Source organism: Schistocerca gregaria, chromosome 3 (genome assembly GCF_023897955.1).
Source record: "Schistocerca gregaria isolate iqSchGreg1 chromosome 3, iqSchGreg1.2, whole genome shotgun sequence".
Lineage (NCBI taxonomy): Eukaryota > Metazoa > Arthropoda > Insecta > Orthoptera > Acrididae > Schistocerca > Schistocerca gregaria.
The window spans coordinates 635,176,496-635,248,584 of record NC_064922.1 but is presented as its reverse complement, the minus strand read 5'-3'; positions in this window follow the sequence as shown (position 1 = coordinate 635,248,584).

The following is a 72,089-nucleotide window of genomic DNA, read 5'->3' as shown; positions in this document are numbered from 1 at the left end:
TAAAGGCCAGTAGTGTACAAGTAATCTGATCTGATAATGACGGACTGCTTGATGTCCTTGAGTTGTAGGTCAAACCACGCCGATCCATTACCTATGCCGTTCCGATTAATCAGTCTGTCCACAACACGTCCACAACGGTGGTCTCTAAATCACTGTCAACACTGCTTACATTTTGTCCTTTCCTATATCTTGTCTCGGCATGGACAAAGGAACCACCAACCATCTCCGAAATCCACTATCTCTTAGTTTCTGGCATCTACAGTTATGAAATATGGACAGAAACCGTTTTGTATCATGCATTTTAAGTACGCTGTTTAGGTCTTCTTATTGGTAACGCCACATAGCGCTCTGTATGAAAAATTACTGGCTGTGCTGTGGGCAGTCTGTAGCTAGTTTGCATTGTTGTCTGCCATTGTACTGTTGGGCAGATGGATGTTAACAGCGCGTAGCGTTGCGTAGTTGGAGGTGAGCCGCCAACAGTGGTGGATGTGGGGAGAGAGATGGCAGAGTTTTGAAATTTGTAAGACTGGATGTCATGAACTACTATATATATTATGACTTTTGAACACGATTAAGGTAAATACATTGTTTGCGCTCTATTAAAATTTTTCATTTGCTAACTATGCCTATCAGTAGTTAGTGCCTTCAGTAGTTTTAATGTTTTATATAACTGGCTGTAGTGGCGCTCGCTGTATTGCAGTAGTTCGAGTAACTAAAATTTTTGGTGAGGTAAGTGATTTGTGCAAGGTATAGGTTAATGTTAGTCAGGGCCATTCTATTGTAGAGATTTTTGAAAGTTAGATTGCGTTGCGCTAAAAATACTGTGTGTCATTTTAAGCACAGTCATGTATAATTTTTCAAAGGGGACGTTTCATAACTTACATCATGATACGAATAATAATTAATAAACTAAATCATGGAAAGTTTTTACTTTGGTGTCAATCTCATGAAGAAAGTAAAGACACACTCCTGGAAATGGAAAAAAGAACACATTGACACCGGTGTGTCAGACCCACCATACTTGCTCCGGACACTGCGAGAGGGCTGTACAAGCAATGATCACACGCACGGCACAGCGGACACACCAGGAACCGCGGTGTTGGCCGTCGAATGGCGCTAGCTGCGCAGCATTTGTGCACCGCCGCCGTCAGTGTCAGCCAGTTTGCCGTGGCATACGGAGCTCCATCGCAGTCTTTAACACTGGTAGCATGCCGCGACAGCGTGGACGTGAACCGTATGTGCAGTTGACGGACTTTGAGCGAGGGCGTATAGTGGGCATGCGGGAGGCCGGGTGGACGTACCGCCGAATTGCTCAACATGTGGGGCGTGAGGTCTCCACAATACATCGATGTTGTCGCCAGTGGTCGGCGGAAGGTGCACGTGCCCGTCGACCTGGGACCGGACCGCAGCGACGCACGGATGCACGCCAAGTCCGTACGATCCTACGCAGTGCCGTAGGGGACCGCACCGCCACTTCCCAGCAAATTAGGGACACTGTTGCTCCTGGGGTATCGGCGAGGACCATTCGCAACCGTCTCCATGACGCTGGGCTACGGTCCCGCACACCGTTAGGCCGTCTTCTGCTCACGCCCCAACATCGTGCAGCCCGCCTCCAGTGGCGTCGCGACTGGCGTGAATGGAGGGACGAATGGAGACGTGTCGTCTTCAGCGATGAGAGTCGCTTCTGCCTTGGTGCCAATGATGGTCGTATGCGTGTTTGGTGCCGTGCAGGTGAGCGCCACAATCAGGACTGCATACGACCGAGGCACACAGGGCCAACACCCGGCATCATGGTGTGGGGAGTGATCTCCCACACTGGCCGTACACCTCTGGTGATCGTCGAGGGGACACTGAATAGTACACGGTACATCCAAACCGTCATCGAACCTATCGTTCTACCATTCCTAGACCGGCAGGGGAACTTACTGTTCCATCAGGACAATGCACGTCCGCATGTATCCCGTGCCACCCAACGTGCTCTAGAAGGTGTAAGTCAACTAATCTGGCCATCAAGATCTCCGTATCTGTCCCCCATTGAGCATGTTTGGGACTGGATGAAGCGTCGTCTCACGCGGTCTGCACGTCCAGCACGAACGCTGGTCCAACCGAGGCGCCAGGTGGAAATTGCATGGCAAGCCGTTCCACAGGACTACATCCAGCATCTTTACGATCATCTCCATGGGAGAATAGCAGCCTGCATTGCTGCGAAAGGTGGATATACACTGTACTAGTGCCGACATTGTGCATGCTCGGTTGCCTGTGTCTATGTGCCTGTGGTTCCGTCAGTGTGATCATGTGATATATCTGACCCCAGGAATGTGTCAAAAAAATTTCCCCTTCCTGGGACAATGAATTCACGGTGTTCTTATTTCAATTTACAGGAGTGTATTTTAAACACATAGCAGCGTAGTGAGTTGCGTCTAAGGTATTTCCAAACATGCGTTATGTCAAAATTATTCTGTAACACTGCATTTATCTGTCAGTGATAAATTATGTTTTTAATTCTGTAATATGTGGAATATTCAGCCCCAAAAAAACATTAAACTGAAAAGCGAATCCAATTTCTGTTCTAAATTTTGATCTACCATTCAAGGCGGGAAAGTAGCAAGTCATTAGCACTTAACATCTAAGGCAGTTGTACTGCAAGATGTTTAGTTCTTGTCTATATTCTGCTATCTATTAAAATTTTGTTTTTCTAATGATTTAACATTTGTGAAAACGATTTACAACTCACTGTTTTTCTCCTTCTTCTTCGACCTCTAGAACCGCGAATCCTGAACATTTCGTTACCGTAATTTTGTAATGAATTAATATTTATGTGCTAAAATGAATTATATTTCATTTGCTGCTAATATTTTGGTACCATATTCCGGAAGTCAAAAGTATTTTATGTATTTTTCAGCCTGTTAAATTAGTTACAACTGTTTTGTTTGGTGATGCAACCATCTTACGCTAGAAGGGCGTTATCGTTCCATCGTTCCCGAATGACACCTTCTCTCCCCCCGCCCCACCTCCCCCTGCGGGTCGTTGGTTTGGAATGGGCCAGAGATATTCCTGCCAATCAGAGGCAACTAAAAGGAGTCAGAGAGGTTTCGGCTTTTATGTGATGATCCTCTGTATGGTTTGACCTCCCTCCTTCTAAATTTTCCCGAAGAGCGAACCAATGGGGGAAGGGTGCCTTACATGGTGCATCGCGTCCCTTGTGCATTGAGATCTTTAGCCAATTCATGTGGTGGCGTTACAGCCCACTCCATCTCCTGGGCGAGGATACCTTCCTGGGTGCGTTTTCCTCCGTCCACAACGCAGCGTCGATTTCTGCGCCGACGGCGAGCATGGACTTCTTTGCACCTCATACCCAACATGGTAGCCAGTCAGTTGTGGTGTAACCTGTTGGTTGTAGCCCCCTGACTACACAGGGATCGCTCTGCTGATGCCTGCGCTGTTATCTACCCATGTATTACAACTAGCAGATGCCCGACACCATGATGCATTGGGAGTCTCAGCAGTATCCATTCTGGCAGCTGTCCTTTGCTGTGGCTAGGTGGCGCCCATTTGTGTGTGTTCCGGGGGGGGGGGGGGGGGGAGAAGGGGGATCTGGTCTGAATGGGTGGTGTCAGGGCTGATGACACGCGGTGAAGCGTAGTAGATCATCTTTTACAGGTGGTCGAACACCAGCAGTGTCTAAGCATTCTTGGGCTCAATACAATACACGGAAGTACAACCTCAAATCGTTGGCGTCCCTGGCCAGACCATGGTAGGAACGCAAGGCTAGGGACGGCAGCGCATCTTATTCGTCCTGGTACCTTGAATGTGCTAGAGCTGCTGGGGAAACTTTCATGACAGTAAAGGGTCAGTTTTTTCTTGCGCATTTAGAGGACAAGTTTGGGGCGATGGAGGAATTGTCCAAAACACGATTTGGGTCGGTCTTGATCAAAACATCATACTCTGCCCAGTCACAGGCTCTACTCGCCTGTGTAAAGCTGGTGGATTTTTCTGGTTCCATCATGCCACATAAGAGCCTCCATATCGTCTAGGGTATCATATTTCACAGGGACCTTCTTTTCTAGTCTGACGATGAGCTGCAAGCCAGTTTAGAGGTATGAGGAGTTCTCTTTGTCCAGAGAGTACGCTGGGGTCCGAGGGATAATCAGGTTGCCTTCATCTTGGGCTTCGAAGATGACATTACCTGAGAAGGTCAAGGTGATGGTCTACCTCTATGATGTAAAGCCATATATCCCTCCTGTGATGCGGTGCTTTAAGTGCTGGATGTTTGGCCATATGTCTTCCCACTGTTCTTACAGTGTCAGCTGTCAGGAATGTGAACGTCCTTCACATTCCAATACTCCATGTGCCCCACCTCCCATGTGTGCCAACTGTGGAGAGCACCATTAACCTTGCTATCAGACTGCAGGATTCTCCAGAAAGAAAGGAAAATCATGGAATACAAGACCCTGGACCAGCTGACCTACACAGAGGCTAAGAGTAAATTTGAACGCCTACATTGTGTATGTACGACATCGTTTTATGCTGCTGCTACAACATTTATAACTCAGCCACTTCTCAGAGCCAGAATACTACACCTTCCCCCTTGATGGTGGAGGGGGGGGGGGCCCTTCCTTCTTTGTTGTTCCCACACCACCTACCTCAGGAGCACTGCCCGCCCCTACCCCCCCCCCCCCCCAAGACTTGTCTCCATTTCTCAGCCAGAGAAGCATCAGTCTTCCTCAGCTCCTCTCTCTAGAATGGGGTCCTTGGATCACTTCCTCCCCAGGTTTCTACTAGTAGGAAAGCCACCAGTAGCTGAAATACCAAAAAGCAGCTGGTCATAGGGCTTCACTATCATCCCCACTCCCAGATACTGAATCAGTGAAGCCCTCCCAGCCAGAGATATCTAAGGATCAGCAAGTGAAATAAAAAAAGAAGACCCCCCAAGACCAAGGGAATTGCGGTGACATCCACACCACCATTCCCTACAAGCTCTGTTTGTGAGGATGGGGTGGAGATTTTGGCATCTGTTGATTACTTAGATCTCGCTAGCCTCTCAGGCACAATGGATATAGACTGTTCAGGAAATAATTCGGTGGCAGCAGACCATCCTGAGACGTTAACTGCTCCTTGAATGTTCCATGCCTTCCTAGAGTCCCGATCATGTCCGCCTCCAATGGAATTGCGGCAGTATTTTCCACCACCTGCCTGAGCTATGGCAACTGTTAAGCCTTACACCTGCTTTCTGCATTGCTTCCTGGAAACCACGTTCCCAGCCATGTGGATCCTTGCTCTTCATGGCTACAGGGGATATTACAAATACTCTAACGAATATAATAGATGAAGTTTACTTATATGTCCTAAATTTGGTATGTAGTGAACCTGTACCCCTTCAAAGTCTTTCTTAAGCTGTAACTGTCAATATACAGTCGATGTAAGAAACAACTGTCTTCATTGTATACCTATCTCCAGATGGTGTAGTACACCTGAACGTATTGACTGCAGTGATTGATCAGCTCCCTAAACCTTTTTTTTTTTTTTTTTTACTTTTGTGAGATGTTTATGCCCGAAACCCCTTGCGGTGTAGCACTGTGCTTAATGACTGAGGTAGACGTGTCGAAAATTTACTTTACCACCTTGACCTCTACCTCTTAAATACAAGTGCCCCCACACATTTCAGTGTGGCATAAGGCACACATTTTGCTACTGTTATCTCAGTCTGCAGTCTTGGCCATCTCCCATCTACCCGCTGGAGAGCTCATGAGCTGTGTAGTAGGGACCACTTCGCAATCTTCTTTTCACTCCCCCGGCGTCATACCCATCGACGCCTACCCAGATAATCTGCAGTCCTGGCCATCTCCAATCTACCCACTCGAGAGCTTATGACCTGTGTAGTATGGACCACTTCCCAATATTCTTGTCACTCCTCCGGCGTCATAGGCATAGACGCCTACCCAGATGGGCTATAAACAAGGCAGTCTGGGTAGCCTTCACCTCTGCTGTCACAGTTGGATCTCTCTGATTTAGTGCGATCTATGTTGTGGTTGAGCAGGTCACAGCAACCATCGTTTCTGCTGCGAAAACCGCGATCCCTCGTTCTTTAGGGTACCCTCGGCAAAAGATAGTCCCTTGGTGGTCGCTGGAAGTCGCTGAGGCAATTAAAGGGCGTCGGTGAGCTCTACAGCGACATAAGCGCCACCCTTCCCTAGAGCAGCAGATAGCCTTTATGTGGCGCCATGCCCACCTTCACCAGATTATAAAACGAAAGAAGCAGAAGTGTTGAGCGATGTATCTGTCAACTATTGGGTGCCATACCTCACCTTGCCAAGTCTTGAAGAAGATCAGACTTCTTTCTGGGTACCAGACCCCCAAAGATTTCCCTGGCGTTAACATCAATATCGTGTTATCTACCGAAGAAAATGCGATTGCAGAGCCCTCAATAAACAGTTTGAGGCTCTGTGTAGGAGAACTACTCCCCAGCCTTTCAAAACCTTAAACGGCAGATGGAAAGGAAAGTGCTCTCGTTCATTACACGCCACAGAGAACCCCATCCTCATTTACACAGTGGGAGCTCCTCAGTGCACTTGCAAATTGCTCCGACACAGCCCAGGGACTGGATCGAATCCACTGCCAGATGATAAAACATCTCTCGTCTGATTACAAGCGATATTTCCTCACCATCTCCAGCCAGATCTGGTGCGATGGCTTATTTCCAGTTGCGGGAGAGCACCGTCATTATGGTGTTAAAACCCAGTACAAACCCACTTGATGTGGACCTAACAGCCACACCTACGTTCTTTTTAAGCTGCTGGAATGTATGGTGTGTCGGTGGTTGGCCTACTGGCTCCATGCAAGGGTGGCATCCGCCAGGGTCGCTGTACCACTGATACTCTTGTGTCCCTCGAGTCTGCCCAAACTGCCTTTTCCAGACGTCAACACCTGGGTGCTAGCTATTTCGACTGTAAAGCATACGACAAGAACTGGAGGCATCATATCCTGGCCCCATTGTATGAGGGGGTCTCTGTTGCTCGCTCGCGAGCTTTGTCCAAGGCTTCCTGTCGCTCTGTACTTTCAGTATCCCCGTTAGTGGCTCCCATAGTCCCCCCCCCCTTACCCCTACCTCCCCCACCACACCCCTATTAATGAGAAGGGCGTTCCGCAGGCATCCGTATTGTGTGTCTCACTATTTTTAGTGGCTATTAACGGTCTAGCAGCAGCTTACGGGCCGTCGGTCTCACGTCGGATGACTTTGGCATTTCGTACTGCTGCTCCTGTACTTGTGTTGCTGAGCGGCGCCTACTGGGAGCCATTCACTAGGCGCAGTAATTGGCTCTAGGCATCGCTTCCAGTTTTTAGCCACGAAGTCATGTGTCACTCACTTCTGTCGGCGTCACACAGTTCATCCAGAGCCAGAATTTTACCTTAATAATGATCCACTCACTGCAGTTCAGACATATCGATTATTAGGGCTCTTTTTCGACGCCCGACTGACTTGGCTACCTCACCTTCGTCATCATCAGCGGAAGTGCTCGCCGCACCCCAATGTCCTCCACTGCCTGAGCAACATCAACTGGGGTGGAGATAGTTCTACGCTGCTGCAGCAGTACAGAGCCCTTGTTCAATTCCGCCTTGACTATGGGAGTCTCGTTTATGGTTCGGCGAAGCAATCGGTGTTGCTTTTACTCGACCCAGTCGCTTTTGTCTAGCGATGGGAGCTTTTAGGACAGGTCCGGTGACTAGCGTTCTGATGGAGGCTGGGGTTCCGCCACTAAAGATTAGGCGTGCACAACTGCTCGCCAGTTGCGTTGCAAATGTTCATAGTTCTCCTGCACCTCCGCATTACCTTGTCCTTTTCCCACACATGGCGGTTAATCTCCCGTATCGGCGACCCAGGTCAGGACTTACCATTGCAGTTGGCGTCCGATCCCTTTTATCCAAAATGGAGTCCTTACCTTTACCACCTCCAAGATGTACACCTAGGAAAGGCTTCGCCTGGATCTTTCATATGGCCCTAAGGACTCAGTTAATCCTGCGGCTCTCTGCTGTCACTTCCTATCGATTCTTGGCGTGTACTGGGACCATGGAGTGGTTTACATTGACAGTTCTGTGGCTGATGGTCACTATGGCCTTTCCAATTTTCATGGAGGACATATAGAACAGCATTCATTGGAAGAACGGCTGCAGTGTTTTCACTGCTCAGCTAGCGGCAATATCTCGTGCTCTTGACCACATCCGCTAATGCCTTGACGAGCCATTCCTCCTGTGTACTGACTCCTTGAGCAGCCTACAACATATCGACCAGTGCTACCCTCTCCATCCTTTGGTAGCGTCCATCCAGGAGTCCATCTATGCCCTGGAACGATCCAGTCGTTGTGTGGTGTATGTGTGGACACCAGGCCACGTCAGAATCCCAGGCAACGAACTTGCTGACAGGCTGGGAAACAGTCTACACGGAAACCGCTTCTGGAGATCGGAATCCCCGTAAATTACCTGCGGTCGTTATTACGCCTGGAGGTTTATCATATTTGGGAGTCGGAATGGCATAATCTCAGTACGCACAGGAAACTGCGTGCCATTCTCTCTACGGGCCTCTCGCAGGGATTCTGTGGTTCTCTGCCGGCTCCGCATTGGCCACGCTTCGGCGACTCACGGCTACCTCCTGCGCCCTGAAGATCCGCCTCAGTGTCGATGCGGCGCCATGTTGACAGTGGCCCACATTCTGGTGCACTGTCCTACTTTGACTGCTCTGCGACGAAATCTTCGGTTACCGGACTCGTTTTCGCTAATTTTATCTGACAACGCCCCATCCGCAGATTTAGTTTCACGTTTTACTCGTGAGGGTGGGTTTTATCATTTGATCTAAGTTTTAGCACATGTTCTTTGTCCCCGTGTGTCCTCCATACCAGTGCTTTCAGGGTTCAGGTTTTAATGTGTTGTAAGTCTCGTTTGTTTTACTTTCACCATTGTGGCATTGTTATGTTCGGAACAAGGGACCGATGACCTAGCAGTTTGGTCGAGAAGCCTGATCATCATATCACTACTTTCACAAAAAGATGACCTTCGGCCTTAACCCAAAAACTGTCGTATTTTACGGACTATGAGAAGCATTTCTTTCTTCTAAATGTGGCCACCAGAACCGAGGTGCGTCTTATACTCGAAACTAACATAAAATGTTCAGTGTTTCACTTAAAATTGGCAATATTCGATGCCACGGTAAACCTCTCTCTGTCAGGCAACATTGGACTCAATTGGTAGCTGCAGTGCACCGATACGACGTATATGAGTCCCGAGGATTCACAAGCTTGCTGTCACTGTCTCCCTCCAGCCCAGCCATTACAGAATGAGGCCCATGAGAAGACCGCGGCGCGTACGGTACGTCACAGCCCGTGAAACTGCTGCACGTCTTACGAGTGCAAGTAGACGAGAACGGCGGGAAGCGAGTAACTATTTCAGCCGAGTTATATAATTCTTGATTGCGTGCACTCCATAGCACACGACAAAATTAAGGCCTTCAATGTGTACCTTTATAATTACGTATTGATTTCTCACGGATCTTGCGTAGATCGAGCGTTCGCGAATTGTGGCGGACAAGCCGACTAGAGAGACGACACAAGTTTGTTGCTGGACTTGTATATCTCGTCGGCCCCGTCTCAAACTCAGAACACTGTCTAGCCTAAAATAAAAGGTATTCACATGTTACGGGCTGTAAATTTAAAGTAACAGCCTTTGCACGAGAACATAGAAACAGAGTGGCTGAGTGGCATTTGCCCCCCCCCCCCCCCCCCCCCAACGGACAAATTCATTCACGACTGGCGTGCTAGTAAAGAAAAACAGAAAAAAATGAGGAAAACTAAAGGTGCGAAAAGAGGACTGAATGCAAAATGGTCAAAACTAGAAGATTACTTCAAAATGGCACTGAAAAAGATTCAAGTAGACGCTCGTAAGCTAGCATTACACGGGAATTTAATAAACTTTAATGTGGGACTTGGCTGGTGCTACAGGCTTATGAATCACCGAGACTAAGCATAAGTACGAAGACAAAATATTATGTTTCCATCGCTTTATTATTTAACACCGAAAGAAAACGTGTGTGGAACGAAGCCAAATCGCGCGTTTGGATAAATCTCCTCTGACATTTGATGTGAGGGGTAATGGAACTGTTAGGTGCTAAAACTGTAACTATAGAAACACATGGACATGAAAAAATTTACTACACTGCTCTCCTTTTATGTTGTGTTGACGGTATTAATCCAGTAATAATTTTCAAGAGCAAAGCAAGGTCTAAACTTCTGAAATGCCGCCAGGTATTGTGCACGTATATAAGGGTTAGTTGGAGGACGCAGATATGATATTGTGGATTAAAAGAGGGAAGGAAAAGGGTTCTGTTGAACAAGAGTTCTCTTCTTGTGCAAGACCATTTTAGCAGTCATCTGAAAAATTTTGTCGAAGAAACGTTGAGACAGCGGAATACACAGCTTGCTGTTACAATACTAGCTATTAAAATTGCTACCCCAAGAAGAAATGCAGATGATAAACGGGTATTCATTGGACAAATATATTATACTAGAACTGACATATGATCACATTTTCAAGCGATTTGGGTACATACGAGTATATCCTTAGCAATCAGTACCCAGAACAACCAACTCTGGCCGTAATAACGGCCTTGATACGCCTGGGCATTGAGTCAAACAAAGCTTGGAGGGCACCATACCACAATTCATAGCGAGTAGTGACTGGCGTATTGTGACGAACCAGTTGCTCGGCCACCATTGATGAGACGTTTTCAGTTGGTGAGGGATCTGGAGAATGTGCTCGCCAGGACAGCAGTCGAACATTTTCTGAATCCAGAAAGCTCCGTACAGGACCTGCAACATGCGGTCGTGCATTATCCTGCTCAAATTTTGGGTTTCGCCGGGATCGAATGAAGGGTAGAGCCACGGATCGTACCCCATCTGAAATGTAACGTTTACGGTTCAAAGTGCAGTCAATGCGAACAAGAGGCGACCGAGACGTGTAACCAATGGCAACCCATAACATCACGCCGGGTGATATGCCAGTATGGTGATGACGAATACACGCTTCCATTATGCGTTCACCGCGATATCGCCAAACACGGATGCCACCATCATGATGCTGTAAACAGAACCTGGATTCATCCGAAAAAATTACGTTTTGTCGTTCGTGCACCCAGGTTCGTCGTTGAGTACACCATCGCAGTTGCTCCTGTCTGTGATGCAGCGTCAAGTGTAACCGCAGCCATGGTTTCAGAGCTGATAGTCCATGCTGCTACAAACGTCGTGGAACCGGTCGTGCAGATGGTTGTTGTCTTGTAAACGTCCCCATCTGTTGACTCAAGGATCAAGACGTGGGTGCACGATCCGTTACAGCCATGAGTATAAGATGCCTCTTATCTCGACTGCTAGCGATACGAGGCCGTTGGGATGCAGCACGGCGTTCCGTATTACCCTCCTGAACACCGATTCCCTATTCTGCTAAGAGTGTTTGGATCTCCACCAACGCGGGCACAAATGTCGCGATACGATAAACCGCAATCGCGATAGGTCGTAATCCGACCTTTATGAAAGTCGGAAACGTGATGGTATGCATTTGTCCTCCTTACACGAGGCATCAGAACAACGTTTCAGCAGGCAAAGCTGGCCAACTGCTTTTTCTGTATGAGAAAACGATAGGAAAATTTACTCATGTCAGCACGTTGTAGGTGTCGCCACTGGCGCCAGCCTTGTGTCAAAGCAAACTATGAAAGTTATTTGTTTAGATTTGTTTTGGTGAAACTGAATCTGATATTTTGATTGGGTATTAATATTAAATTATCTGTTAGATGCTAAACATTGGTCTGTATGTTTTGAATGGTGCGCATACCGGACTTCAAAGCTAATATAAAGGCCTGCGTAACGCTGACGCATTTCAGCTGCGAGAATACGGGTGAAATCTACCTGCGAGAATTCTGACTAAATCATGCCCTTGTCTGAAAATTATTATTATCACGAAACCTGATTAAGAACCTCCACGAAAGGCTGATTTCTTTGAAACTAAATTTGGTTCATGTGAAATTTAATTAACGGAAGAATTTGTTTTATACAGTATTTGCCTTACATGGGTCGCGCTGGCTAATGCCGTGCAAACAGCTCTCGCAGCTACAGCGCGTCTCGATAACAGAGCTGCAACATTTATGAGACACGCAAAGGTTCAGTGCGTATCCTAAAAACATTGCTATCATTCTTGGTTCATAATTTTTGAAAACAGATTTAATTAAATTTAAAACTGGTCCTTATAATGTGGAAAATAACACTGCGTTAAACGAACTCAATTGCAATCTCATAAAATTTGACATAATCGGATCGGAGCGTGGAATATCAGATCCCCTAATCGGGCAGGTAGGTTAGAAAATTTAAAAAGGGAAATGGATAGGTTAAAGTTGGATATAGTGGGAATTAGTGAAGTTCGGTGACAGGAGGAACAAGACTTCTGGTCAGGTGACAACAGGGTTATGAACACCAAATCAAATAGGGGTAATGCAGGAGTAGGTTTAATAATGAATAGAAAAATAGGAATGCGGGTAACCTACTACAAACAGCATAGTGAACGCATTATTGTGGCCAAGACAGATACGAAGCCCACACCTACTACAGTAGTACAAGTTTAAATGCCATCTAGCTCTGCAGATGACGAAGAAATTGGAGAAATGTATGATCAAATAAAAGAAATTATTCAGATAGTGAAGGGAGATGAAAATTTAATAGTCATGGGTGACTGGAATTCGGCAGTAGGAAAAGGGAGAGAAGGAAACGTAGTAGGTGAATATGGACTGGGGCAAAGAAATGAAACAGGAAGCCGCCTGGTAGAATATTGCACAGAGCACAACTTAATCGTAGGTAACACTTGGTTCAAGAATCATAAAAGAAGGCTGTATACATGGAAGAAGCCTGGAGATACTGACAGGTTTCAGATAGATTATATAATGGTAAGATAGAGAATAGGAACCAGGTTTTAAATTGTAAGACATTTCCAGGGGCAAATGCGGACTCTGCCCACAATCTATTGGTTATGACCTGTAGATAAAAACTGAAGAAACTGCAAAAAGGTGGGAAATTAAGGAGATGGGACATGGATAAGCTAAAAGAACCAGAGGTTGTACATAGTTTCAGGGAGAGCATAAGGGAGCAATTGACAGGTAAGCGGGAAAGAAATACAATAGAAGAAGAATGGGTAGCTTTGAGGGATGAAGTAGTGAAGGCAGAAGAGGATCAATTAGGTAAAAAGACGAGGGCTAGTAGAAATCCTTGAGTAACAGAAGAAATATTGAATTTACTTGCTGAAAGGAGAAAACATAAAATTGCAGTAAATGAAGCAGGCATAAAGGAATACAGACGTCTCAAAAATGAGATCGACAGGAAGTGCCAAATGGCTAAGCAGGGATGGCTAGAGGACAAATGTAAGGATGTATAGGCTTATCTCACTAGGGGTAAGACAGATACTGCCTACAAGAAAATTAAAGAGACCTTTGGAGAGAAGAGAACCACGTGTATGAATATCAAGAGCTCAGATGGAAACCCAGTTCTAAGCAAAGAAGGGAAAGCATAAATGTGGAAGGAGTATATAGAGGGTCGATACAAGGTCGAAGTACTTGAGAACAATATTATTGAAATGGAAGAGGATGTAGATGAAGATGAAACGGGAGATACGATACTGCGTGAAAAGTTTGACAGAGCACTGAAAGACCTGAGTCTAAACAAGGCCCCCGGAATAGACAACATTCCACTGGAACTACTGACGGCCTTGGGAGAGCCAGTCATGACAAAACTCTACCATCTGGTAAGCAAGATGTATGAGACAGGCGAAATACCCTCAGACGTCAAGAAGAATATAATAATTCCAATCCCAAAGAAAGCAGGTGTTGTCAGACGTGAAAATTACAGAACTATCAGTTTAATAAGTCACAGCTGCAAAATGCTAACGCAAATTCTTTACAGACGAATGGAAAAACTGGTAGAAGCCGACCTCGGGGAAGATCAGTTTGGATTCCGTAGAAATGTTGGAACACGTGAGGCAATACTGACCCTACGACTTACCTTAGAAGCTGGATTAAGGAAGGGCAAACCAAGTTTCTAGCATTCGTAGACTTAGCGAAAGCTTTTGCCAATGTTGACTGGCATACTCTCTTTCTAATTCGGAAGATTGCAGAGTAAAATACAGGGGGCCAAAGGCTATTTACAATTTGTACTGAAACGAGATGGCAGTTATAAGAGTCGAGGGACACGAAAGGGAAGCAGTGGTTGGGAAGGGAGTGAGACAGTGTTGTAGTCCCTCCCCGATGTTATTCAATCTGTATATTGAGCAAGCAGTATAGGAAACAAAAGAAAAATTTGGAGTAGCTATTAAAATCCGTGGAGAAGAAATAAAAATTTGAGGTTCGCCGATGACATCGTAATTCTGTCAGAGACAGCAAAGGACTTGGAAGAGCAGTTGAACGGAACGGATAGTGTCTTGAAAGGAGGATATAAGATGAACATGAACAAAAGCAGAACGAGGATAATTGAATGTAGTCGAATTAAGTCGAGTGATGCTGAGGCTATTAGATTAGGAAATGAGACACTTAAAGTGGTAAAGGAGTTTTGCTATTTGGGGAGCAAAATAACTTTTGATGGTCGAAGTAGAGAGGATATAAAATGTAGAATGGCAATGGGAAGGGAAGTGTTTCTGCAGAAGAGAAATTTAACATCGAGTGTCAGAAAGTCGTTTCTGGAAGTATTTGTATGGAAGTGCGACGAGGACAATATATAGTATGGACAAGAAGAGAAAAGAAACTTTCGAAATGAAGTGCTACAGAAGAATGCTGAAGATTAGATGGGTAGATCACAAAACTAATGAGGAAGTATTGAATAGGATTGGGGAGAAGAGAAGTTTGTGGCACAACTTGACCAGAAGAAGGGATCGGTTGGTAGGACATATTCTGAGGCATCAAGGGATCACCAATTTAGTATTGGAGGCCGGCGTGGAGGGTAAAAATCGTAGAGAGAGAGCAAGAGATGACTACACTAAGCAGATTCAGAAGGATGTAGGTTGCAGTAGGTACTGGGAGATGAAGAAGCTTGCACAGGATAGAGTAGCATGGAGAGCTGCATCAAACCAGTCTCAGTAGTGAAGACCACAACAATAACATTTAATCAAACTTCAATAATAGTTTATCTTTCTCTGAAATCACGTAACTGTACTCCAAGAACTGCTAAATTTAATTTTACCATATATAATCTTTCCTTAATCAAAATTCCAAGATATAATTCTTAAATCAATTTCTCTCACAATGACTGACACACCCTAACAAGTAAATGTAAGGCAAAAAGATGTCTGGTATGGATGTATGACGAACCAAGAGCGCTGAAATAGCAAACCGCCCCAAATAAATTACCTGTAATCCATTCTTCACAAAGAGTATAATCGTACCAATGTAAAATCAGTTCTATTTCCCTCCACAATTAGCTTCCGTCTGGAACCCCGCGACCGCCAGGTTCGCAGGTTCGAATCCCGCCTCGGTCATGGATGTGTGTGGTGTCCTTAGGTTAGTTAGGTTTAAGTAGTTCTAAGTTCTAGGGGAGTGATGACCTCAGATGTTAAGTCCCGTAGTGCTCAGAGACAAATGGATCATTATGAACACTCCACAATAAATTGCACATTAATCTGTAATATAATTCCCAACAATTTGCATTTAGAGCTACTTACCAGTACTGAACCAGAACTCAACTGCTCACATCTAACACCGGAATTCAACTTTCTGTCTCCTCTCCTCTCCCTGCGACTAACTGATAAATCTGGCGCTCATCTTCGTAGAGCGGAGATCACCTCTAGTTCATCTATGTACAGCGCACCTTCTCTGCAGAGACTGCGCGAAGATGTCTAACCGATTCATATCGTACTGTCGCGTTTCCAGACGTCTAAAACAAGAAACATTCCGACTAAAATTTACACACTCATCTCTCGGTATCCGTCGGTCTTAGCAGCCAGATTGTTACATGATGAGATTCGTAATTAGCAAAGATCTAGACTGCAAAATTCCCTAACGTAATTAAAACACAAAATACACAAGTAAAATAAAAAGATAACCACGAAAGCATAAAAGGATATCCTAATTCATAGTTTTTACATTTTTTTTTTCAATTGTCGTGCACAGTGTAATAACGACGACTATATTTTACCCAGGGTAATTTTCACGAAAGAATTGTGTGTGGAATTTGACTGAACTTTATCGTGTTATGAAATAATAGGACTTCATCAATACTAAAAAATAATAAATAATTATTATTCGTGTAATAATTTAATTTTGTTTGTCAATAATATGTCAAACATTGTTCCTAGAAAATAGACAATGCATATCATCTTTGGTTATCTGTGATAATTGTAGATGAAGAACGCTTCTTCTTCGAACAATTGAACAGAGTGGAGGCGATTGATGTAAAACTGAGGTCTCTAAGAAACTGTAATGTGTTGTTAGTTAATATTTGAAAAACAGTTATTTTGGATGTGAAATGATTTTTATTTATTTCAAACTTTAATCCATTGTAATTCTCGTCCTGTATAAGACTTAATTTTTGCGTTCAGCTACTAAGGAGCGCTGCCATTAGAGTTAGTGATTTTCAACGCAGTTTATTAGTAAATGGTAGAAATGTAATAAGCAATTTTCACTGAGAATATTTTCAAATCTTAATGCATAATGAGGCTGAAGCGAAATGATTTAATATATATTATTTGTGTGTGGTAAAATACCATCTGAAGCAACAATCGACAAGTCATTGTCTCACGTCAGCTGCCATCTTCGTAAAATATTGCAGCTGCAGTTTCGAATAGAAATTTTATCAGGCATAATTATTGTTGATTATAAATAAATACTATAATAATTGTGGATTGGTGGCCCAGAACCTATTTTGAAAAGACAAGTTCAACTTACAAGGGAATGGTCAGACTTGTCATGCAGAAATATGTACTGTTTTTTTAGCACTATTATTTAACTGTGGAAAAGGTCCGTATGCAGAATTGTAGCTGAAGACATGAACTGGAAGTCACCTAAAAGAAATGTCGAACATGGCTGTGTTTCCTGCTTGGCGCTTGCAGTGACGGCTGGCCACCCCTGGAAATGGCGAGCCGCGAGCGTTGTGCCCATGGTCGGGAAGTACGGCCGTCTTATCGCGGCGTTCACTTATGAGGAATATCGCTGCACGGTTTTTGTGGAAAGCGGACACGAATGTTCATTTCTGTGGCACGCACGTCCTTTTAATTTCTGGTACGTATTTCGAAACATACCGTCCTGAAACTGGTTAGAGATGTGAAAGATGTTCTGTACATATTCATCTATACTCCGCAAGCCACTTTACGGTGAACATTCAGTCTCCCCTCACAGGTGATGGCGAACGCTGTAAATGGTTTGCTGCTTGCCATGGAGATATACTACAGACGCCAAATGAAGCAATCAACAAAAAACACGCGTGAAGACTATGTGTTGTCCGACATGGTTTTTAAACTTCTAGACGAGCATGTAAATGACACAGACATGTGGCTAGAAACAACTGAAACACTCGATATTGCAGACTGTGAATCTACAGACGGCGAAGACACCGATGAAAGTAGCACTCATGAAGACTCTTCGGGTGATGGTCCCACGTACCATCATCAATTATCTTTAAAAGTAACACCAGCAACTACAATTACCTTATCAGATGATGAAAAACCGGTGACGTATTGGTTGAACGAAAGCGGTAAGAAACGCCTACGTGTCAGTACTGCTCGAAATAGGTATCGCTATGCCCGTTCTGAACGTGAATGGTATGGAAAAAGGAAGTCGCTGGACGACGTAAGAGTCGACTGGAAACTGTGACGGAGAGAAAGGCGCGACTTTTTGAGTTATTTACTGATGCCAGACAACAGTCATTTAGTACCAGCGATACAACTTTGCGTGATTGGGCGTTAGAGATTGCCAACGCGATAGGCGCTAAAGAATTTACAGCTTCTCAAAGTTGGATTAGTCGCTTCAAAATATCACATAAAATTGTGGAAAGAAAAGTAACAAAATTTGTGTCGAGAACAGGTTGGAATATGAAGTGACACAAATTGAAATGATAGAAGCTTTTCTTACGAATGCAAAAAATAAGATCGCAAGTTTTAGTGAATCGTACGTTTACAGTGCAGATCAATCAGGTTTTCAAAAAGAAATGCGTGCGAAAAGAACACTGTCATTTGAAGGGGAAAAACATATTGAGGCGATTTCGCAGTCCACGTCTGCACTCACCCATTCATACACTATAATACCCATAGCTAGTCTGGATGGTTTATTGGTGCCTAAACTATATGTGTGTCTTCAAGAACTAACTGGACGTTTTGGACCACGTGTCAAAATAACGATGTTCTACGCAAAGAATCTTGTGGTAGACGCTTCAAAGTCTGAAAAAATGGGAAATGAGAACGTTACACTTTGCATGCGTCAAGCTTTTCTTCAGTTCTATGGGAACAAATCTCTTTTCCCTCTAGATTCGTGGTCGGGTCATAAAAGGTCTGATTCATTAAAAGCTGTATTTCGAGCCCACCCAGACAAAGAAGTAGAGATACTTCAGATTCCACCCGGCACGACGAACGTAATTCAAAGTTTAGACAAAGAATTTTTCAGTCAGTGGAAGGAATTTTACAGAAAACTAGCAGAGAAAATTATTCTGTGCAGATCATTGCAATTTCCTACTACCGTGATAAAATTCTCAAGCGGCAATCAGTAGTACATTATCAATTTTCCTCCCCACGGTTTCAGAATTTGATTAAATATGCGTGGCACTCCTCGATATATACTGATACTATGCCTCATTCACTCCTAACACCAGCCCAGTTTTCTCAACGGACATCTAACAACGTTTGTGATTCGCAGGGATGTAATATGTCGTCTTTGCTTGCATGTTCTTCGTGCACAAAAATACCTATGTTTTGGACATTGTGTTCTAAACCGTATATTTATTTGTGTCTATTTCATAGCTATTTGGAAAGAGTGTTGTAGATAACATATCAGCCACATTTTCCAACGAAAGTTTAATTATCAGACGATCGCTTTCACTGGGGGAATCAGCTCACTCTCTGGTGTGGCAAGAGAATGGCGCGTAGCTAGCGCCACCTTCCCTCTAGATGACGTTGGTATAACGTAGCGAGAGAGGTCAGTGTTATACAAGAGGCAGTTATAAGCACGGAAACCATGCGACAATACTGTCTTACTTCATAAAATTGTTTACAGACTTCCAGATCATGTCAGCAGCTAAAATTCTGCATACAGACTTCCTGCAATGTTAACTCACAGTGGTAAAAACAGCAATACAGATTTCGACATGACATGTCTGACCATTCCTTTGTTAGATTGAATCTTTAAATGCAGTGCAGGTAGCACTTCACGTTATATAAATTCTTACCAGCTGATGCATGAAGCCTGATTATTTCGCACTATTTTCATGAAATGTTTTAACAGGAAAAATACATCACTGTTGTGCGCGTGTAGTATTCTGTGACAAATTGTTCATTTTGTTCAAGAGAAGTGCTTCTACCTCGTATAACAGTAGTGTTAAATTTGTTAAACGATCTGTAATTTAGTGCCATTTACACTACGTTACCGACAATATTGCTACACAAATCTGAGGTGGAGATTTCTTCAGCAAAATGACGATTATTAGCCGGGAAAATGAATGCTGAGATCATATTACTTTTTACGTTGATAATTAGGTAACTGGTTTACTGGTGATCTTGCTGAAACAGCACACCACAAAATCCAGCCACGAATATTGAACACTCCACAACAGGCGCACAGATAGTCCTTTACAAATTGTTTTAAATTACTGTGCCCAGGTGCATAAGCAGTCTATGACAAAATTTGGTTAAACCATTGTGCACAGGCGTGCCAACAGTACCATTAACTTCAGCGTGCTCAAACTATCAACAAGAAAAAATTGATTTTGTGACATCAGTCACGGTAATTGGTTGATAGTTTTACTCTGCACATAAAATGATAGCCTAATGTTAATAAATTTGTTGTGTCACAGAGATGAAGTTAATACCATACTAAAATGTCTCATTTTTACACTATTTCAAATACTATGTTGCCATTGTTAAATTACATGTATGCAATGAAAAGCGTCGTTAACTTATGTGTACCCAGCAAACTACTAAAGGAAACTCGTCGAAGAGCTTCTTGAAATATGTATATTTTGACGAATATTCTGAGCATAAACATGACTGTTATCATAATACTGGTTTATTTATGTTGACCCTGAGAGCGGACTTAGAGGATCCAACATTTGTCCATAAATATTCCACTGATATCTCATAGCCAGTGCTCCTTACTACAGTAATGTAAACTTTCAAAGTAAGGCGAAAAAGTAGGATTAGTTCACCAAATATTTGTGACGTAATTGTAAAAAAAAAAACAGCTAAATTGACCAAGTATACCATTGTCAGAAAAGTGCGTTCATTACATAAGGGTCTCACAGTGAAGAAGATTATGCTTCAATATTTCAATGAATGTTACACACCTTGTAGAGAAACAATGAGCAAATAAATAAGCCGGAATAACATTTTAAGCCTCTGTGTGTTATCATTTAGATATGCTAACAAATAGTTTAAGTAAATTTCCGGATGAGAATTAGATTGGTGGTGGCCTTTGAGACCAGTCAACAATATACAATTAAAGATGATAAAAAGTTGTTCAAATGGCTCTGAACACTTTGGGAACTAACTTCTGAGGTCATCAGTCCCCTAGACATTAGAACTACTTAAACCTAACTAACCGAAGGACATCACACACATCTATGCCCGAGGCAGGATTCGAACGTGTGACCGTAGCGGTCGCGCGGTTCCAGACTCTAGCACCTAGAACCGCTCGGCCACTACGCCCGCCTAAATATGATAAATTACTGCAAAAGTGACATATAAATGAAATTCTTTACATCAGCGTTACACATTGTTCCGAGTAAGAAAACATGACTGAAACACTGTGCGCAATACTAAAGCGTCGACGGCACAGCGGCCAGCGCAGTGCCGTGGAACGCCATCGAGTGCGCAATGACCCGCAGCCCAATGGAAAGAGCGACCACCGATATGCCTCGAGGAAGACTGAGTCAGCGAGGCCTGTCAATGCTGACTTAACCAGCCGCCCATCTCTGGTAGGGCCCAGTTCTGTCGCAGACTTCGTGAGCATCAGTACAAAGCAATAGGAAGGCGTTACTACCCGCGTTCCAGTAGTAGCAATAGTGTGTATTAGTAATTGCACGCAGGAGGTACAGGAAGTACATAAAACCACCTTGTATCGAGAAGTTTAATTTCCTTCCTTTTTAGAAATAAAGTCTTCTATTAAAGTGGCAAGTGTTATGTACAGATCATTTTGAATTCCTCTCGCCAGCCATCACAACTTCTCTCATTTCTTGTCTGTGTAGGTGCTGACTCCCACAGCAGCGGACAGAACGTCTGGCGCCGCGGATTGCAGAACCAACGCTGCTTTCGCTCTTCGTCGCTCCGTGACAGCGCGCCACCACTATTGCTCTCTTTCCTTACAGAAGAACATTGCTACTAATTGTGTTCATTCTTCCAGACAACCGCAATGCTTCCACTATTTGTGTATTTGCATTGTATATAATTAATTTTTTTTGGTGCTCCTCTCATTAAAATGAAGTATAACCCGCCACCTGCACCATCTGAACGTATGCCTCCAGCTGCTGCTGGCTTTCATCTAATGCCAATCACTCTGTTTCAGAATCACCAAATGTCTCAGCTGATGATGTCGATCCAGTAGTTCATTAATGCACAAGCAGATGCTGCATGAACTCAGTCACAACGGCCACTCATCCCCTGCCCCGCGTCCGTGCAATCCACTGTTCGAAACTTTCAATGTACATCAAGTGTAGTAGAACGATAGGTAGGCTCATTTCAAAGCCCAATTGTGTCACACGTCAAGAGCAAGGTAGTGTGAAATTTTTTCTTGTCAACGTCCTGCACAGGAGTTCACCGTCTTATCCACAAGTTGGGGAAGCCGTGGTGGCTGAGCGGTACTAGGCGCTTTACTCTGGAACCACGTGACCACTACGGTCGCAGGTTCCAACCCAGCCTCGGGCATGGATGTGTGTGATGTCCGTAGGTTAGTTAGGTTTAAGTAGTTCTAAGCTCTAGGGGACTGATGACATCAGCTGTTAAGTCCCATAGTGCTCAGAACCATTTGAACCAGAAGTTGTACTCCACTAGTAGGACAGAGTCTGTAGTTTTTGAAGATTTAGTTTTTACCCCCACTAAGTATAACGATGACGAGGCACAGGTAACTGCAGCTCGTTACACGTTCTTTCGATTGCCGAAAAAATCCAGAACCGACGTGTCGTCAGTGGGTCACTGGCCTTCAGGGTTTGACATGACACTTTTCAATGTATGTGTGGACAGTACTATAGCGACGCAATAGCTTGTGATGGAGTTAAGTATAATGTGCCAGAAAGTAGGGTTCATAAACAGATCCTCAAATATTCCGATCGTACTTAGAAACAAGTATTACCTATTACTGAACATCAGAGCTCATATGACAGTGCTATGGAGAATTGGGATGCAGCTTATATTTGTAGTGTAACGCAAAGTGACAAATGAATACTACCTTGCGAGCGACCACTGCGCGCAAATAGGGCACCGCACCGTGCACAGAAAAAACTGTGTCAACACGTCTGCTGTGAAATCAAGTTCCGGCTCCTTTTCCACGCACAAGAGACAAAATTGCACTTCGCGGAACGCTACTCATTTTGCTTGTTGGAAAGCCATGTCATATACAATCTGTATGCTTGCGACAGAAAAAGAATTCGACCCACATTCCCTCTCCTTAGTGCAGAGCAACTTCTCGCTCAGTAAATGTAGTTTCCTGTAAACCGGCTGTGGCACTAGTAACGACCAAATTCAGGATGTGCCTCATATCATCAGAGTGCTGTGCAACGACAGTGAAGCAAACTGTTTACGAACATAGTCATTGCTGGGTTGCCGGACTATGTGTGCGACTTCAGTTAGACATTGGCACTTCCTTTACATTGCTTAATCGTGTCACTTATGAACAATTGGGCTCGCAGCAGTTGACAAAATTTTGCACGTACCATATCGCGAGTAGCGATCAGGAGATTTCAGTGCTTTGTGCATGTAGTTACCTGATATACGAGGTGCATTCAAGTTGTAAGGCCTCCGATTTTTTTTATAATTAACTACTCACCCGAAATGGATGAAACTGGCGTTACTTCTCGACGTAATCGCCCTGCAGACGTACACATTTTTCACAACGCTGACGCCATGATTCCATGTCAGCGGCGAAGGCTTCTTTAGGAGTCTGTTTTGACCACTGGAAAATCGCTTAGGCAATAGCAGCACGGCTGGTGAATGTGCGGCCACGGAGAGTGTCTTTCATTGTTGGAAAAAGCCAAAAGTCACTAGGAGCCAGGTCAGATGAGTAGGGAGAATGAGGAATCACTTCAAAGTTTTTATCACGAAGAAACTGTTGAGTAACGTTAGCTGGATGTGCGGGTGCTTTGTCTTGACGAAACAGCACACGCGCAGCCCTTCCCGGACGTTTTTGTTGCAGTGCAAGAAGGAATTTGTTCTTCAAAACATTTTCATAGGATGCACCTGTTACCGTAGTGATATTTGGAGAGCAATGGGTAAAAATTACGCCCTCGCTGTCCCAGAACATGGACATCATTTTTTCAGCAATAGCGGTTACCCTAAAGTTTTTTTGTGGCGGTGAATCTGTGTGCTTCCATTGAGCTGACTGGCGCTTTGTTTCAGGATTGAAAATGGCATCCACGTCTCATCCATTGTCACAACCGACGAAAAGAAAGTCCCATTCATGCTGTCGTTGCGCGTCAACATTGCTTGGCAACATGCCACACGGGCAGACATGTGGTCGTCCGTCAATATTCGTGGCTCCCACCTGGATGACACTTTTCGCATTTTCAGGTCGTCATGCAGGTTTGTGTGTGCAGAACCCCTAGAAATCCATACTCTGAAGGCAATCTGTTTTACAGTCATTCGGCGATCCCCCAAAACATTTCTCTCCACTTTCTCGATCACGTTGTCAGACCGGCTTGTGCGAGCCCGAGTTTGTTTCGGTTTGTTGTCACACGATTTTCAGCCTTCATTAAACTGCCGTACGGTGCTGCCATCTCTGGGACGTATTGACAATGAACGCGGCCTCATTTTAAACAATGCGCATTTTTCTATCTCTTTCCAGTCCAGAGAAAAAAAATTGGAGGACTTAGAACTTGAATGCACCTCGCACACCAGTCTTCCGCTGCGTGGGTTAGCAGTGCGGTCTTGGGCGCCTTGCCACGGTTCGCGTGGCTCACCCCGTCGGAGGTTCGAGTCCTCCCTCGGGTATGGGTGTGTGTGTGTTATCCTTCGCCTAAGTTAGTTTAAGTTATATTAAGTTTGGTCCCATAGGAACTTACCATAAATTTCCAAATTTTCTCCCGATAACAGTAACTTTTACAGTTTAGCGTTTGCAAGACTGTGAAAATATTATTGGGTTAGGTGCATACGATACGTTTGGGCTTCGTATTCAGAACAATTCACTTTCTGTTTTTGCTTTCAACCCAAAACACAGCGTTAATTGATTGATTAGTTTCTAGATTTATTTTCTGAAGGACTGGGCAGAGCAAATAAGTTTGTGGTGCACGTGACAGTGAAGGACAGTGCACAACCTAAGCTTTTGCTGTCGCGTCCCGTCCCTCATGGACTTCGAGATAAAGTTGTAAGATAGCTTAAAGAATGATAAGACAAAGGCGTTATTGTCCTATCCAGGATACTGTCCGTGCTTCTCCCTTAGTAGTCTTACCAAATCCTTCCGGAGGACTTCATCTTTATGTTGACTTTAAATCCACTGTGAATCCACGAACTTTAATTGATACCTATCCTTTTGCCTGACCCTGAGGAATTAATGGACAGGCTAGGTGGAGACCGTCATTTTTAAATAATTTACTTATGCGATGGGTATCGGCATATTCTGTTAGGAGTCTCAGAAAATGTTTGTGGACTACACACGTTTACGGTTGTTAAGATTTTTGCGCTTACCCTTTGGCAGCGCTTCCGCACCTGCCATATCCCAACGCTACTTAGAACAGCTTACTGCAAACGTTTGATTATGCTCAAATTACCTAGACGATATTGTGGTGTCAGGACGTACACCTGGGAACATCTCAGTAAACGCCGTATACTTTTACACGTACTATCAGCTGCAGGAACGGTATGTCTCTAGGACTAATGTGCCTTTTGTCATACTGAAATTCAGTACTTAGGCCATTTTCTTAATAGCCAACGTGTTCATCCCCTTCAGTCTTATCTGTTGGCCAACTGCGACTTCCCCGCCCCGCGGAAAGTGACGTAGCTGCATTCAGTTCTCATGAAGATGACATGTTGCATCCGTTTTTTCCCAATGCAGGCAAGATAGCGGCTTCGTTGTATCGTTTGCGCCGGAAGAATGCACCTTTCGTTTGGACCGAAGCGTGCTAGGATGCATTTCAGAAACTTCTGTGTCTGATGCCTTGTTTATTTCTATCCAAACCTAACGTTTTGGGAGTGGGCACTTCTTCGTACTGGATGAGAACTGTGCTCTCGAATAGATTCGGTTCGCAGTACAGGCAGATTGCTTTTGCTTCCAAGTTATTGACCAAGACTCAGTGTAACTATTCGCAAATCGAGAAGGAAGCGCTCGCTGTTATCTATGGCGTGGCAAAGTTTTACGATTATGTAAGGAAGTTTCATCTAGTGATGGACCATAAGCCACTTTAGTCTTTGTTTCATCTGTCCAAACTTGTTTCGCTAAGCACGGCTCAAGAGCTACGACGTTTGGCTTTAATGTGTCAGTATCAGTACGAGATACTGTACTGGCTCACGTCGAGGCATGCAAATTGTGACGCCCTTTCTCACCTTCCAGTTGGTCTGATTCTGAATTCGGTGCTTCTGCCGCATCTTGTCGTTACATAGATGAACGGGACACTGGACTTTTACAGACTTTTCCACTACACTGTAGGAAACTGCATAGGCCAAGGGAGCAGAACCTGACATGAACCTTTTGTTGCACCACATGCGTACTGCTTGGCCACGATCAGCGAAAAACGTTCACAATTCTTTTGTGCATCGGTAGTTTGTTCGTCGGCATATACACCCCGTCCTAGACGGTGCGATTTCATTGTAAAATATCTCTGTACAATCACATGTGCTTATTTCTAAAATGTTGCAAAAAATGTGTAGCGATTGCTCCACAAAGGACACTGAGGAGCTTTACGCACAAAAGCATTAACGTGTCGGCGCTGTACTTGGTGGATCATGGAGGCCCACATTGAACAGACCACGTGACAATGTCAGGCTTATGCCGAAAATCTATCGGCCTTACCGCAAACGTCTTAGAGCCGGCGCAAGGAGTGCATATTGGTTTTTTTCGTCCAATTTAGAACATCCTTTGCTTACTATCGCGGATTCCTTTACAAAATACCCGTTTAAATTGGCTAAGAACTCGACTAATTTGCGTAATACCATTCAGGTTGCTATTTATTTTGTCATAGGAGCGTTTTCGTGAAGTGTTGCTTACAGATAACGGATCGCAGTATACACACAGTGAACAGTGTCGTACAGCCCATGGTATCACTCACGTTTCATCGTTAGTCGAATGGATAATCTGAACGATATGTGCCCACGTTCACGCAACAGATGAGCAAGCGATGCAGCTCTTCCTGGCAACGTATGGCTCCCAGCCTCACGACGGTCCGTCGCAGGCGGAGCTTCCATATGCCTGGCTGCGCCCGCCACAGCACACCGCGCCTACCACCCTACTCAAGTGTCGTTTTGCGCCTCACAGCACCTAACGATGCTATTCTTTTCACAGTTCTTGGTCGCACCAGGCCCTGGGAAGAGGGACAATTCTTCAAAATTTGGGCTTTTGCATCTATTTAATTCAAGGTGCTTCTGGGTTGGTGCGCCACCATCAGAACCAGATTCGTGCTTGTCGAATGCGACATTCTTCTGCCGATTTTCTGTCCCCATATTCACATGTTAGTGGGATAGTGCGGCATGCGCTGCTGATCCCAGGTGCCACTTCGGCACCGCCTGCACTACCGGTGGAGCTGGACCCATCGTCTTTGCCACCACAGCAGCTCAACCTGTCGGCACCCGTCCCGGGGCCGACGTCCGTCGCCCTCTGCGTTTTTCGTCTGGCCGGCTCAGGAAGAGGGTGGCCGTCTTTTCGGATGTTATCCTACTGACGATCCATCTCGAGCACAGGGCGGACATCGGTGTGCAGTCGGGGGCTTGCCGTCGATCCCATTTGTGCCTCCCGGATCCTCACACCGCCAAGCTTCCTGCCTTCCCCTCCACCCCGCCGCCTTTGTCCCGTTGTCGTAAGATGGCGTCCTACACGATAACAGTGCCGCATGTTTGGGCAGGGGAGGGTAGGACTGTAGAGTCCTAAAGCATCGACTGCCGACTGACTAGCCCAGCGCCGCGAAAGAGCACCAAGAAGGCGCTGACCCGCGCGCCAGTGGAAAGAGCGGGAAGTTCCACACCACCAGGAAGAGTTCAGCATCCCCTGTGAATGTTGACTTAACCAGCCATACAACGCTGGTCAGGCCCATTTCGATCGCAGACATCGAGAGCATCAGTACTGAGTAACAGGAAGAAAATACTAGGCTTTTTGCGAGTAGTGACAGTGTTTAAAGTAATTTGATGTAGGAGTCATAGGAAGCACATCAAGCCACTTCATAACGAGAAGTTATGTTATGTGTCTTTCCTTTTTAGAAATCTGCAAGTCTTATGTAAAGATGATTTTGGATTCCTGCCACCGACAATCGCAATTCCTCTCCTTCCTTGTTTGTGTCGGTGCTGACTCCCACAGTGGCCAACACAACACATTGTTTACATATAAGACATGAACTGAGAATAAAAAATTATACCATTACGGTATAAATATCCGTCAAAATACAGTTACAAAAGTAATGGCTTTCTTAAAATGGACTTATTGACAGCGTAAAGTAACCATAACGTATAATACTATTGCCTAATAAATGTCTACCTCGAGCAACTATTCAGAACGAAAGTGGATGAAGAAGTGGAACAATGGTTTGTGCACAATATTTTGTTGTACCTGTCAGAAAAAAATTAAGTGCATTTAAAACTCAGTCATCAGCCCACCATACAACTCAACGAAACCGAAAACGTTGTCACTCATGTTCATTCTATGCACGTGCTAGTTGATCATTATGACTTAGAAGGATGCTTGGCATATCCCAAATGCTAGACAGATAGTGTTACCAAATTACTTACAGCCATGCATGAATACAGTAAAGAATAGTGGGGTTAAATGTTTAGTAACCATATTTAAATCTGTTAAGTGGAGCTGAAAGAGTAAAACAGTCAGTACCTTGTTAAGCAGGAAAGAGAAGTTGTCTTACTAACCAAACAGTTGTCAAATCAACCACATGAAGAGAAGCGTCATTTGTAATAAATACAATAACCTCACAGAGAAAAATGCTTACAGACCAAAACGTTCTCATCATATTGTACCAAATAAAGTAGTTAATTTACCGACACGTCTCATCTCTATTCACAAGAAATTTCCTAACCCCAGACAAAAATCAGTAAACGACAAAAAATCTAATTGTCCACATTACGTAATGCCTAACAGCCCGTAACCTCAGTGCACATCTCTTGACGTTTTAAACTATTTCTCCTCGAATATATAATTCACATTTCTACAAGTTCATTAGCTTAATCATGTTATCCAATAATCAAGAACTTATAATTACTTTCATCACATACTATATATTATTTAAGAAAGTTACTTTATATTCAGTGCTCTATGCTGAAAATAAGAAACCTACTCGGATTATTATCGATAAATGTAAAATTCAACCAAAATTATCAACCTGTGCCATAATTGCGTACTGTACGAAACTTGTCTAATACCATTAAACTGATGTATAGTTCAATGTGTCATTCAGTAGCAAAACTTCCATTACCTTACAAAGTACCCGATGTTACCATCCATCACTCATCGCTTTGTGCCATCACGCACTCCTACTCGACTAAAGTTGCTACTTAATTCTTTTTCGCAGTATAGCTTTGCCAGAACCTTTTTGTAACGCATACCGTATTAGTGATATTGTAATTTATACCTGTAATACTGAAATACAGAATATTAACAAAAATACGTGAGTGAAATAAATACAAAGAAATGGTGAATCTCTTCTACCTTATCTAAGGGGAAAAACTGCTATCTATGCATTCATAGGATGAAATGGCTCGTTAATTAGCTTCTACATATTTACAAAAATCCACTCGTCGATGAGATAATCACATGTATCACACCATAAAAGTGCTCTGAAATGTATACTGACTAACGACAAGATGTACAAACAAATACTCTACTAAATATTTTAAACTGGGAATGTGTTGTAGACACCATAATCTTCTTATCTTTTTTGTGGGAGATCTGTTACAAGGGTTAAGTGCTGTTTCAGTTATGCCTTGTTGGAGCTGTTTCCTGTTTAATTTGCCTCTAAAAATGAGTGGGATATTGTCATATCTAGAAACAAAGGTATTTTCGGATTTCACTTGAAATTCGTAAACAAATCCGCATATAGTTGCGGAAACGTTGTACAAAACTTGAGAATGAGTCTGTAGAACTACCTGTAAATGTTTCCTATCCTTGTCTGTCTATTTTTGCTGCCATTGTTTGAGAAATTGCTACATTTGGTTCTTTTTTTCTATATTAACAAGAAATGCTGCGTCAGTGGAGTATGACGTGTACCAGTTCATGTTTCTGGTTGACGTGAAAAATTGCAGCTTGTTAATTTCCTTTTCCTCCACTGAAAAAACACCTCTCAAAACGCAAAGTAGCATGCATATCACTGTTTTGCAGCTATCCGAATTTTCGAAATCCAGTAGGTCATTTTGTCTGTTAAAGAAATCTATGCCGAGCAAAATCAGTGTTGTTAACAGGGGAACGATAAATAAGTTCGTAAGGGAAGCATGACATTTTCCAGTAAATTGTAAATGTGTTTGCAATTTTACATCGACGCCTTACCCTGACAGAACTGCTCTAATTTTTGTTCTACCTAATGTAGAGCAGTGATAATATTTCATCTTAGTTGTTGTATCGACACTCTTCCCTGAAACAGCTCCTCTAACATTTGTTCTAAGTAATGGAACAGTAGGGCATGTTTCATCCGAATTGCTACACCGACACCTTTCCAAGAAACAGCTCCTTTAACGTTTGCTCTCTGTAATGGTAAAATATGGCAAGTTGCATCTGAATTACATTTATTGAATGCTACATCAGTAATTACTGAAACTGGAGAGCGTGAACCTAAAACTGCATTTGAAGTTTGTTTGCCGATTTGTATGATGATATCTAGATGATAAATTTCATTCTGAGATTTTATTTTCTTGTAACAACGTGCCCCCTATAACATCCAAACAAATAACATTTTGAGTAATGTCGATGCTATTGGTAGTACATCGTGTGGGTGAACCTTCTGTAGTCTTCTCATCTAGTAATTGTTGTCCACCACTGTCACGTCGTGTTTCGGCAATTTCTTCTACTCCTGTAGAGATTATTCTTGATACTTTTTCATGCCTGTCCTTACATTCAATACGATAGAATAATTGTTTTTTTTTTTTAGTTTTGTTTCATGTATTTTGTTGTTTTTTTTAATTTTGTTTCAATTATTTTGTTGTTTTCTCCTAATTTTGTTGCAAGGTGACATGATAACTACGTTGACCGTGTTTTGTTACTTTCTTGTTATTATGTGGTGAAGCTCAAATGCAAGTTGTTTTCCTGCTTAGAACTGGAGCTAACTTTTGTGTGATGAACTGTTGTTAGTCTATGTTTTCATTCACTGCTGCATTTTCCGAAAACAATTGCATCATCTGTGTGGTGCTACCGTAAGACCGCGCGGAATATAAAACCTTTAGTCTCGAGACCAGCGCCTCATCATCAGAGTAAATATTTATGTTCATAAAAATATGACAGTCTGAATTCTGTGTTTGTCCATATTTCTAGTAACCTGACTATCTGAGAGTGAAGGATCTATCTCATGCATCATATTGGCTATCTGAGAGTGACTGCTACGAGAGCTGCTATTTACTGTGTTGTGGAGCGCGGTAATAATAATAGCAAAGAAAACTATTGGAAACAAATAAAAAATTTGTGAGAAATTATTCCAATGAGCTGTAAGAAAAAGTGTATGAAATTTGTGATCAGTTCTTATGGGACCAAACTGCCGAGGTCATCGGTCCATAGGCTTACACACTGCTTATTCTAACACACTAACTTACGCTAAGGAGCTGTGAGGAAACACATATCGTAGGCAAGCAGCACTTCAGCAAAACAAAACTATAAGCAAAAAGCGATCGAGAGCTGCCCGCAACTAGAAAAGAATGTCACCAAGCAGAAGTTATCTGCTATATTTATTTCAGGCGTTGTACATCTGTAATGTCGATTGTGTATTTACATTTGATTTCTCTGTTTGATGCTGAAACCTTCCCGTCTAATATTGGATGAACGTTTGCTTGCTGACTGAACGCTGCGTCTCTTAAAATCTTTTAACTGCTGCTCTGTCAAGACTACCTGCTGATTATTACGACGAAACATAAAATGTGTTGTCGCCGTGGCCCTCAGTCGTTACCTGAAATTATTAAGACTGATTCTTACCTTTAATTATTTATACTGGATCGCCATCTGACTGCTACAGCAAACTGTGGAATGAATATACTTACTTCTCTTTAACATAATTATAAGCTGCTGGTGGAGTTTCATAATACTTTGTGACTGGAATTCTTTAAGTTGAACTTTATTTAGATTTGATAAAAGCTGAAGCTCAGTTTAGACTTTTCTTTTAAGATAACAATAAATTCCGTAAAGCATTTACGTGAATGATTTTGGGATAGAAAATTCTTAATGCATTTAATCTGGTAGAAGTTAACTATATTCTGAGAACGATCTTGACAAACAATTACAAGGGGTATAGTTCTTTACAAAAATTCTTAAAAAGTAGCGTTGCGCTACATACCTAATTTTCCATCAAAATTACATAACTATATTCTGAGAACGATCTTGACAAACAATTACAAGGGGCATAGTTCTTTACAAAAATTCTTAAAAACTAGCATTGCGCTACATATAGCGAGTGGCTGGCGAGCACACCGCTTCTTTCAAAGTGTTAATTCATACCTCGCTTACAGCGACCTCCTCTCATGTCTCGCTAGCTACGACTGCCTCGTCTCACATCTTACTCGCAACTGCTCGCTTCCAACGCTCAATGCTACAAAAGTGCGGTCTCGCCGCCAACAATGGTTTTTGGTGCAGACAATCCCTGCTACCATTACAGATGTATTACTGCGCGCTGTTTCCCGCTCTTTCTCAAAATGTATCTATGCGCGGTTTCCCGCTGTTTCTCAATAATACACAATGCAATTTAATTAACAAAACAATTTCAATAAGAAACAGTTCAGATAATTACATGCTAAAACAGTTTAAATACGCCTATTACATAATTACATATGCCGCTACTCGGCTTTCTTAAAATTTTACTACGTTGTTGAGTCATATGGACTCAACATAAGTATAAAATTTGATTATAGAAAATAGTTTGAACAAAGTTATACACAAATGCTGTCATACGAAATGATTTGTCTATCTCTAATAAAGAGAATATGTAAATAGAAAGGGTTTTAGTAGGAATTGTACATCAAGTAAAATTTGGTTCCCTTAAATTTAACAACAAGAATAAGAGTAAATGTGAAAATCAATATACAGATCATATGAAGCAATTGAAAGTTTACATTATGAAACATTTAATTCAAATTGCCATCTCTTAGTACCACAATTAAGGAAGGTACAAAAGGAATTGGATAGCATGGTCAAAGCACTGGTAACTGTCTGTGAATGCACTCAAAAGTCTGTTCCTTTCTCTCACATAGCACAACACCAGGTTTCGCCATGTGGTTCCATCATCGCCTTGCTCCATAGTTTTAGTGTACCCAAACACTAAGTACGTCGTCGAATAGCCTGAGTTGCCGCAGCCACATCAGGATTAAGTTCCATCTCCAATGGTCCATTAAGGTTGGTGGTGTGCATCTTGGTATGCAAACACCTATTGTCGTACATCATACTGTGGTGTGCATCTAGGTATGCAGGCACCAATTGACATACATCGGGCTGTGGGGTGCATCTAGGTATGCAAACACCTCGTCGAGAACATCATTGGTTGAAGTCACGTGTTCCACAATTCACTGATTCTGTGCTCAATAACCATGGGGATGCACAGGAATTAAGGTACGGGTAAAATTGTTTTGGCAATGGGTTCACGGACATTGTTGGTACCGTAATTTGACTACCAAATAATTTTCCCTATGACAAAATATGTTGTGTCGTAATTTGTAACAATATGTAGTTTTAATTTAAGAATTCTTCCAGAAAATTATTCCCATATATAAAAGACATAAAAGTTCCTACTTATTCAGTATTTGATAGTATACAGATTTGTTATAGACAAGTACATTATTACTTATTCTGTATTTACATATCTTAGTTTCTTACATCATTAATTATAAATTTTGTTGACAATGCATTTCTTGACTTACTGTCCTAAAATTTTATCTTCCATTCAGGGGTGTAGTCGTCAGTTATGAGTCGTCAAATGTCAGGTCATAATATACAATAAAATTACTGTCATAAAATTATTTAAAGTATTCTTTTGCAGCTGAAAATTAAGGTAAACATTATTCTGGTTAGACATTGTAATGTGTGGTCCCCATCCATAGTGTTGCAATGTGTCACATGCTAGCAAAATTATTTCTTAACATTATACATTTCTTATATACTAACATAACATACACATTCTTCTTCTGCATCTGTGTCAACTCTCTGCATAACCTGTTATAATCATTCAGCATTAATTAACGTCAGCGCACGGCATGACTTATTATAAAACATTCAGTATTAATTATCGTCAGTGCACGGCATGACTTCAATAAACATCTTCTGGTACTTCTCGTCCGCTCCTGGCATGACCTATAAAACACTTTATCATAATATTAACTGCTGCAAAATCACGTCAGCTCCCGGCATGACCTATAAAATTTCTGTAATGACAATTAGCGTCAGCTATCTGCGTGACCTAAAGATTCACATCCTTATTCTAACTAAAACTACGTTTCATTTTGATGACGTGTGACAACAATGCTGCATTCTGGAATAAAGAGTACATGTTAATGTTACCACTAAAATAATTGATTAATGAACGATCTATATTATCAGTTTAGCTATTGCAAAAATCGACATTTTCTTAAGTAATTATGTCACGTTATAAAAAAAATTTCTTTCATTTATGAGCTCTCAGTGCACAAATTCATACGTCGTGTCGTTGTCTGCATGTTCTCTTTAAGTTAGGAAATGTTTCTCGTGTTTTTATTTGTCTTGGCTGGCGTAGCATCATTAAGTACTGCTGTGTTCTTTAAGGTACGGTGAAATATTAGCGGCCCGCTGCGTGTCGCGGCTTTGTTTGTTACTGAAGCGCGCTGAAACTACCATTGTTACATACTTACGTGTCACGCCGTCCTTTCGTCAGCTGAAATGCAAAAATTTAAGTCAAGAAATGTTTCACGTTGGATACATGATGATTCCCTAATGATTTCTTCTTACGTAGCGTTTCCACATGCACTACATTAGCGTGTGGAATATTACGAACTCTGTAAGGGCCTGCATACAGAAGTTCGAATTTACGGCATCTGTGCTTACCTTTGTTGGAAAGAAAATGAGTGCGAATCAGTACTTTGTCGCCAATCTCGTACTTCTGTAGTCGACTTACCTGCTTCTGTTGTTTCTTCCGCCGATCTGCAGCTCTTTTAGTGTTTGCTAATGCTGTGTCTATTATTTCACAATGTCGAAGCCTACGCGTCTTAGGAAAAGTAATTAGTTCGGTAATTTTGTTCGGTGGGTCTTTATTTGTCAGTATTACGGTTGGTGATAGCATCGTAGATTCATTGGGTATTGCATTTATCACTTCTTGAAACTGTAAAATATATTTATCCCATGTTGTATGTCTTTTATGACAATAAATTCTGCATAACTTCCCGATCTCTTTCATTATTCTTTCTGATGGGTTGGAAGAACTGTGATATCTTGATATGTAAATAGGTGTTATGTTCTTACTTTCTAACATTTTCTTCCATACGTCTGACATAAACTGCGGACCGTTATCCGAAATAACCTTCTGTACACGTCCTACTACTGATAGAAAATCTCTTACAAACGCTCTTGATACTGTTCTTGCTGTTGCTTTCCTTAGTGGAGAAAATGTTACAAATTTGGATGTTAGTTCTACAGCTACAAAAATATAACTATAACCATTATTTGTTCTGGGGATTGGACCGAAAAGATCCACTGCTGCCATGTGTCTTAACTTAACCGGTATGATGGGATACAATGGTGGAATGTGTGACACTGTTGATGATTTAGCTTTTTGACATATCTTGCATGATGCTATTACTTTTCTTATGTGTTTTTCCATGTTATTAAAGTGGCAATTTTGTCGCAGAATCAGAAAGCATTTCCTCGCTCCGTAGTGTCCATAACTTAGATGTGTATACCATATCAGTTTATTTACGATCCCTTCCGGAATGCATAAAAGCCAATTATTACCGTCTCGGTATGATCGAATAAAGAGTATATTTTGATGTACAGTGTAATGAAGTCTGACTTTAGCGTTACTTCTGTCTTTCCAAAGCGTTACAATCTCTTTCAGTGTTTCATCTTTCTGCTGTTCTCTCTCTATATCCTGTAATTCTGCTGATATAAAGTTTTCGAAAGCTACTTGTTTAATATACATAATACTATGGTTGTTGTAGCAGAAGGTATTTTCTTTCTCCATGCGTTTATTGTGAATGGACCTCGACAATGCGTCGGCAACAGTATTCTGCGTGCCTGGAATGTGTATAATGGTAAAATCAAACTCTTGAAAGTATAATTTCCAGCGGCTTAATCTATCGTGCGTAAGTTTTGCTGACAATAAAAACTGGATTGCTCGGTGATCGGTATATATTGTTGTATGTCGGCCATATAGAAAATGACGGAATCGCTTAAAAGCGTAAATTACACATAGTGTCTCTAATTCTGTTACAGAATAATTGCGCTCTGCTGGAGAAAGTATCCCGCTTGCAAAAGCAATGTGTTTCACGACTGTCTTATCTTCTTCCTTTATTTCTTGGAAAATATGTACTCCTAGTGCTGTGGTTGAACTATCTGTTGCAACGGAAAAGTTTTGTGTTGGGTCAGGGTGTGATAACAAAGGTGCTTTTAATAATGCTTCTTTCAAGTTCTCGAATTCAGCTTCAACGTCTTCATTCCATGACCAAAGTGTGTTTTTACTTGTAAGCTGGTATAGCAAGGGCGTGTCTAATGCTTTGTAGTGGATAAACTTTCTAAAATAATTGATAAGACCTAAAAAGCTCCGAAGTTCCTTTTTGTTTGTTGGCACGTCGATGTCTTTCACTGCTTGCAATTTGTCAGGGTCTGGTGCGATACCTGTTTGTGAGATAATGTGCCCTAGAAATTTTATTGACGCTTTACCAAATTCAGATTTACGCAAGTTTATAGTTATACCATTCTGCTCGAATGTATTCAGTAATTGTTGAAGAGTATGATTGTGTTGTTCCCAGTTTTCTGCTGCAATTAAAATGTCATCGACATATGTAGTAATTTTGTATTTCAGATCTTGTGGTAGAATAGTATTCATGCCTCGTATAAAGGCGGCAGACGAAATCGTTAGTCCAAACAGAAGTTTACAAAATTGATAGCATTCCCCAAAGCAAAGGAATGCCGTATATTTTCGGCAATTTGGGTGTAGTTGGATTTGCCAAAACCCTGATTTGAGGTCGAGTGTAGTATAAATGGAGGTGCCATGAAATTTTTGCAGTAACTCTTCTAACGTCTGTGGTCGGTCGGTTTCTGTAATGATTATTTTATTAATTTGACGTGAATCTAAAACTAAACGTAGTGATCCATCCTTCTTTTCAACAATGTGTAGTGGATTTATATATTGGCTGGCTGCTGGTTCTATTATTCCTTGATCGATCATTGCTCGTAATTCTTTCTTAACTGCTTCTGTGTGTATGTGTGGGATTGGATAATGCTTTGCTTTGAAAGTCTCGTGTGGTTTCACCTGAAATTCGTACATAAATCCTGTCATTGTTCCTGGAACATTGGCAAAAACTGCTTTGTGTTGTACCAGAATATTTTCAAGTTCTGTGCGTTCTGCGTCGCATTTTGCTACACTATTGTCTACCTTGCGTGTAATTGTCTCGAACATATTGTACTCCTGTTCCTCTACCAAGTCATTATTAAGTGTGTTCGTGTATAGTGCGATATAACAATCGTTATCTTGAGAATCAGTAATAATCTCGATCCTGTGCATATTTTGTTCTTCGGAGGATACTGTGTTTTGAAATCTTACGATCACTTCCCTGTTTTCCTTTTGTAGTGTGAGGTATGACGATTTGAAGTCAATCTTCGCATCATACTGAACAAGAAAATTTATTCCTAATATCATGTCTGTTGTTAAATTCGGAACTATCCAACAATCACTGTGGAACGTTTCCCCTGCAAAAACAAATGTTAATTGTGTCTGTCTTTTAACTTCAATGCCTTTTCCTGCAAAAGCTCCCTTGACCTTCGTTCTGTTTAAAGGAAATACTGGGTAATCATTATTGCTATTGCATCTGTTAAATGTGTCTTCGTTAATTACGCACATAGGTGAACCTGAATCAATTATCGCTAAAATATTGTGCGACTGTAAATTTATCTCTATTATTGGGTGATATATTGTTTTCTGTAGGATTGGTTTTTCCTGTAACAATGTGTTTCTCACGTCGTCAAATGTAATGGCATTTTCGGTCGTTATGTTTTCTCTGTGTGATTTCATAGTATCGACATTAAGAGATTCATTGCAGGTTTTCTCTAGTCATAATTCTTCCGATATGTGATTTTCAGCTTGGGAGTTTGGTATGTGTTCTATCAACTGTACAGTTCTGCCGTTTTGATTATTAGCAGTGTCTGGTGGATGAAATCTGGTGTCTGGTACATTCATACGGTAACGCAGCTGTTGGGCCCTGTTGTAGTTTCCGTTAAAATTGTCATTGTGGAACGTCCTCGGCGGTCTGTGTTCGTTTTCTTTTCTCCTGTCGTTATAACTGTGACTGTACGGCAGCCCACCTGCACCCCGTAGAAACGTTTGTTTTTGTTCATTTTGCGGTCGACCCGCGTAATGGCCTTCCCCGGTCGCATTATCTGAGCGATGATTCATATGGAAATTTGACCTATTCGGTTGCGTGTTAAGTCTCGGATTCTGTTGCTGTCCTGAATATAAATTTACCGTGTCAGTATAATGTTTTTCATTACTCCTGTTTTCGTTGTCATTTTCGCTGCGAAAGCGTTTACTCGGATTGTTATTACCAAATCGTGTTTGTTCAAAAGTAGCTGAGTTTGTTTGTTTTCCGTTCTGTCGTGAAAAATTTTTGTTAACAAATGCGTAGTCTGCCTGGTGTGCTTCTAATAGTTGTAAGATGTCTCTAAAAGCGGATACATTGTCCTTTTGTTGCCCTATCAGTAATGACACTTTCAAAGCTCTGGGCAGTTTTGAAATGCAAAGCTGTATTAATGCCGATTGACTGTATGGCTCGTTGAGGTACTGGTTCTGTTCCACCATGTACTCGAAAAATTGTGTGATTGTTGGAAAGGTAGAATTTTCAAAGTTTGGCAAACTAAGTAGCCGATCTTTGATGCTGTTTTGTGTAGTGTCAGACCAATATGCTGATAAAAATGCTTCCTCAAATGCTTCTACGGAAAAACATTGTCTAGCAATTGGTCGCATTCGTCGTGCTGGTTCTCCTTCAAGAAAACTGACAATAAATTCTAACTTATGTTGTACTGGCCATGATGGTGGAAGTGCTCCCCTGAACTGTTGGATAAAATCCAACGGATGTATTTGCGCCCTGTCGTTTTTAAATGTTTTAAACTTTCTAACTGAAAGAAAATGTTTGTGATCAAAACTGTCATGTCTGTGTGTGTAAGTGTTGTCGTATTGTCTTGAATATGGATTCGGGTGTCTTTCTTCCTGGGTAAAATCTCTTACTCTCTGAAGTCTACCAACATTATATGTATTATGGATCTGAGGCATTTTGTAACGGTGTGTGTTCTGTTGAAAATGATTATGTGCGGCGGTTTCTTGTGCGTCCGCTATCTCTTGCTGTAGAGAATTTATTTGCTGATGCAATGAATCATTACGCGATTTTAGATCTGTGATAGTTTGTTGTTTATTTGTCAATGGCGTGTTATTACTATTAGAGTTCTGTTGCACTGGGACTGGTGCCGTGTCGTCTGATCTCTCGTCATTGTTAGTATCTAAAAGATCTATTCTTGTAGTGAGTTCATTGATCTTTTCTGTCAGTTCGTTTCGTAATTTACGGTTGCTTTTGGTGACTTTCTTAAAATCTGCCTTTAAATTTTCTGTGTCATGGATAATTTCTATGTGTTCTATTTTGTCAGTTAGTGTCTGAACGTCCTCTGTTAATTTATCTTTAACATTCTGGATTTCAGTGTCTGTAGAAGTTTTCACATCGATTGTCTGTGTTTGGATTTCTGTAAGCCTGTCTTGTATTTGATTATTTGTTTCTTTGACCGTTTCGATTTCTTCCGAGATCGACTGTATGTGATTGTCTACATATGTTTTGCCCTGGGCAAACACTTTCTTTTTGTCGTCCTGACGCTGTTTAGTGATTGTTTGTAGTAATTCTTTTCGTTCTTTATCCTGCGATCGCACCAGTTTACGGTGACGTATCAAACAGTTTTCTGTGTGATTGTTAAAACGTTCATCAATCTGAGCGTTTTGTTTAGCAAAGTTTTCTGTCATTGTTTCCCGTATACTAACTGCAAATGTTGCTTGGTTATCGGATATTTCTTGAATTTTGTCGCGTAATTCTTGTGTTGATTGTGAACATTTTTCAGCGACTGTTTGAATTTCTACTTTGATTTCGTGTTTTAGATTTTGGTACATGTTGTCTAATTTCTGATCTGTGTGTGCGTGTTCCGCCTTAATTTCGTTTTTTAGATCTTGTGACCTTTTTTTCTAATTCCTGTGACCCTCTGTTAAAGTTTTGATTCATGTCTTGTCTCATTTGTAGCAAAAATGCCATTATTGGATCCGTTTCGGATTGACTTCTGTGTGTATTTGTATTCGTTGTTAAAGGCTGTAGATCTGTGTTCATTTGAACATCCTCAGATGATTGTGACTGCGTCACGTTTTCCGTAATTTCAGAATTTTGGTCATGAGAACTGTTGGATCTGCTACGCAGGTTGTGTAGCTGTGTACCGTTTGAATCTAAATCAGTGCTTAATGGAGTCTCTCTGTCTGACTGCATTGTAGTGGTTTCGTTACTGAAACTGTTATGTCTACTATGCGGAATTTGTGACTGTGTACCGTCTGTTGCATTTAATGCCAAATTATTTTGCACTACCGTTTCATTGTCTGTGGGCATTTCTGAAGTTACTTGTTCGTTAAACGCTTCCATATTGTTACAGTTATTAAATGTCTGTTCACCTAACGTTTCAGAATCAGGGTTTTCACACGTATTATTACTGCCTATTCCAGAAAAGAATCTCTCGTCAGTATTTTGTACAGTTTTATCAGTTTGAGAACGAGTAATTATTCTGCGGGACATTGTCTATAATCATCACACGCCACAAAAAGTTTTATCAGTTTGAGAACGAGTAATTATTCTGCGGGACATTGTCTATAATCATCACACGCAACAAAATATATCACTGTTCAAAGCGGATTCAACACTGAACAAACACTTTTCAACGCCGAATCAATAAAGCAAACAGAATTGCCGATGACCTGTGAATAAAAGTTATACACTTTAGTATATGCGTTGCGCCACTTAACAGTAACTTATTCACACTATTATCAAAGTCAGTATATTCATATCCACAGTAGATTCACTAAAATGTCGTACTGAATGGATATCGCCAAGTGAAACCTTCCCGTCTAATATTGGATGAACGTTTGCTTGCTGACTGAACGCTGCGTCTCTTAAAATCTTTTAACTGCTGCTCTGTCAAGACTACCTGCTGATTATTACGACGAAACATAAAATGTGTTGTCGCCGTGGCCCTCAGTCGTTACCTGAAATTATTAAGACTGATTCTTACCTTTAATTATTTATACTGGATCGCCATCTGACTGCTACAGCAAACTGTGGAATGAATATACTTACTTCTCTTTAACATAATTATAAGCTGCTGGTGGAGTTTCATAATACTTTGTGACTGGAATTCTTTAAGTTGAACTTTATTTAGATTTGATAAAAGCTGAAGCTCAGTTTAGACTTTTCTTTTAAGATAACAATAAATTCCGTAAAGCATTTACGTGAATGATTTTGGGATAGAAAATTCTTAATGCATTTAATCTGGTAGAAGTTAACTATATTCTGAGAACGATCTTGACAAACAATTACAAGGGGTATAGTTCTTTACAAAAATTCTTAAAAAGTAGCGTTGCGCTACATACCTAATTTTCCATCAAAATTACATAACTATATTCTGAGAACGATCTTGACAAACAATTACAAGGGGCATAGTTCTTTACAAAAATTCTTAAAAACTAGCATTGCGCTACATATAGCGAGTGGCTGGCGAGCACACCGCTTCTTTCAAAGTGTTAATTCATACCTCGCTTACAGCGACCTCCTCTCATGTCTCGCTAGCTACGACTGCCTCGTCTCACATCTTACTCGCAACTGCTCGCTTCCAACGCTCAATGCTACAAAAGTGCGGTCTCGCCGCCAACAATGGTTTTTGGTGCAGACAATCCCTGCTACCATTACAGATGTATTACTGCGCGCTGTTTCCCGCTCTTTCTCAAAATGTATCTATGCGCGGTTTCCCGCTGTTTCTCAATAATACACAATGCAATTTAATTAACAAAACAATTTCAATAAGAAACAGTTCAGATAATTACATGCTAAAACAGTTTAAATACGCCTATTACATAATTACAATGCTAAACTTCTGACCTCCTGTGTTAATGGTTTAGATAACAGAACTTATAGCCGATAGTATGCAGAACGATAATTCTTGGTAACAACTTTCAACTGTGCGATTGCGAGAGAAATCTAACTGCAAGAATCCTAACAAGGTTATACCCTGTCTGAAACTTACTGGCATCATAAAATCTGACTATGATCTTTGATGAAACAGATTAGAAGCTAAAATCGGTCCTTGTAATGATTAAAGAAAGAATCTGTTTCGTATACCATTTGGTTTACGTGGGTCGCAATGAATAACGCAGTGAAAACCGCTCTCGTATAACCTCGACAACACAGGCGCAGCATTCAACGACTGAGATACGCGAAGGTTCAATGCGTTCCCTAAAGACATTGTTGTCATTCTTGATTTATAACCTTTGATAATGGTGTTAAGTAAACTAAAAGTTATTTGATTCTTGGGATGTGGGCAAGGACCCTGGGTTAAATGAAATCATTAGCAATATCGTATCCTCTGACTTAATAACATAATAACTTACTAATATTTAATCAAGCTTCCACAATAGTTATGCTTTCTCTCAAATCAGGTAAGTAAAATCGAAGAATTACAAAAATTATTCGTTACGTGTATAATATTTCCTTCAACAAAAATCGGAAACTTAATTCTTAAATCCACTTCTCCCACAATGATAAAAAAACAACAGAACTAATAAATGGGAAGTAAAAACATTCCTGATCTGGATGTCTGAGGAACCAAGAATGCTTAATTATTTTCAAACCCTTGCCCCAAATAAAACAAACTTAATCATTAACTGTAACCCATTCTTTACAAAGGGTATAACAGTACCAACGTCAAGCAATTCTTTTTGTCGTCACAATAAATATTCCATTAATCCATAAAATAATTCCCGAAAATCTATATTGCTGCTAAACCAAACTCAACTGTTCACATCTAACACCGAAACTCAGCTGTTTGTCTCCTTTCCTCTCCGCGCAGTCAGCAGCACAGCCTAACATAACAGCCGCAACACTCCGTCTGTTTTTTGTTACCCATTACGTCTGCAGCGCACCAAGCGGCCAGTAAGTTACAATATTGAGTTGGTGACGGCTTGTGAAAGCGAAAGCCAATTATAATTTTTTATATTGGTCTGTAGAATGGTTTTTACAAACAGGAGTGTCTATAGTACAAAATATTCGAGCAACACCTAGAAGAAGGCACCACATTGGTATGGTTTCATGTTTCCTAATGACCTTAGGACGTGTGAACCGCTATGTTACAGAAGAGATTTATTTCCATTTTCTTGTAATTTAAAGATACGATATCGTGTAGTTTAAGAACAAAACAAATGCTAGTGCACAGCTGAAGACCTGACATTTTGCCGAAAATCGTCGTATATCCACTCAGACAAATGAAGTCTTCTTCGCTACACTTGCAGTCAAATCACTTAATGTGGAACATAAGGAACGTGTATGGAATACATTACCTGCAATAAATTCACGTAGCAGATAAAACTAGACAGGCGAGATAATAAAAGGATAGAAGTAGTAAAACTGTTTCCCAACACAGAAGAAACGAATTTCGCAATATTTGCTGCATCTAAGCCACAAATGGCAAGAATCTTCGAAACATTCGCTTTTGAGGCAAAAGTTATATATTTTAAAAAATATGTATTAGAAAGTCGAGTGAAGTGTAAGACTATGCGAAGTATGAGACTTCTTACAAATTTGTTAGGCCTACGTGCCAAGGAAAGAGCATGCCATAATAATGACAAACAACAATTGAAATATACGATCCTCATGGATGAAATATATGCTTATGTTCTCTTGTTTTCAGCTGAGGAAGCTGTAATTATACACATATTCAAAAGTATTTAGTCATCATAAAGTTGTAGCTTATGTCGCTGAATCAAGGGATTCGCTGTTTTTACATGTATTTCATGGTAATGTTTCGCAATTTAGTAATGCATAGAAAGCAAAAATGTAAGCATTTTTTCGCTAATTAACTAGGAACACAGTTAAAAATCAACTTTAATTTTACGGCTGCTTTCTCTCCGCTTTCGGCACAAGTGTCGCACCAAGTGTCAGACAGTAAGAATTTTCCCAGCAGTGAGTGTTGCAGCTGTATATGATATACTGTGACCAAAAGATAAATATGGCGCACATCTTCTTAGACAAAAAAGATCACCTCTAACCCACATCTGTACAGCGCAGCTTTTCTGCCTAGGCTCCGCGAGCACGTCAAAGCAAATCGAACCTCAGGAGCCCGATTGCAGACACCCAGAACAAGAAATACGAATAACTACACACACACACACACACACACATATATATATATATATATATATATATATATATATATACACACACACACACACACACAACCTCTTAACTACGCTGGAAAAAGGCCTGTAAGAACAATAGCGGCCAATCGTACAAAACTTTTTATAGTTAATTTTTGTAAAAAAACAGCCGAGGTGGACACTTCAAAAGGTCTTTTGAACAGTTTTCAGAGGTCTCAGACTGCTCATCAGCTCAGGTAGGCCAAGGAGTTCCTCTCTGGATGTGATTCAGCAACACATGAATATACGATGACTAAGTAAAGGCGCGTAACAGAAAATTTCTGGTAAATAAAAAAGCAGTAACCTCCTTTTTTGAAAGCTTGGATACATAGGAACCCTGGGTATAATTGGAATTCCTTGCAGGTCTCATTTTGCTCATCAGCTCAGGTAGATCAAAGAGTTCCTCTCTGAATGCTGTGACTTCCTGATATACGGTATGGAAAATTTAAATGCGCTAACTACTGAATTTTAAGGTATTAGGAAGATCGTGTGTTATCTCATGCGGAGTACGTCTGCTTTCCGTCACATGCTGGATATCTGTTAAAAAGATGTTGGCCATCAGGAATCAGTATGAAGAGTTAATTCCCGAAAGTGACTAATAGATTTCTAAGCAATCTAGAGTCTGCTAATTTCTTTCCCTTAACCTTACTACGTTATAATTTGAATGACTCGAGTGACTGTTCTTGCACTCTCTGCCGTCTTACCGAAGATGAACATAAGTTCTGCTGCCAGTTGCACTGTCACACTAATTTGGTGAGAAGCCATCCATACTACTGTTCTAACATATAAGCAAAACGCTGCTATTAACTTCCTATTATTGCCCTCACGTCTGTTGTTTTGCTAAGAGCCTCTGTTGTTTCTTTGAACTGTCTCGCATCTGCCCTTCTCCGAGTAATACAACTAGTCAGTACTCATAGACACTACCATGCAGTAGCATGCAGATAAGAAAAACAGTATTACAAATTACTTCTTTAAATGATGTAATTAGCTTTGAATTCGAGTGCTACTGTGCGAATTCCCTTACCGAACGTTATCAGGAGAAAGAAAACTGGCGTTCTACGGGTCACAGCGTGGAACGTCAGATCCCTTAATCGGGCAGGTGGATTAGAAAATTTAAAAACGGAAATGGATAGGCTAATTTTGGATATAGTGGGAATTAGCGAAGTTCGGTGGCAGGAGGAACAAGACTTTTGGTCAGGTGAATACAGGGTTTTAAAAACTAAATCAAATAGGGGTAATGGAGGAGTAGGTTTAATAATGAATAAGAATTAGGAGTTCGGGGAAGGTACTATAAACAACATAGTGAACGCATTATTGTGGCCAAGATAGACACGAAGCCCACGCCTACAACAGTAGTACAAGTCCATATGCCAACTAGCTCTGCAAATGACGAAGAAATTGATGAAATGTATGATGAGATAAAAGAAATTATTCAGGTAGTGAAGGGAGAACTTAATACTCATGGGTGATTGAAATTCGAGACTGGGAAAAGGGAGAGTAGGAAACATAGTAAGTCAATATGAACTGAGGCTAATAAATGAAAGAGGAAGCCGCCTGGTAGAATTTTGCACATAACTAACACTTGGTTCAAGAATCATGAGAGAAGGTTGTATACGTGGAAGAACCCTGGAGATACTAGAAGATATCAGATAGATAATATAATGGTAAGACAGAGATTTAGGAACAAGGTTTTAAATTGTAAGACATTAACATGGGAAAATGTGGACTCTGACCACAATCTATTGGTTATGAACTGTAGATTAAAACTGAAGAAACTGGAAAAAGGTAGGAATTTTAGTAGATGGGACCTGGATAAACAGAAAGAACCAGAGTTGTAGAGAGTTCCTGGAAGAGCATAAAGGAACAATTGACAAGAATGGGGGAAAGAAATAAAGTAGAAGAAGAATGGTTACCTTTGAGAGATGAAGTGGTGAAGGCAGCAGAGGATCGAGTAGGTAAAAAGACGAGGGCTATAAGAAATCTTTGGGTGACAGAAGAAATACTGAATTTAAATGATGAAAGGAGAAAATATAAAAATGCAGTAAACGAAGCAGACAAAAAGGAATATAGACTTCTCAGAAATGAGATCGACAGGAAGTGCAAAATAGCTAAGCAGGCATGGCTAGAGGACAAATGTAAGGATGTATAGGCTTACCTCACTAGGGGTAAGATAGATACTGCCTACAGGAAAATTAAAGAGACTTTTGAAGAAAAGAGAACCAATTGTATGAATATCAAGGGCTCAGATGGAAACCAAGTTCTAAGCAAAGAAGCGAAAGCAGAAAGGAGGAGAAGTATATAGTGGGACTATACAAGGGCGATGTTCTTGAGGATAATATTATGGAAATGGAAGAGGATGTATATAAAGATGAAATGGGAGATATGATACTGTGTGAAGAATCTGATAGAGTACTGAAAGACCTAAGTCGGAACAAGGCCCCGGGAGTAGGCAACATTCCCTTAGAACTACTAAAATCCTTGGGAGAACCAGTCCTGACAAAACTCCACCATCTGGTGAGCAAGATGTATAAGACTGGCGAAATACCCTCAGACTTCAAGAAGAATATAATAATTCAAATTCCAAAGAAAGCAGGTGTTGACAGATGTCAAAATTACCGAACTGTCAGTTTAATAAGCCACGGCTTCAAAATAATGACACGAATTCTGTACAGACGAATGGAAAAACTGGTAGAAGCCGACCTCGGGGAAGATCAGTTTGGATTCCGTAGAAATATGGGAACACGTGAGGCAATACTGACCCTACGACTTATCTTAAAAGCTAGATTAAGAAAAGCCAAACCTAAGTTTCTAGTATTTGTAGACTGGGAGAAAGCTTTTGTTAATGCTGACTGGAATAATCTCTTTCTAATTCTGAAGGTGGCAGGGGTCAAATACAGGGAGCCAAAGGCTATTTACAATTTTTACATAAACCAGATGGCAGTTATAGAGGTCGAGGGACATGAAAGGGTAGCAGTTAGTGGGAAGGGAGTGAGACAAGGTTGTAGTCTCTCCCCGATGTTATTCAATCTGTATATTGAGCAAGCAGTAAAGGAAACAAAAGAAAAATTCGGAGTAGGTATTAAAATCTATGGAGAAGATATAAAAACTTAAAGGTTCGCCGAAGACATTGTAATTCCATCAGAGACAGCAAATGACTTGGAAGAGCAGTTGAAGAGGAAGGACAGTGTCTTGAAGGGAGGATATAAGTTGAACATCAACGAAAGCAAAACGAGGATAGTGGAATGTAGTCGAATTAAGTCAGGCGATGCTGAGGGAATGAGATTAGGAAATGAGACACTTACAGTAGTAAAGGAGTTTTGCTATTTGGGGAGCAAAGTAACTGATTTTGGCGAAGTAGAGAGGATATAAAATGTAGACTGGCAATGGAAAGGAAAGCGTTTCTGAAGAAGAAAAATTTGTTAACGTCGAGTATAGATTTAAATGTCAGGACGTCGTTTCTGAAAGTATTTGTATGGAGTGTAGCCATGTATGGAAGTGAAACATGGACGATAAATAGTTTGGACAAGAAGATAATAGAAGCCTTTGAAATGCGGTGCTACAGAAGAATCCTGAAGATTAGATGGGTAGATCATGTGACTTATGAGGTAGTATAATAAGAATTGGGGAGAAGTGGAGTATGTGGCAAAACTTGACAAGAAGAAGGGATCAGTTGGTAGGACATTTTCTGAGGCATCAAGGGATCATCGATTTAGTATTGGAGGGCAGCGTGTAGGGAAAAATTCGTAGAGGGAGACCATGTGATGAATACACTAAACAGATTCAGAAGGATGTAGTCTGCAGTACATACTGGGTGTTGAAGAAGCTTGCACATGATAGAGTAGCATGCAGAGCTGCATCAAACCAGTCTCAGGACTGAAGACAACAACAACAAGGTTATAAATGTTTAGTTTTAATGTTATCTTATGATATTTAAAAAAACTTGTTAATGATTGGTAGCATTTGAACTGAAAAAGTATGCCATTTACCTGCGAGAAACCTCACTGTTGATTTATACAAAACTATATATGTTCGTAGGAAAGATGCCCATACCATTGGGCACGGACTGGTATGTTTAAGCTCCCTAGTTCTCAGGGAAAGGAAAGAACATATTGTACTCAGGTTTTTTCCTTTCAAGAAGGATGTAGTCTGCAGTACATACTGGGTGTTGAAGAAGCTTGCACATGATAGAGTAGCATGCAGAGCTGCATCAAACCAGTCTCAGGACTGAAGACAACAACAACAAGGTTATAAATGTTTAGTTTTAATGTTATCTTATGATATTTAAAAAAACTTGTTAATGATTGGTAGCATTTGAACTGAAAAAGTATGCCATTTACCTGCGAGAAACCTCACTGTTGATTTATACAAAACTATATATGTTCGTAGGAAAGATGCCCATACCATTGGGCACGGACTGGTATGTTTAAGCTCCCTAGTTCTCAGGGAAAGGAAAGAACATATTGTACTCAGGTTTTTTCCTTTCAAGAAAATTTTTTTAAAAGTTGTTGTTATTCACGTTTTTAACAGGATAGGAGCTGGAACTTTGTTATGACCACTTAGAAGTAGCTCTTAGTCTTCCACAATACTAAAAATGTTCCATAGCACAAGATCTAGGCCCCCCCTCCTTACTGTTATTCCATCTACCTTGCCCCATTTGGGCTGGGTGGGGGGGAGGAAGGGGGCGTTGTCAGTAGTACCGTTTTCTGCTCTTTAGCCAAACGAATTAAAAAGGTTACAATGAGGAATATAAAGAAATCTGGGGTTTTGTTCTATTTCATTTAATTTAAAAAATAGACAGACATAAAATGGAAGTATATGAAAGTCAATAACACGCTGTGGGGAGGCGAAAACACCAAAGCACTGCTCTTTCAGCTAAAAACTGGAGGAACTGCACTAGGATGAGAAGTATTGCCGGAGGAAAGAGCATGTTCGAAAAGGTTGAGAGTTGTGGATAGAAAAATAGGGGTACCTTGCATAGGAAAAACTAGGAGCTGATGCGGACAGTGGGAAATGCAGTCGGCGGGGAAGACAGGGTGAGTAATAGCGTGTCATGTGGGTATAACACTGGCTGAAAGAGGAAAGGGGGATGATGGATGGATTCCTAGTACTGACAGCGTGAATTTATTCCTTCAGATTTTATATTTCACACGAGATTAAGTAATTATTTAGTTGATGAATGCATGGATTCTGTTCTTTCACACATAGCCATGTAACTGATAAGCTGAAAGGGCAATGTATTCACTGCTTTCAGTGCACATGCTAAATTGTGTTAGACTCCTGTGGGAATCTCAATACAGACCGTATGGATGGCGACAGCAGATAGGAGGCGATGATTGGTAATGTGAGTACTGGGATAAATATGTTCTGGCACAATTTATTGGTGCGGGTTGAATACATTCAAGGGCAAACTTGATTGATTCATGACAACTCCCCCTCCCCTTTACCTATTGTTCTGCTAATCGATTCATGACCCCACGGGGATAATGTGTCCTTATGAGAAGGCTCCCCAACTGCCCTCCCTCTCCCACTCCCCCATCCGTCACCCCTCTCCCTTGAAAATACGAGTACACTTTCAGGTCTGAGTTATTCGAATAGTCCCCTTCCATTCTATCAATTTGGTTGAGTAATGAACTGAATTTATCAACTGATCAACCCCTCCCACTATAGAAAATTCCCCAGCGCTTCCCTTCCCTCCCCCATCTGGGAGTTGGCGGATCTGTGCTGTAGAGGAATGCTTTCACAATACTAAATTTAATTACGTAGCAGAGGGTACGTTTTTTATAAAATTAAATTTTAGAGGCATGATACTTCTTGCTCACCCTTCTCTGCTACACTGGAAGACGCACATCTCTTAACACAAATCAAAAGAAGGTACGAGTAATGAAACAGATTGCCTTTTGCATTCCTCCCATGTAAGAAATATTGTCTACATAGCTCACCGAATGTAATTATATCGCCAAAAATCATTTACACTGAAGCAGAGCAGTGCGCACCCATCTTGAACCTCTTCACTGGGCTGCTCCATGTGCTGCAGCTGTGCATGCGACTACACTATGCCCACTCGGGCTGCCGCAGCACCAGCTGGAAGTCGCGCTGATCCCTGAACAAATCATAAGGCGGTGACAACCCTTTGGCGTTTATCTCCTGGGAAACTGCTGTCGAGACGTATGCTCTACCTCTCCATCCCTCTCTCTGACTGTCTCTCTCTCCCTCTCTTTCTCTCTCTCATAAACACACACACACACACACACACACACACACACACACACACACACACGTACACACACACACCAGTCTCTCTCAAGTTGGTGCTTCCTGTTTGTGTGACCCACTGTATGCAAACACACATGGACTAAGTTATCCCCATCCATCACTTCTCCCTTCCCTCAGCTGCCCCCATGCCTCTCTTGCTGACCTGGCGTTTGTAGTCAGTACGTTCTTTTGTTCTCACACTTTCACTTCTCTGGCATCCTGCAGCGGATCGAACAAAGACATTCAAGAAGAAGTAGGTTTCATCTGCCATGTACTGAACAAAGTAGTTCATACCTGGTCAACCCCCCCCCCCCCCCTCCTCTACGCACCACAGCAGAGGATGTCTAGCAAATTTTCCCTCACTCTATCGAATTGATTGACTAATCATTTAAGTCCATACTTTATATGTGCAGCCAGTTTTTTTTTTTCAAGGATCCTATTTGTGAACACTAGAACTGGTATATTTGGCGGGAGTCGATTTTGCAACATCCTGTTTTCCAAAACCCAATCTTCCGTCTCCTACTTTTTGTTCCCCCTTGTCTCCTATCGGTGGATACTATAACAGTTATGTCATTTGGTGCGAGGTTAAATACGCGGGAAGTAGCTGAAAATTTCAAAAATTCAGCTGAATCGCTTGCTATGTCCTTATGTCCTTAAACGATTTGTGGGAAGGACTGGACAGACGCATGCCAGCGATGTATCTGTTGGAAGTAATAAATTGATCAACTAGTAATCTGATGCTACGAATGGCTTTTTAAAGCACAACAGAATTCCTAAATGGTTTCTCTCCACTGCATTCGGAAGGAAGAGGAGGAGGAGGAGGAGGAGAAGCAAGAGGAGGAAAGGCCTACTGAAATGTCCCCTTGGAAAAATTATACACGACTGTGCTTAAACTGACACACAATATTTTTAGCGCAACGCAATCTGACTTTCAAAAACCCCTACCAAAAAATGGCCCTGACTAACATTAACCTATACGTTTCACAAATCGCTTACCTCACAAAAATCTTGGTTACTCGAACTACTGCAATACAGCGAGCACCACTACTGCCAGCTAAATAAAAGATTTAAACTACGGAAAGCACTAACTACTGATAGGTATAGTTAGCAAATGAAAGATTTTAATAGAGAACAAACAGTGTATTTACCTTAATAGTCAAAATATATATGATAGTTCATGACATCCAGTCTTACAAATTACAAAACTCCGCCATCTCTTTCCCCACGTCCACCACTGCTGGCGGCTCACCTCCAACTGCGCAACGCTACGCGCTGTTAGCATCCAGCTGCCGCTGCTCAACACTACAATGGCAGACAACAATGCAAACCAGCCACAGACTGCACACGGCACTGCCAATGATTTTCATACAGAGCGCTACGTGGCGTTACCAATAAGAAAACCTAAATAGCCTACTTACATAGCCCCAATGCTCCCCACAAAAAAAATTACAAATTGTTTTGGGCAGTGGCCAATACAGATTTGAAAATTTTTTTTTCATAATTAGAATGACAAAGAAATGAAGTGCACACACTTATCGATACAATGTTGGTCAAAAGCAAAAATTTTCTCACAGTCCATAAAGACAGTCCTGATCATTCATCAAAGTAAAATTGCAGTGTTTTTCTCAAAGTGTGAGTAGTAAAAGAAAATGCACACGGAAGTAGTGGATTTGTATGCAGTCTTGAAGAAGTAGTGTTGTCCTTCAAACGGAAAGACGTTGCTGACTCTTGACATGCAGACAGGTAATGGGCAACAACAGAGCAAACCCACAGCAGATTCAGTCGAAGTTTTGAAGAATATTGGTAGGTAGGTCATCACAGAGTAGACCCCTTGTAGTCCTGGTAGAGATTACGGTATTGGTGGGCCACCAGAGATGCAGACCCACTGTACACCTTGTAGAAATAATGGTATTGGTGGGTCATCAAAGGTGTAGACTCACTGTAGTCCTTGTAGAAATAATGGTATTGGTGGGTCATCAAAGGTGTAGACCCACGGTAGTCCTTGTAGAGATGGCCAGCAGCCATCTGTTTAACTGTGCAGGCGCACAATCACCATTTAAGAGTCTTGCGGATAATATAGCAAGTCCATAACCACCACTTGTGCTCTCACAAAAATTGTTTTTGAAATGTCCTTAGAAACATCAGTGCTGTTATCCAGTCCCTTGCTGAATTATTAATGCACTTGCAAACACTATCAGTCCCTACTTCTCACATATTGTCCATATACTATGACCAACAGAAACATGTGCAGTGAAATGTAATTTACAAGTTACTTAATTTGATGAACTAGTGTCAATTACAATTTTATAACATAAGAATACAATAACAAAGGTACAAAATACATCTTTAAAGAACATAACAATACAGATAACATTTGTAGTAGTACAGGCTTTACAAAAGAATCGAAATAGCAAATACATCAGTGTTACAAAAATTATAAGTACATACTTACAAAAAGATCAGAATAACTTTTGAAACATCAACTTCACACATGAGCATTAGAACAAAACAGAATAAATAATGTGTAAACAACTTTATGAATTAAATAACATGTTATTAATGCAAATTATATTTGAGGATAACAGTATTCCACATCATAGTGAATGTAGCTTAGTATTATAAGAGAAAAAATTCTATTAAACAGTACACAGAGATAGGAAGAAAACAAATACACAAGGGTACAAAAACACATAGTGGGATAACACAAAGAAAGGACAGGGTTTGTTTTACTGCAGAATTTTGCAAACAAGACTTTCTTTACTTCTCACAAATCTCCCTTCATTCTTCATTATTTCCAAAATGTCATATCGAAGCCTGATTTCTGTATTATGCTCACATCCTCTTTCAAAAACAGTTTTTCTCCACTATACACTACTTTTTTGGCCAAACTATTTTCTCATAGCTTCTCAGTGCTTTTCTTCAAATTCATCATACTTAGATTGTTATATAGTCTACCCCCTCTTAAGCTAACTTAAATCTACTGAGCTCAGATGCAAAACTAAGGGATGAGGCAAAGCAGCAGCTCAAAACAAATTAATACAAACAGCAATGTCCCAAAAAAATGGAAATTGGTAAAGCAATTGCAATATTACAACTAATATAAGGCGCTGTGCAGCAAACAAGAGAAACAAATCCCTAGTAAATCTAGCTTAACAGAGTAATACAAAGTCAAATTCAGTAACATTACGCCTGGCACACAGCAGCAGCAAATGCAGTAGCTTATAACTAAACATGACAAAGCTCAAGCAGAAAAAAATATTACAGAAAAGACAACAATGCAGAAAAGGGACATGTCTATTCACATATTAATATCTATGTCATTAAAGTGGTGCACCACAGGAAGGTATCCTACCTTAAAAATTACCAAGTACTTGAAAACAAAATTATGTATGCAGTTCCTGTGAAGGGAAGTCTTTTTGTGCTCCTTCGTTTTTTTTTAAGTACATCGTAAAGTTATTATTTACTGCATCTGTAGGCATAAAATAACTATATTAGTACATCTATTAAATTGTATTTTAACCAATGCTGCAGTGCAGATAGAAACTAGATATTAAACAAAATGAGTAAATAAACATATAAAGCAATCCATATGGCATTTCTCTCAACTAGCAAGACAATAGCCATGTAATGTTTCTCATCGTTTCATTAGGCATTTTAGTAAATATCATAAATTAAGAGCTCCACAGTATAATCATATGTTTTCAAGTTTGAGCATGTCGTATTTGCGATGCTTTCTACAAAGGAATGAATGTCAATAGGGAGGCTAATGGATTCTTTTATTTTTTTTTACCTGTGTCTCTGAAGGTCACACACTAATGGCTTTCTTTTTGTCAGGTGGTTGTCGCTCACCTGGGTGCCCACGACGCATTACGTGCAGGTGGTCACTTAACTGTCTTATCGAAATATTACGACACCAGTTTCCGCTACAGTGGCAGTCTCATATAAAAATATTTTCACAGGTTGAGAATCTGCGTTACAAACGTGTAGAAAATAAAATCCTATAAATATAACAGTGTCCAAAAAATTTTCATCGGCATTGTAATACATTCACGCACTTACATACATTTCATAATTCTTAAAGTACGATTCTTGGTTTCCAACAACCTTTTTCACAAACCAGAGTCACTAACCACTACTCATTATTCCTTACCTTATTCGTCGACACGTCTTCAATATTTCATCATAACAGATATGTAGCATAATAAAATAACTCATATAGCAACAGCTTATTGATCATAAACGTACCACAACAGTATAATTCACATTGTCGTCGTAATAATAACATCATAACACCTCAGTCAAATTCTCAAAAACGTCATAGCTTTCTGCAATAATTTCAAACCAAAAAAAAAATTCTCTGCTCATTTCAAAAGTGTCATCTACCTCAAACGTACTTTAAAAGTCATGACCCCATACCAAACACATCATTCAAAGCTCTCATAGTATCACAATGGTTCCAAAAAAAATATGAACAGTTCACAAGGTACAGACAAAATACAATTTCATAGGTGTTAAATTATACAACTGTGTAATTGCGAAAACATGTCTCACTGATGATGTAGTAAAAAAAAGTTTATCTCTCAGTTAAATGATCAGATAGCTGTGTAATTCAGGTGTTAGAGAAATATGGTACCGATGTGTAAAGTTGTATAGGCAAATAGCATATTAGCTAGTGCTCCTTATGCTTGCCAAACACATGATACACAAAGTAAGCGTGTACCCCCCTGAGGATTAATGTAATTATATCCTCAGATGTTACAGATTACAGCAATGGAATGAAATGACCACGGAAAACCTTTGTATCATTGTACTTCAACTATCTTTAAAAATAAACGTTTTAAGTACAAAATTAATCACTCAAATGCGTGTACTGTAGCTATAAACTGTGCGTCTTGTTGTAAGATAATTGTGTGGAAGAGTCGTAGTCATCGTCCTCTGTAAGCAAAGTTCTGCTGAAGTCAATGTACTTACCTCGTAATACACGAAGTGAATTGCTTTGCGTATAAATATCTTAGTTATTACGCTTATTGCCGTGATGAAGAAAGTACTGTGCTGTAAGGTGTTGCTGTGCTGTGGGAAAAGGCTGTCTAATTGTAGCTATACCACAAAAGTTACTACTAAAACTTGGTTTACTTTCCAGAAGAATTCAGAAGAACTGTGCAGATATAAAATAGATAAACCGCAAAAGCAACATTGTAAATTGTCACTCATTTCGTGATAAAATCGTGTAGCTGTCACATATACCACTGTGTCATCTGGTATCTCACAGAAAGTACTTTAAATCCAGAATGTATTTTCAAGTAAACCAAAATGTTGCATTAAAACCTCATTAACAGTATATGTTTTAAGTATGTAAGCCTTATAGTCGTTATGTAATCGTGCAACTAACAAGCAAGAATGTACAAATAACAACACTGTGTCATCTGTTCACTATAACAATGCATTCGTAATTTCTATTTAAAAATGTTCCCTAGGTTCTAGACTGTATACTTAACTTCAAAACATTGTTGCATGTTCATAGGTGTTTCACAGTTTCTCAGTGTGACAAAGCATAATAGAAATGTGAAGTGAAATGTTTTATGGCAAAGACAAAGTTAAAAAGCAGATTATATTTCAAAAAACGGTTTTACATGTGAGATGTGGTGTAAACCTTTACTCTTTCTAGTACGCAGAGTTTCAACTTCAACGCAATTATCATGTGGTATACGTCGGTAAAGAATACTGGAATTTTTCTCAAGGTTAGCGTCTATGTTATTTTTCTCTGATCCAGCCGGCGCACGCGGCTGCCTGCGGTGTGAGTCATTGTCAATCTCTTTGTTGGCGCGCGCCGTTATTGGGATTAGGAGACCTAACTTCTACGAATTCACCTTGCCGAGAGGGTCCAGCTCTGTTTGAAGCTCGACATTTCTGATGCAATTCAGGCATGTCGTTACGATCATATCGTCTGTCGTCATGTCAGTAGTTTCCATAGTTTCTTTCTTGTCGGCCACGTGGTGGAGAATTTCTCTCTGAATCGTAACTGCGCGCTAGACCGTTGGGTCTTAAGTTATTCTGTCTCCCTTGATAAAAATTATTTTGGTTCCCATATTGTCTGTTTCTCTGATTGTCTCTGTGATAGTCACTACTGCGGAGAGTTGATCTTTCCCTGTAATTATTGCTACTCTGGCAACGGTTGTCATACGGGTGGTGTCTGTTTTGGTCACGATTTGTGTTGTGAGAATAGCCTTGTCGTCTCCATTTATTATTTCTTTCATCGCGGAATCGCGACGGATGTGACCTGTAATTGTTGTGTTCCTGTTTTCGCGTTCCGCGATTGTCAGTGTCAATTTCTTATTCTTGTAAGAGTCCCTGAAAAGCTTCAATGTCGTCTTTGCAACGGCCTGCCAAGATAATATGCCGTAAATGTTCAGGCAATTTGATTAAGCAAATGTGGATTAGTTCTGACGGGCTGTATGGGTTTGAAAGATACTGATTCTTATGTAACATGTCTTCAAAACATTTCACAAGACTTGAAAATTCAGATTGTTCCAAATTTTTCATCATTATGATGCCATGTTTTACTTGGTCTTGTGTGGCTTGAGACCAATATGCTGAGAGGAAGGCATGGTAAAATTCTCCTTCACTGTGGCAATCGTGAATGACCGATCGCATTCTTACAGCTGGTTCATTCTCTAAGTAGCCACACATAAATTCTAATCTGTGTCTAGTGACCACTTGGGAGGAAAACAATGAGAGAATTGATGGAGCCACGCTTGTGGATGACTGTCGTTGCCAGAAGTCTTAAATGTTTTGAATTTACGTGTAGTAATGAACAGCTTATAGTCAAAATCATCGTGTCGGCGAGTCGCATGTCGGTCATTGTTATATCGTTTCGGCGGTTCCATCTCAAAATTCGGTGTACCTTGTCAATTTCTTTCATAATTTCCGAAGTGCCCTGTGTTATTATTTTGTGGCTGTTCCGTATTTCTATGTCCGTCTTCCCATATTGGAGCGCGAGTGTCCTCTGAAATACGTAATTGTTGTATTACCTGTGTCAGCTGATCTTGTACTTCCCGGACTGCTACGGTCGCAGGTTCGAATCCTGCCTCGGGCATGGATGTGTGTGATGTCCTTAGGTTAGGTAGGTTTAAGTAGTTCTAAGTTCTAGGGGACTGATGACCACAGCAGTTAAGTCCCATAGTGCTCAGAGCCATTTGAACCATTTTTTTGTACTTCCTGGATTTCTCTTTGGTGTTGCGTACTAGTTTCATTCAGACTTTGTTTGAATTTCCTAATTTGTTTGCACTCTTCTGTGTCATTAAAGACTACCGGTTTTGTGTCATTCAGATTATCATCTACCTTCGTAGATAAATTAGTGAACTGATCCGAAAGTTTGGCTAGTTTCTCCGATAGTGAACACGTTTCCTCAGTGTGTTTTTCTGAACCAAGTTTCAAAGTGTCCATTTGTGTTGAAATCAAATCTACTGTGTCCTCTAAGTTTGCCTGAGTTCTTGCAAGTTGCGTAACCGAATCGGTAGATGCTACTGAGTCAATTTTGGCTTGCAAGGTCTCACGATTTTCATGAACAATTGTTTGCAGTTCTTTTATGGCTGCTTCATGATTCTGTAATGCATTTTCATGCCGCGAAAAAATAGGTTGGAAATGCTAACAAATTTGTGTTTTTACGTCATTACAGACTTTTTGACATTTCGATTCGATTTTATGTAATTCAGTAGTTAAATCTTCACGTGTTTGTTCAAGCGTATGTTCCACTGAGTTTAACTTTTGAAGCTTTTGCTCCATTGCGTCTAACTTTTGCTGTGTTTGTCTCTGATTTTGTTCCATTGTGTCTAACTTTTGAAGCTTTTGTCCCATTTGCTTCTGATTCCGTTCCATTAATTGCAATAATAATGTATTAGTGTCTGGAAACTGTTTTTCTATGCTTTTTGGCAGTGCATTTTCACCGGCAACATTTACATTTTGACAGGCAGAAAATGTGTCTTGACTCATTTGAGAAAACGGTGAGGACCCATAACCTAAGTCTACAGTATTTGCAATATTGTGTTCTGTCATTTCGGATACCTGAGGCGAGCTTTTGCCGACTGATCGATCGATAATTGTTCCCTGTTCACTACTTGTTTCATTGTCTACACCATTATTTGCCGCCCGCTCCATTTCCCTATGCACAATTACCAAATTACTACTTCGAATGTCTGTGAATTCACTACACAGTGGTGCTGATAAGCGACCCTCGTCGTCACTATTATTTCTCAGTTTACTTTGGAGCCTAGTGTTACGTTTTCCACACGCCATTATTGTCACAATATTTCACACGATAACACATAAAAGCACAATTTGAAGAGCAAAAATAAGAGAACACATTAACATAGCACTGAAAATAATATCTAACTAATGGCAAGCGAAGCTGCGAAATCCTTGGTGCAAATCTACATGCATGCCACAACTGTTTTACTGTACAACAATGAAAAACTACAACTACAAAGGAGATTCTCTCTATGATTACGCGCTAGCAATAAACAAAGGCTACACTAACTACACAAACTACAAGAAAAAATCAGAAGATTACAGTGAGGTATCCTTGGCTAAGGGTCCACATATGAAACGTCAGCTTAGAAAAATTTATACAAGACTGTGTTTAAACTGACACACAATATTTTTAGCGCAACGCAATCTGACTTTCAATAATCCCTACCAAAAAATGGCACTGACTAACATTAACCTATACGTTTCACAAATCGCTTACCTCACAAAAATCTTGGTTACTCGAACTACTGCAATACAGCGAGCACAACTACTGCCAGCTAAATAAAAGATTCAAACTACAGAAGGCACTAACTACTGATAGGTATAGTTAGCAAATGAAAGATTTTAATAGAGAACAAACAGTGTATTTACCTTAATAGTCAAAATATATATGATAGTTCATGACATCCAGTCTTACAAATTACAAAACTCCGCCATCTCTTTCCCCACGTCCACCACTGCTGGCGGCTCACCTCCAACTGCGCAACGCTACGCGCTGTTAGCATCCAGCTGCCGCTGCTCAACACTACAATGGCAGACAACAATGCAAACCAGCCACAGACTGCACACGGCACTGCCAGTGATTTTCATACAGAGCGCTACGTGGCGTTACCAATAAGAAAACCTAAATATCCTACTTACACTACTGCATGAGACGATACAGGCAACAGCAAATACCATTGTAAGACATAGTCCCTTGCGATGTAGTGAAAAGCCAAGTACTAAACACTGCACACGTAAACCACGATCCAGGCCAAAGTAGTAGTTTTGATAATTAGATGTCGGAAATCAGCGAATCACTCGCACAACCCATGTACTCATATGCTGATGCTCACGTGAAGCGCTCCAATCCCCTCATACACTGACAGCACCAATGCTCAGAGGCCAGGGAAGACTTCCCGCTTCATTTTCAGCTGAAATCATGGACAATTGTGTACGCCAGAGTGCACCACCCCTCACCACGGAGGGCATCCAGAGATGATCGGAGTAGTAGGAATTCGAATGTTATCAATACATCCAGCATCAATGCTTGGCAATGATCGATACTGATTTGCTCAAATTTCTGTGGAGAATACTTGAAACACACACGATGACTAAGACAGTCCAGTGAATACTGTGTATTATTTCGCTATTCGGCTGCCCAGAGGGTGTCCCTCTGAGACCTGCCCCTGCAGTTTCAGACTAGGATGATGAGTAGGCTGCCCAGAACTTTCCTTTGTATCCGCCACTGGTGAGAGCCTGAAGCTGAAAAAAACCATTTCGTCCAGCGACGACTCTCACCCATCCACACGCCAAACTGTATCGTACTAGGAAAGCAGCCACATGTTTTCGTTAAAACAACAGTCGAGATTTCAATGGCATTTGTTTATTATGACCGGTTTCGGCTTATGTTAAGGGATCCACAGACGGTGTACGATCATGCTACGATGTGAAAGACAAAGGAGCCTCCAGAACCAGCCATAGGTTGCACAAAAAATCTGGGAATGTCTTTAACGTAAGCCGAAAATGGTCAAAATATACAAATGGTACCGCGATCTCGACTGTTGTTTTAACCAATGTATAACACCAGATTGCAATGCTCCATGGACGATGTTATCAAATTTATAAACTAGCCACATATATATCACAGTAATTACAAGTAAACATTACTACTGCAGTCCCAATCTCATGACATTCGACACTGAGCAAAGTGTCAAAAATATCTCCTCCTGACAGCTGTGGTTCTGGAAGTATCAATATCTATATCGCTCTTATGACTGGACGCAACTTTTCACATAAAATCCTTCATCCACCTTACGCCTATAATTGCGCTGAAATCTCATACACGTAAAATTGTTACTTCCCTTACGACTGAAAAACTACCATAGAAACTTTGCACACGAATACAAACTTCAGAAGCATGCTGATCATCGCAAATCTATCACACATCCCCTATTCAGTGTTACACTTGGCCAATATCTCAATGCTAATGGTAGCACACAATATTAAGCAAATTTCGCTATGGATGAACTTACTTCATTTTTTTTTCTTATGACTGGTGCCAGTGTGTCCTGGTAAGAGAGACGTTATCGTTTTGCAAGCAACCAGGTGTTGAATACATGATCGTAATGACCATGTCATTTTCACCCTGCATAAAAAGCGGTCTTGGTTCTACAGGCACGCACAAGCATCACTAACGATACCCGTGTTAAAAACTATACATGCCTTATAAATCGATGTATAGTATTGCTTCTGAATGAAATAATCTTCCACACAAATACCGAGACGTTGAAAATAGAAAGTGATCACAGGGTGTGTATTAACAGACTGGGAGTGCGGATGTGCTGTCGCCAGCAGAATTAGCTCATAATAAAGTCACCAGTCTCACCGAATTTAGAAAGTGATTCGACTAAGGAACGTGGTACTACGCCGGTATTTGAAACTCTCCCTTGCTGCTGCTAGATATTTCCCAAGCTGTCGACCAGTATTTGTAGTGCATTTTATCTCAGTACCATGTAGACAGTGTGACAGAGGTTCTACGATAAAACCACGTGGTCATAGGCCAGGGAGGATGGTGGTTGATTGAGAATGTTCACATACAACAGGTGGCGTGCTCAAAAATGCAATGCAAGCCTCAGGTTGTAAGAAATGTACAAAATCCTATGAAAACTACACTGGCTTTTCGGATCTATAGTGTTATGCTTTCTGGTAGAAATGCTGTCTGCAATTTCGATTCAACCATATACTTACGATGGATCCTACGGAAATGTCTGTTAGAGGTTGCAGCCACTGGTGAATCGTATCCGTGGCACGCTCATACCTAGAAATGAGTCATCTTTTTCGAACCTGTATGCTGAGGATCCCATACAGCAAAACTCTAGCGTGGTTTTAGATGGTTCCTCTACATCTTGTAACGGTTTCTCCGAGTCTGACTCACCCTCGCTGTAGCTTTGCCCAAGTGACGAGTCCAATTTAAATCGGAACTGAATGGAAGTTGGAGAGCGCTATATCTAAGACCTTCTGTATTCTGCGGAGAAACAGGGTGAGCTGACTTAATGTGACAAGACCACGGTTTGACCACTGGGCGGAAATGATGACATGTTGTTCTAACTCAACCAACTGTGTGTAAAGCCAGCACCAAATGAAGTTTTATCCTGAAACAAAAGACTATAGGAAAGACAGTTCGAGCAGTCACAGTAGTGTTTCTTACTAGGTAAATTAGGAAGACTTGACATCATACGGGAACTGGAAGAAGGACAACGATTTTGCTACTGCAGTGCAGTGTATCTCTGAACCGTTCGAAGGAGAACTGGATCCGTCAGGGTGTATTCATGTTTGCCATCCAAACTTGATTTCCATCCTCATCATTTTGTGCCATCCAGCAGAGGAAAACTGCGAACTATAAAAATTCCGCTAACGTCAGAGAGTAGAGAACTCCTTAAGGTATTACTATGTCCCTTTCCTCTGATATGTCGAAGACACACCACCTGCATGCTGACATGGTGAATTTGTTGCTATTCCATAAGATATGCAAACATTGGTCCATTGGAGCATGTGGTCAGCGATCGAAGTCGCTTGCAAAGACCAGTGTACAGTTTTGTCATCCATACTATGGGACGATTATCCTCACAGGCGATCAGTCACAAGAGAGGGTCTCATTGCTGTTATTTCATAAGCAGTTTGATATTTTGTTTTTTTTTCTGCTTTAACACATCCAAGAAGTATTTGATTGCAGCTCTTGCGTCCACGATTAAGTTGGGTCTGCGCCACTCGAAACCCGCCATGAATTCTTACCACTTCAAACTGAGGCGCATCTTATAAAACTAACTTGCCGTGAAACACGCTGAAGTTACTCTCTGAGAGAATTTCGAATGCTGACCACGCGTGTCTCTAATGGCCAAAGGTATCGGACTATAATTTTGAATTAGGTGAAATTGACATGAAAACCAAACGGTCTTTAATCTATAGAGTTATTGAAAGAGGTAAAATCGTAAATGAATGAAAAAAATTAAAGGTCGCCAGCCCAATTAGGCACATTAATATGGAATTATATATTTGAGAAAACTTAATATTGATTATTGAAGTTGCCTTCAATGAGATTCCCAAACACGATACAAACTGACATACTGCACTCTGAACTGTGTGTAGCAGCAGTTACCAATAACGCATACACCGGTAAGTTATAAGAAGTAATTTTACATCAAGCACATACTAATGACAGCTGCACTCAAGAGCATTACTTAATCAAATACTGAAATGTTACTGCATGAAGTGCAGGACTAAATTTGGACATGAGGGGCTTTCATCTTGACTGACATGAAACCAAAATCAAATAAAGATAAATAATATCATAAGCTCCTCTACATATATCAGTTTTCCCTATCAACATTAAAAGTTAAATTTTTTCTTAATAGGTGGAGAATATTATGGTGACCCATTAACTAGTATTCAGGGTGTAAAGAGGTATGGCCAGACTTTCAGGAAACATTCCTCACACACAAATAAAGAAAAGATGTTATGTGGACATGTGTCCGGAAGGGTTTAATTTCCATGTTAGACCTCGTTTTAGTTTCGTCAGCATGTACAGTACTTCATCGATTCACTGCCAGTTCGGCCAACTGAAGGAAGTTAACGTTGACTTCGGGGCTTGTGTTGACATGCGACTCATTGCTCTACAGTACTAGCATCAAGCACATTAGTATGTAGCACCAACAGGTTAGTGTTCATCACGAACGTGGTTTTGCAGTCAGTGCAATGTTTACAAATGCGGAGTTGGCAGATGCTCGTTTGATGTATGGATTACCACGGGGCAATAGTCGTGGCGCGGTACGTTTCTATCGAGACAGATTACCAGAACGAAGGTGCCCGACAGGAAGACGTTCGAAGTAATTGATGGGCGTCTTAGGCAGCACGGAACTTTCCAGCCTATGACTCGCGACTGGGGAAGACCTAGAACGACGAGGGCACCTGCCATGGACGAGGCAATTCTTCGTGCAGTTGACGATAACCCTAATGTCCCCGTCAGAGAAGTTGCTGCTGTACAAGGTAACGTTGACCACGTCACTGAATGGGGAGTGCTACGGGAGGAGCAGTTGTTTCCGTACCATGTACAGCGTGTGCAGGCACTACCAGCTGATTGGCCTCCACGTGTACACTTCTGAGAATGGTTCATCCAACAATGTGTCAATCCTCATTTCAGTGCAAATGTTCTCTTTACGGATGACGCTTCATTCCAATGTGATCAAATTGTAAATTTTCACAATCAACATGTGTGGGCTGACGAGAATCCGGACGCAATAGTGCAATCACGTCATCAACGCAGATTTTCTGTGAACATTTGGGCAGGCATTGTTGATGATGTCTTGATTGGGACCTATGTTCTTTCACCTTCACTCAATGGAGCACGTTATCATGATTTCACACGGGGTACTCTACCTGAGCTGCTAGAACATGTACCTTTACAAGTACGACACAACATGTGGTTCATACACGATGGAGCTCCTGGACATTTCAGTCGAAGTGTTCGTACGCTTCTCAACAGCAGATTCGGTGACCGATGGTTTTATAGAGGCGGACCAATTCCATGGCCTCCACGCTCTCCTGACCTCAACACTCTTGACTTTCATTTATGGGGGCATTTTAAAGCTCTACTCTAAGCAACCCCAGTACCAAATGTAAAGACTCTTCATGCTCGTATTGTGGACGGCTGTGATACAACCGTGGTCTAGGGGAAGCGTCTTTTATTCATAATCAAAACGTCTTCGATCCAGGTTCGACCATCGCCATTGCCTAAATTTTGATAAATAATCAGCATTGGCGGCCGAGGACTTCCGGCATAAGAAGTCAGCCTCATTCTGCCAACGGCCTTGTCAAAGAGGGTGGAGGAGCGGATAGAGGTTCAGGGCACTCTCTTGTCCTAGGGGTGGGAAATTGCCCCTAAAGGCGGAAGAATCAGCAATGATCAGCGACATGAGGATGCAGAAGGCAATGGAAACCACTGCATTAAAGACACGTAACGTGTATCCACAGGACATGTGGCCTGTAGTTGAAGAAGTGTCATGATGATCTCTCCATTGGCAAAAGATTCCGGAATAGTCCCCCATACGGATCTCTGGGAGGGGACTGCCAAAATTGAATAATCAACGAAAGGATAACGTTCTACAAGTCGGGACATTGAAAGTCAGAAGCTTGAACGTGGTAGGGAAGCTAGCAAATCTGGAAAGGGAAATGCAAATGCTCAATCTAGATATAGTAGGGGTCAGTGAAGTGAAGTGGAAGGAAGACAAGGATTTCTAGTCAGATGAGTATCGGGTAATATCAACAGCAGCAGAAAATAATATAACAGGTGTAGGATTCGTTATGAATAGGAAGGTAGGGCAGAGGGTGTGTTACTGTGAACAGTTCAGTGACTGGGTTGTTCTAATCAGAATCGACAGCAGACCAACACCGACAAAGATAGTTCAGTTATATATGCCGACGTCGCAAGCTGAAGATGAACAGATAGAGAAAGTGTATGAAGATTTTGAAAGGGTAATGCAGTATGTAAAGGGGGACGAAAATCTAATAGCCATGGGCGACTGGAATGCAGTTGTAGGGGAAGCAGTAGAAGAAAAGGTTACGGAAGAATATGGGCTTGGGACAAGGAATGAATAAGGAGAAAGACTAATTGAGTTCTGCAACAAGTTTCAGCTAGTAATAGCGAATACCCTGTTCAAGAATCACAAGAGGAGGAGGTATACTTGGAAGAGGCCGGGAGATACGGGAAAATTTTAATTAGATTACATCATGGTCAGACAGAGATTCCGAAATCAGATACTGGATTGTAAGGCGTACCATGGAGCAGATATAGACTCAGATCACTATATAGTAGTGATGAAGAGTAGGTTGAAGTTCAAGACATTGGTCAGGAAGAATCAATACGCAAAGAAGTTGGATACGGAAGTTCTAAGGAATGACGAGGTACGTTTGAAGTTTTCTAACGCTATTGATACAGCAATAAGGAATAGCGCAATAGGCAGTACAGTTGAAGAGGTATGGACATCTCTAAAAAGGGCCATCACAGAAGTTGGGAAGGAAAACATAGGTACATAGAAGGTAGCTGCGAAGAAACCATGGGTAACAGAAGAAATCCTTCAGTTTATTGATGAAAGGAGGAAGTACAAACATGTTCCGCGAAAATCAGGAATACAGAAATACAAGTCGCTGAGGAATGAAATAAATAGGAAGTGCAGGGAAGCTAAGACGAAATGGCTGCAGGAAAAATGTGAAGACATCGAAAAAGATATGATTGTCGGAAGGACAGACTCAGCATACAGGAAAGTCAAAACAACCTTTGGTGACATTAAAAGCAATGGTGGTAACATTAAGAGTGCAACGGGAATTCCACTGTTAAATGCAGAGGAGAGAGCAGATAGGTGGAAAGAATACATTGAAAGCCTCTATGAGGGTGAAGATTTGTCTGATATGATAGAAGTATTAACAGGAGTCGATTTAGAAGAGATAGGAGATCCAGTATTAGAATCGGAATTTAAAAGAGCTTTGGAGGACTTACGGTCAAATAAGGCAGAAGAGATAGATAACATTACATCAGAATTTCTAAAATCGTTAGGGGAAGTGGCAACAAAACTACTATTCACGTTGGTGTGTACAATATATGAATCTGGCGATATACCATCTGACTTTCGGAAAAGCATCATCCACACAATTCCGAAGACGGCAAGAGCTGACAAGTGCGAGAATTATCGCACGATCAGCTTAACAGCTCATCATCGAAGCTGCTTACAAAAAAATATACAGAAGAATGGAAAAGAAAATTGACAATGCGATAGGTGACCATCAGTTTGGCTTTACGAAAAATAAAGGCACGAGAGAGGCAATTCTGACGTTACGGCTAATAATGGAAGCAAGGCAAAAGAAATATCAAGACACGTTCATGGGATTTGTCGACCTGGAGAAAGCGTTCGACAGTATAAAATGGTGCAAGTGGTTCAAGATTCTGAAAATGTAGGGGTAAGCTATAGGGAGAGACGGGTCACATACAATATGTACAACAACCAAGAGGGAATAATAAGACTGGACGATCAAGAACGAAGTGCTCGTATTAAGAACGGTGTAAGACAAGGCTGTAGCCTTTCGCCCCTACTCTTCAATCTGTACATCAAGGAAGCAGTGATGGAAATAAAAGAAAGGTTCAGGAGTGGAATTAAAATACAAGGTGAAAGGGTATCAATGATACGATTCGCTGATTACATTGCTGTCCTGAGTGAAAGTGACGAATAATTAAATGATCTGCTGAACGGAATGAACAGTCTAATGAGTGCACAGCATGGTTTGAGAGTAAATCGGAGAAAAACGTAGGTAATAAGAAGTAGTAGAAATGAGAACTGCGAGAAACTTGACATCAGGACTGAGGGTCACGAAGTCAATGAAGTTAAGGAATTCTGCTACCTAGGCAGTAAAATAACCAACGATGGACGGAGCAAGGAAGACATCAAGAGCAGACTCGCTATAGCAAAAAAGGCATTTCTGGCCAAGAGAAGTCTGCTAATATCAAATACCGGTCTTAATTTGAGGAAGAAATTTCTGAGGATGTACGTCTGGAGTACAGCATTGTATGGTAGTGAAACATGGACTGTGGGAAAACCGGAACAGAAGAGAATAGAAGCATTTGATATGTGAAGCTATAGACGAATGTTGAACATTAGGTGGACTGATAAGGTAAGGAATGAGGAGGTTCTACGAAGAATCGGAGAGGAAAGGAATAAGTGGAAAACACTGATAAGGAGAAGGGACAGGATGATAGGACATCTGCTAAGACATGAGGGAATGACTTCCATGGTACTAGAGGAAGACAGAGATTGGAATACGTCAAGCAAATAATTGAGGACGTAAGTTGCAAGTGCTACTTTGAGATGAAGAGGTTAGCACAGGAAAGGAATTCGTGGCGGGCCGCATCAAACCAGTCAGTAGACTGATGACCAAAAAAAAAAAAGTGATACAATACGCCATTCTCCAGGGCTGCATCAACCCATCAGGGATCCCATGCGACGGAGGGTGGATGCATGTATCCTCGCTAACAGAGGACATTTTGAACATTTCCTGTAACAAAGTGTTTAAAGTCACGCTGGTTCGTTCTATTGCTGTGTGTTTCCATTCCATGATTAATGTGATTTGAAGAGAAGCAATAAAATGAGCTCTAACAGGGAAAGTTAGCGTTTCCGGGCACATGTCCAAATAACATATTTTCTTTCTTTGTGTGTGAGGAATGTTTCCTGAAAGTTTGGCCGTACCTTTTTGTAACACCCTGTAGTTATTAGAATAGAAAAGACTAAGTCAAAAAGCTAATCATTCACTTCAATTGGAGCAGTTCATAATTTACTTTGCAAGACAAAAAAAATACAACACTCGGCTTAATACACGAGGCGCTTTCAAGTTCTAAGGCCTCAGATTTTTTTTCTAATTAACTACTCACCCGAAATCGGTGGAACTGGCGTTACTTCTCGACGTAATCGCCCTGCAGACGTACACATTTTTCACAACGCTGACGCCATGAATCCATGGCAGCGGCGAAGGCTTCTTTAGGAGTCTGTTTTGACCACTGGAAAATCGCTGAGGCAGTAGCAGCACGGCTGGTGAATGTGCGTCCACAGAGAGTGTCTCTCATTGTTGGAAAAAGCCAAAAGTCACTAGGAGCCAAATCAGGTGAGTAGGGGGCATGAGGAATCACTTCAAAGTTGTTATCACGAAGAAACTGTTGGGTAACGTTAGCTCCATGTCCGGGTGCGTTGTCTTGACGAAACAGCACACGCGCAGCCCTTCCCGGACGTTTTTGTTGCAGTGCAGGAAGGAATTTGTTCTTCAAAATATTTTCGTAGGATGCACCTGTTACCGTAGCGCCCTTTGGAACGCAATGGGTAAGGATTATGCCCTCGCTGTCCTCGAACATGGACACCATCATTTTTTCAGCACTGGCGGTTATCCGAGATCTTTTTGGGGCGGTGAATCTGTGTGCTTCCATTGAGCTGACTGGCGCTTTGTTTCTGGATTGAAAACTGACATCCACGTCTCATACATTGTCACAACCGACGAAAAGGAAGTCCCATTCATGCTGTCGTTGCGCTTCAACATTGCTTGGAAACATGCGACACGGGAAGCAATGTGGTCATCCGCCAGCATTCGTGGCACCCACCTGGATGACACTTTTCGCATTTTCAGGTCGTCATGCAGGATTGTGTGCTCAGAACCCCCAGAAATGGGAACCGCCGCTGGCAGTACAATTCCATCTGCCGTACGGTGCCGCCATCTCTGGGACGTATTGACAATGAACGTGGCCTCATTTTAAAACAACGCGCATGTTTCTATCTCTTTCCGGTCCGGAAAAAATAAATCGGGAGCCTTAGAACTTGAATGCACCTCGTACTTAAAAAAAAATAACAACAATGAACCATTCATGATAGGAATCCCAATTTTGAAAATGAGCTCAACTTATTTGCCTTTTTGGCACTTTTGAAGCAGGTATTTGAGACAATGATATTTAGACAATCTGGGCCTGTAATCCTGCAGAATTGTATTTTGTAATAAACTAAGGAGACTTTAGTAAAACCCTATCCAACTTCACTTTTGTGGTTGTAAATTTAACTACTCCATTTAAATTAGACAAAAAATCACTTTTAAACACTTGAAAGCAAGAACTGTTTATTTAAATCACGATACCCGGTTTTAGTATCACTTATCTGAGTTTTACGAAGTCTCAAACGGTGTTCAGGAAAGATAGATTAGGCAGAATTGATGGTGGATTGTTAGTGTCTGTCAGGAGTGGTTTATCTTGTAGTGAAGTCGAAGTAGATACTCCGTGCGAATTCGTATGGGTGGAGGTTATACTTACCAGCCGAACTAAGTTAGTAATTGGCTCCTTCTATCGAACCCCAGACTCCGATGATATAGTTGCTGAACAGTTCAGAGAAAATTTGAGTCTCGTAACAAATAAATACCCAACTCATACGTTTGTAGTTAGTGGGGTCTTCAACCTTCCCTCGATATGTTGGCAAAAATACTTGTTCAAAACCGGTGGTAGGCAGAAAACATCTTCCGAGATTGTCCTAAATGCTGTCTCCGAAAATTATTTCAAACAGTTAATCCACAAACCCACGCGAATTGTAAATGGTTGCGAAAACACACTTGGTCTCTTAGCCACAAACAATCCAGAGCTGATAGAGAGCATTATGACTGATACAGCGATTAGTGATCACAAGATCGTTCTAGCTAGGCTCAGTCCCGATTCCTCCAAATCCAATAGCAACTAACGCAAAATAATTTTATTTAAAAAAGCGGATAAAGCGTCACTAGAAGCCTTTCTAAGAGACAATCTCCATTCCTTCCGAACTGACTATGCAAATGTGGACGAGATGTGGCTCAAATTCAAAGATATAGTAGCAACAGCAATTGTGAGATTCATACCTCATAAATTGTTAAGAGATGGAACTGATCCCCCATGGTACACAAAACAAGTCCGAACACTGTTGTACAGCAACGGAAAAAGCATGCGAAGTTCAGAAGAACGCGAAATCCCGAAGATTGGCTAAAACTTACAGACGCGCGAATTTTGGCACGGACTTCAATGGGAGATTATCTCGAAATATGGTAGAATATCCGAAGAAATTCTGGTCATATGTAAAGTACACAAGCGGCAAGACGCAGACAATACCTTCGCTGCGCAGTGCAGATGGTACTGTTACCGACGACTGTGCCGCTGAAGCGGAGTTATTCAACGTCGTTTTCCGAAATTCCTTCACCAGGGAAGACGAATGGAATATTCCAGAATTTGAAACACGAACAGCTGCTAGCGTGAGTTTCTTAGAAGTAGATACCTTAGGGATTGCGAAGCAACTCAAATCGCTTGATACGGGCAAGTCTTCAGATCCAGATTGTATACCGATTAGGTTCCTTTCAGATTACGCTGATACAATAGCTCCCTACTTAGCAATGATATACAACAGCTCGCTCAGCGATAGATCTGTACCTACAGTTGGAAAATTGCGCAGGTCGCAACAGTGTTTAAGAAGGGTAGTAGGAGTAATCCATCAAACTACAGACCTATATTATTGACATCAGTTTGCAGTAGGGTTTTGGAGCATATACTGTATTTAAACATTATGAATAACCTCGGAGGGAACGATCTATTGATACGTAATAAGCATGGTTTCAGAAAACATCGTTCTTGTGCCACGAAGCTAAATCTTTATTCACACGAAGTAATGGGCGCTATCGACAGGGGATCTCAAGTTGATTCCGCATTTCTAGATTTCCGGAAAGCTTTTGACACCGTTCCTCACAAGCGACTTCTAATCAAACTGCGGGCCTGTAGGGTATCGTCTCAGTTGTGCGGCTGGATTCGTGATTTCCTGTCAGGAAGGTCACAGTTCGTAGTAATAGACGGCAAATCATTGAGTAAAACTGAAGTGATATCAGGTGTTCCCCAGAGAAGCGTCCTGAAGCCTCTGCTGTTCCTGATCGATATAAATGACCAGGGTGACAATCTGAGCAGTTCTCTTGGGTTGTTAGCAGATGATGCTGTAATTTACTGTCTAGTAACGTCATCCAAAGACCATTATCAGTTGCAAAGCGATTTAAAAAAGTTTGCTGTATTGTGTGGTAGGTGGCAGTTGGCGCTAAAAAAAGAAAATTGTGAGGTGATCCACATGAGTTCCAAAAGAAATCCGTTGTAATTCGATTACCCGTTAAATAGTACAATTCTGAGACTGTCAATTCAACTAAGTGCCTGGGTGTTGAAATTACGAACAACTTCAGTTGGAAAGACCACATAGATAATATTGTGGGGAAGGCGAGCCAAAGGTTGCGTTTCATTGGCAGGACACTCAG